The 71,284-nt window shown below is 44.2% G+C and overlaps 3 protein-coding genes across 5 annotated transcripts; 1 reads left to right on the top strand and 2 right to left on the bottom strand.

Moving 5' to 3' along the window:
- Positions 1 to 22,895: 22,895 nt before the first annotated feature.
- Positions 22,896 to 29,128, bottom strand: LOC146618082 (cyclin-dependent kinase 5 activator 1-like). Of its 2 annotated transcripts, none has more exons than XM_085373042.1 (3): positions 28,643 to 29,128; positions 27,937 to 28,074; positions 22,896 to 23,393 (listed from the first exon to the last, which is right to left on the bottom strand). In XM_085373042.1, exons 1-3 carry the CDS (start codon positions 29,126 to 29,128, stop codon positions 22,896 to 22,898), a joined length of 1,122 nt encoding a protein of 373 aa, XP_085229168.1. The 2 variants fall into 2 exon arrangements, with proteins under 2 accessions (XP_085229168.1, XP_085229169.1); XM_085373043.1 differs by having other exon boundaries at positions 28,622 to 29,017.
- A 2,195-nt stretch (positions 29,129 to 31,323) lies between these two features.
- LOC146618081 (formin-like protein 2) lies at positions 31,324 to 47,308 on the top strand. Of its 2 annotated transcripts, XM_085373633.1 has the most exons (28): positions 31,324 to 31,440; positions 32,618 to 32,701; positions 34,348 to 34,428; positions 34,563 to 34,639; positions 34,728 to 34,811; positions 34,986 to 35,129; positions 35,201 to 35,327; positions 35,456 to 35,532; positions 35,792 to 35,885; positions 36,445 to 36,519; positions 36,693 to 36,803; positions 36,946 to 37,095; positions 37,220 to 37,321; positions 37,556 to 37,776; positions 37,870 to 37,973; positions 38,900 to 39,085; positions 40,858 to 40,878; positions 41,430 to 41,554; positions 41,641 to 41,843; positions 42,464 to 42,698; positions 42,778 to 42,846; positions 42,953 to 43,033; positions 44,690 to 44,819; positions 44,900 to 45,060; positions 45,916 to 46,017; positions 46,116 to 46,214; positions 46,969 to 47,092; positions 47,177 to 47,308. In XM_085373633.1, exons 1-28 carry the CDS (start codon positions 31,324 to 31,326, stop codon positions 47,263 to 47,265), a joined length of 3,273 nt encoding a protein of 1,090 aa, XP_085229759.1. In that variant the 3' UTR covers positions 47,266 to 47,308. The 2 variants fall into 2 exon arrangements, with proteins under 2 accessions (XP_085229759.1, XP_085229758.1); XM_085373632.1 differs by lacking the exon at positions 40,858 to 40,878 and having other exon boundaries at positions 37,870 to 37,991.
- On the bottom strand, positions 46,459 to 62,405 carry rgn (regucalcin). The gene is made up of 8 exons (XM_085373634.1): positions 62,341 to 62,405; positions 55,118 to 55,307; positions 54,858 to 55,040; positions 54,688 to 54,782; positions 53,471 to 53,585; positions 53,264 to 53,395; positions 52,994 to 53,148; positions 46,459 to 48,893 (listed from the first exon to the last, which is right to left on the bottom strand). Exons 2-8 carry the CDS (start codon positions 55,278 to 55,280, stop codon positions 48,843 to 48,845), a joined length of 894 nt encoding a protein of 297 aa, XP_085229760.1. The 5' UTR covers positions 55,281 to 55,307; positions 62,341 to 62,405; the 3' UTR covers positions 46,459 to 48,842.
- Positions 62,406 to 71,284: the final 8,879 nt, after the last annotated feature.

Raw genomic sequence — 71,284 nt, 5'->3', positions numbered from 1 at the left:
CCAGTGCCTCGCTCCGGTTGGTCTTTGGGTCTCACTCCTAGTTAACGCTCAATCCAGCATCTATGCCCTACCCCAGTCATTTATCCTAACCCTAACCAATTTGTTTATCTTAAATTACCCACCCTAAATTTGGATTTTGGCCCTATTTTATATACCCCCTGATCTAATCTGGCCCTAAAATCTTTACAATTTTGAATAATCCCATTTCTACTTCATTTTTGGAAATTGAATCTTAAACCTCACCCCAGTACTGGATCTGAAGCCCAAGTAATCCTAATCCCAGCTGAAACCTAAAGCCTAACCCAAAGTCACATCGCCTTTCTAAATTTACTCCCCAAGTCGGGTTGAGTCCTCCCCAAGTAGGGTTGAGAGTTTGTAGTAAAAGCCAAGTCGGCATTAGTAGGAACCCAAAATTCGGAAGAGAAAGAGGACAGATGTAGGCCAAAAGGAAGGGTAAAGGGCAGAGGTCAAGAAAAGGGAAGAAAAGGATGATGAAAAAGGAAAAGTCAAAGGGGAAAGAGGAGAAGACTGGAAAAGAAGAAAGAAAGAAAAAGGGAAAAATGAGAGCCAAAAAGTCTGGCAGAATTGGAAAAAAGCAATGAGCTGAAAAACATACTATAAGAAAGCCACAGAAAGCCAAGGAGGCGGGATCAGAGGGGGAGTATAAATAGGAGGCTCAAACACAGAGCTCTTCAGTATGCCCTCGCCTGAGGAAGAAGCAACACCTTCGAAACGTCGCGACAAGGGCATACTCATTTAATTTTTTCTATTTTACGTTAGTTTGTTGTTTTAGTTTGTTATTTTGGGGGATTTTATTTCATGTTTTAATTTATGTTTTATTGGTTTTCCTTAAAAGCTCAAATCAGAGACACGTTAAAACTAAATTAAAAGACTACACAGAAAACAAATTGGGATTGAAAATTCTTTATTGACACCAAACCAAGTAACGGACACGGTGAATCAGAACCTGCAAAAAAACAAATACTTACCTTGAACCTGTAAAAAAGAAAATACTTACCTGTCAAATTTAAAAACAATTATGGAGGTAGAGGGATGTGAGGCTGCGGACCATCGGGGTTGATGGCCCGTGCACGCCCTGTTCCTCCTTCGGGAGGGACAGGTTCTTTTCTTCAACCCTAACCAGCCAGTGCCTCGCTCCGGTTGGTCTTTGGGTCTCACTCCTAGTTAACGCTCAATCCAGCATCTATGCCCTACCCCAGTCATTTATCCTAACCCTAACCAATTTGTTTATCTTAAATTACCCACCCTAAATTTGGATTTTGGCCCTATTTTATATACCCCCTGATCTAATCTGGCCCTAAAATCTTTACAATTTTGAATAATCCCATTTCTACTTCATTTTTGGAAATTGAATCTTAAACCTCACCCCAGTACTGGATCTGAAGCCCAAGTAATCCTAATCCCAGCTGAAACCTAAAGCCTAACCCAAAGTCACATCGCCTTTCTAAATTTACTCCCCAAGTCGGGTTGAGTCCTCCCCAAGTAGGGTTGAGAGTTTGTAGTAAAAGCCAAGTCGGCATTAGTAGGAACCCAAAATTCGGAAGAGAAAGAGGACAGATGTAGGCCAAAAGGAAGGGTAAAGGGCAGAGGTCAAGAAAAGGGAAGAAAAGGATGATGAAAAAGGAAAAGTCAAAGGGGAAAGAGGAGAAGACTGGAAAAGAAGAAAGAAAGAAAAAGGGAAAAATGAGAGCCAAAAAGTCTGGCAGAATTGGAAAAAAGCAATGAGCTGAAAAACATACTATAAGAAAGCCACAGAAAGCCAAGGAGGCGGGATCAGAGGGGGAGTATAAATAGGAGGCTCAAACACAGAGCTCTTCAGTATGCCCTCGCCTGAGGAAGAAGCAACACCTTCGAAACGTCGCGACAAGGGCATACTCATTTAATTTTTTCTATTTTACGTTAGTTTGTTGTTTTAGTTTGTTATTTTGGGGGATTTTATTTCATGTTTTAATTTATGTTTTATTGGTTTTCCTTAAAAGCTCAAATCAGAGACACGTTAAAACTAAATTAAAAGACTACACAGAAAACAAATTGGGATTGAAAATTCTTTATTGACACCAAACCAAGTAACGGACACGGTGAATCAGAACCTGCAAAAAAACAAATACTTACCTTGAACCTGTAAAAAAGAAAATACTTACCTGTCAAATTTAAAAACAATTATGGAGGTAGAGGGATGTGAGGCTGCGGACCATCGGGGTTGATGGCCCGTGCACGCCCTGTTCCTCCTTCGGGAGGGACAGGTTCTTTTCTTCAACCCTAACCCCTAACCCTAACCCCTAACCCCTAACCCCTAACCCTAACCCACTTGAATACTAATTTGTCCCAAAACCCTTAAAAAATGAGCCCCAACCCATATTCTGGCCCTAACCCTAACCACTCCATTAATCTGGCCCTAACCCTAACCTAATTAACCAAAACCCTTAAAAAATGAGCCCCAACCCATATTCTGGCCCTAACCCTAACCACTCCATTAATCTGGCCCTAACCCTAACCTAATTAACCTTAATCTGGCCCCAACCCTATTCCTTACTTTAGCCCCAACCCACGTGACAAACCCTAACCACTTGATGTTCTGGCCTTAACCCTAATTAATTGGGTTCATAATTCATAATTAAATATTTTTTGATTTGGCCCTAACCCTAATTACTGGATAAAAATTACTTACAATTAATTAAAAACACTCAATTCATGACTTACAACAAAATACTACATACACAATAATAAAAAAATACAGTAGACATGGTTAAATGTGGTTAAAAAATTGTTTCTACGATTATAAATTATTTACATGGTTAAAAAGTTAAAATCTTTCTAAAAATATGTTTTTGCCAGTGAGGAGTGATTAAAAAATACATTTGTAAAAATTCTATTCGAAAAATTAAAAGCGAAAGGGTAAAAACACTAATTTGGCTTTCTAAAACTAAATTCAAACTGAAAAAAAGTGGGAGGGTATAAATAGAAGGGGATGGCACTCGCTGCTCATTTCATTCCAAACCATCGGACAGAGCAGACCTCTGAGAGCAAGCCTGTTTCCCATTTATTTTTGTGTGTGCCTGGCCTGAAGAAGACCTTCACAGGTCGAAACGTTGCCACATAGGCACACAAATTCATATTCATTTGGCCTATTGTAATTTGATTTCTTTTTTCTTTAATAACTAAAAGGTTTTTTTCAAAACCAATTCATTTTTTGATTTTATTTCTTTAAAAATTTAAGTTAAAAATTACATATTTAAGTTAAAGCTTTAAAAATTTACTTTAAAAATTTAATTTAAAATTTGGTAGAAAAACCAATTAAAAAAAACACTCGCCTCCATCCAACTCACCATGGTTGGATGGACTTCTGACTGGACCCTGGTGCGCCATGGCGGACGCCGTGGACAATCCAAGGTCCAGGCCCCTTACCGAGGGATGGCCCGTGCACCGCCCGCCTCCAATTGGAGGAGGGGCCCAAACACTCATCCTAACCCCTAACCCCCTAACCCTAACCCCTAACCCCCTAACCCTAACCCCTAACCCCCCCTAACCCCCCTATTTAAAACAAAGGATTCCATAATATTCAAATTCATATATACACTCAAATCTTAAAAATGGTTTATATACACAGGATAATATGGGCTTCAATACAACACAATTGGAAAGATTTGGTTAAAAAACTAAAAAAAACACACACAGAGGGGAGGGTATAAAGGGAGGTGGAGTCAGCTTGGAGCTCATTTCGACTCTGGACTCTGAGGAGTGAACATCAATAGCCACAGCCTTGTGCATTACAGCCTCATTTCTGTAGCTTTTTGTGTGCCAAGCGCCTGAGGAAGACCCTTACAGGGTCGAAACGTTGCGCGTACGGCACACTGTTTTTTGTAATTAATTGAATAAAACTTTTGTTTTAATTTTTCTTTCTTTTTTTTCTCTTTTTTTTCTTTTTATTTTGACATTTGTATCTCGCCACATAAAAGCTCAAATAAGAGTTATAATTATTTAGATAACAAAGGCGAACCCACATTACAAGGACCACAATAATACACAAAATAGAAAATACAACAACACAAACACAACACTTTGCCAAAGACTGAGGGCCGGATGGCCTCAGCAGGTTGGACCACCGTCCGATACGGGAAAAGGCGGAGGCTTTCCCGTAATCGTGACAACCAGCAGGGTGGGTTTCCTTCGGGAGGGATGGCCCGTGCGTTTCCTGCCTCACAGAGGTGGCAGGCTCAGTCCCCTTCCCCTAACCCTAACCCCCTAACCCTATTCCTTACTTTAGCCCCAACCCACGTAACAAACCCTAACCCTAACCACTTGGTGTTCTGGCCTTAGCCCTAATTAATTGGGTTCATAATTCATAATTAAATAATTTTTGATTTGGCCCTAACCCTAATTACTGGATAAAAATTACTTACAATTAATTAAAAACACTCAATTCAGGACTTACAAAAAATTACTATATACACAATAATAAAAAAATACAGTAGACATGGTTAAATGTGGTTAAAAAATTGTTTCTACGATTATAAATTATTTACATGGTTAAAAAATTAAAATCTTTCTAAAAACATGTTTTTGCCAGTGAGGAGTGATTAAAAACTGCATTTGTAAAAATTCTATTCGAAAAATTAAAAGCGAAAAGGTAAAAACACTAATTTGGCTTTCTAAAACTAAATTCGAACTGAAAAAAAAGTGGGAGGGTATAAATAGAAGGGGAAGGCACTCGCTGCTCATTTCATTCCAAACCATCGGACAGAGCAGACCTCTGAGAGCAAGCCTGTTTCCCATTTATTTTTTTGTGTGTGCCTGGCCTGAAGAAGACCTTCACAGGTCGAAACGTTGCCACATAGGCACACAAATTCATTTCTTTGGCCTATTACAATTTGATTTCTTTTTTCTTTAATAACTAAAAGGTTTTTTTCAAAACCAATTCATTTTTTTATTTTATTTCTTTAAAAATTTAAGTTAAAAATTACATATTTAAGTTAAAGCTTTAAAAATTTACTTTAAAAATTTAATTTAATCTTTGGTAGAAAAACCAATAAAAAAACACTTGCCTCCATCCAACTCACCATGGTTGGGTGGACTTATGACTGGACCCTGGTGCGCCATGGCGGACGCCGTGGACAATCCAAGGTCCAGGCCCCTTACCGAGGGATGGCCCGTGCACCGCCCGCCTCCAATTGGAGGAGGGGCCCAAACATTCATCCTAACCCCTAACCCTAACCCCTAACCCTATGACCCTCAACTCCAAACTCCACCCTCCCTCCCTCTCTCTCTCTCCCTCTCACACTCTTTCTCTTTCTTACCCCTTTCTCCTGCCGCCCCCCCCCCCCCCCCCCCCCTCTATCTCGGGTTCATCACGATGGGAGTCTCATGCTCAGGATGCCAACACATTCCCTTTTTAGGACACCATATTGGAGACATGGTTCCTTGAGCCGGGAGCAGGGATGGCCAGTGCATTGGGACTCGATTGCCTGTGGCAATCGAGCCCCCATCTTACCTTCTCCTAACCAATTTGTTTATCTCAAATTACCCACCCTAAATTTGGATTTTAGCCCTATTATATGTACCCCCTGATCTAATCTGGCCCTAAACAATTTGTAATTTTGATCCTTTAATTCTACTTCTTTCCTGGAAATTAAATCTTAAACCTTACCCAAGTACTGGATCTGAAGCCCAAGTAATCCTAATCCCAGCTAAAACCTAGCCTAACCCAAAGCCACATCTCCTTTCTAAATTTACTCCCCAAGTCGGGTTGAGTCCTCCCCAAGCAGGGTTGAGAGTTTGTAGTAAAAGCCAAGTCGGCATTAGTAGGAACCTAAAATTGGAAGAGAAAGAGGACAGATGTAGGCCAAAAGGAAGGGTAAAGGGCAGAGGTCAAGAGAAGGGATGAAAAGGATGATGAAAAAGGAAAAGTCAAAGGGGAAAGAGGAGAAGACTGGAAAGGAAGAAAGAAAGAAAAAAGGAAAAATGAGAGCCAAAAAGTCTGGCAGAATTGGAAAAAAGCAAACAGCTAAAAAAAGATATTACAAGAAAGCCAAAGAAAGCCAAGGAGGCGGGATCAGAGGGGAGAGTATAAATAGGAGCCTCAAACCCAGTGCTCTTCAGTATGCCCTCGCCTGAGGAAGAAGAAACAACTTCGAAACGTCGCGACAAGGGCATACTCATTTAATTTTTTCTATTTTACGTTAGTTTGTTGTTTTAGTTTGTTATTTTTGGGGGATTTTATTTCATCTTGTAATTTATCTTTTATTGGTTTTCCTTAGAAACTCAAATTAGAGAGAACTGAAGACTAAATTAAAAACCACACAGAAAACAAATTGGGATTGAAAACACTTTATTGGAAACAAGCCAAAATAACGGAAAAATTGGGAACCTGCAAAAAAAGAATTATACACTCAAATATTAAATAAGTACTCACGCTAATAAATAAATAAATTTAAATAGTGTATAATTTCAGTTCATGTTGTATAATTCATTGTAGTATAATGTCAAGCCCTAATTTTAAAAGGACACAGGGAAACTGGAAAAACATTTAAAAAGAACGGTTTAAAACGCACAACAGACCAGAGGGTATAAAAGGAGCGCAGGCAGGAGAGAGAGCTCATTCTGCTTTCGACAGCCAAACAGTGCACATCTCCAGCAGCCAGCCATTGTTTTGAGCGCTTGGATTTTTGTTGGTTTTATTTTCTTTCGTGCCTCACAGGCCTGAGGAAGACCTTTTAAGGTCGAAACGTTGCCTGAGGCACGTTTGAATTTTTTTTCAACCGGAAAACACGGTTTTTTGTTTTTAGGGATTTTCAAGCCCCTGTGCTCTCTTTTAGTTGTTTGCAGAATTTTTTATTTTTGTTTATACTAAACAACCGAATACACGGGTTTCTTTTAAGGGATTTTTAAGCCTTCGGGCTCTCTTTTCGTTGTTTGGGACCGAATTTACGGTATTTTAGTTTCAGGGATTTCTAAGCCTTTGGGCTCTCTTTTAGTTGTTTGGAACCGAATTTACGGTGTTTTATTTTAAGGGATTTTGAAGCCTTTGGGCTCTCTTTTAGTTGTTTAAAAACAATTTTGGTTTTATTTCATTTATATTTAAAATAGTACATTAAAAACCACTCGTCATGGCGGATGAGTGGCAAGTAGTCCGCTACGGAAGACGACGCCAACGTCCCTTCCTTGAGAACCCAGACAGGGGTCGGGGGTTCTCCCGTGGGATGGCCCGTGCACCTTCCTTCTACTCTCGTAGGAGGAATCAATTCCCCTACCCTAACCCTAAGCCAGCCTGAAGAAGGTTAATCTGGAACCGAAACGTCGCGACCTTGGCTTGTATTGTTTTTGTATATATTTTTTGTATATATTTTTTACAGTTTGTTTAATTGAATTTGAGCAATAAATAAACGCTCATTTATCATAAAGTCGGTAGCACGAGTCATCCGTAGGCGCAGCATCGCCTAGCATTACCTACACGGTCGGTGGTGACCAGAGGTGGTAGCTAAAGCCATCAGTGGAGATACAACCATGCCCACTTTTACAACGGATGACCAGTGGACCGTCATTCGGCGGCGCAGAGACCGGAGAAGAGATCGCGGCTGGGCAGCTGAGGGGTACGTACGCAGGTCCCCCCGCCGCAGCAGTTATCCATCTCGTACAGGTCGGATGACCTACGCGGCCGCCGTGAGAGGAGAACACCGCAGCGGTGAGCGACACTTCTTCCACGCACCACAGCGGAGATGGGAGAGAGAACGGCCCGCGACAGACCGCTATGCAGCCGAACGGGGGAGCCGGAGAGGAGAGCGCGGCTGGACAGCCGTGGAGGACACACGCAGACCGCCCCGACACAGCAGTTATCCATCTCGGGAGGCTCGGAGAACCTACGCGGCGGTCGTAAGGGGAGAACACCGCAGCGGTGAGCGACACTTCTTCCACGCACCACAACGGAGATGGGAGAGAGAACGGCCCGCGACGGACCGTTATGCAGCCGAACAGAGGAGTCGGGGAGGAGAGCGCGGCTGGACAGCCGTGGAGAACGCACGCAGACCACCCCGACACAGCAGTCACCCATCTCGAGAGACTCGGAGGATTCATGCAGCGGCCGTGAGAGAGGAGCATCGCAGTGATGATCCAGATTTTTTCCACGCGCCACAGCGACACCAGAGGGGACGACAGCAGACGACTGATCGCTTTGCAACCGGACCAGGGAATCGGACCGGACAGGACCGACGCTTTGAACGGAGACCAGCTCGGGACAATCGGTATGTGAGAAACACTCGAGTTGAACGAGCTGGTCCTCCTGTTCACAAAATACCGTCGGAGGATCCAGACTTTTCTGCGAAAGTCCGCGTCATTCACAGACTGATTAAAGCCGTACATCACCTAAAGAATGTGACTAGTGACAATCATCCTCCTTCGCTAAATAAAATAGCACACAATCTAAAGACTGTCATTAAACCAGCAGTCCCCACCAAACAAACACAGACCAGGATTGAGGAGAACGCGAAAAATTGGGCCAGCACAACCATGATGATTCTCCGGCAACATTACACTCAGAGTGTTGAGGAGGAGATCAAATGTCTCTCTGAGTTTTCCAAACAGGATTGGGAGGGCCCATTCCAAATAGCTGCCTCCTGGGCTAGGAGGAACCTGGGCCGCCGCCTCCAACCAGACTCTCTAGAACAGGCCAGAGCTGAGATCGTAGCCAAGTGGGGTGACCTGGGGCCTACCACTGCTACAGATGAGGAGGACACCACCACGACAACTACACGGGAGCCAAGAGGTTGTGTTATGAGACTGCAGCAGGACACCATTGAACCCCTTCGCGAGGTAACGCAGCCTAATACTCTGACCACACAACCCGCCCCGATACAGACCGGCGCTGGTCGGATGGTGATGGTTTCTGCACAGGTGCACGCCCCGCCTGCACCATGCAAAACATCCAAAACAACGACGGCAACGATGACGGACCACGTTGCGGGGGACTGGTCGCCCTTCAGTGAGAAGCAGCAGCAACCGGAGAGGGAACCGACACCTTCCCCTCCTCTGGAGCCTTTACATCCAACGGAGCCAAATCTGGAGACTCCGAAAGACCAGAGAGTGTACAGACTCTTCGCCTCGCTCCAAGAGACAACATGCCAGAGACGTCCAAGTTCCCTCTCTACCCAAACGCCACAACCTGGTCAAGGGTCACACACTGAGGTGCTGGACCTCACGCAGAAAGGAGGGGCAGAGAGGAGTCTCCTTTATTTGAATTTGGCCACCGATGCATGAGCATAGCCTGAAGAAGGCACAATATTGCCGAAAGCTAGCGCAAGCCATGCATCATTAATAAAAATGTTTTGTTTGTTGTTTTAGTTTGTTATTTTAGTTTGTTATTTTTGGGGGAGGTTTATTTGCTGTTTTTTCATTTTCTTGTTTATGTACGGCCTAAAAAACTAATTTGAAACCTAAAATTTGGAATTCATGAAAAACAACACGGAGACTGAAATTCATTGGAAAAATATAAATTTTATTAAAAGCACAATTAAAAACCAGTTGATTGAAAACTAAAAGCAAGGTAAAAACAATTTAAAAACCTGTAAGAAAAGCATATTAATACAATTGGATTAAAAACAACAATAATAAAAATACGGTACTTACCTGGAAGCCTAAATGAGGAAGGTACTTACCTGATCTGGAACCGGAGAGTAACGGACACGGAAGACGGAGTGGTGTTCACGTAGTGGGTCTTGGGAAGGGTCAGTAAAGTATGGCCCGTGCACCGCTCCTGCCCTCCTCGTGCAGGGAGGAGCTTCATTTTCCCTAACCCCAATCATAGTATTTGTACTAAATGATAGTACTTCTGCCAAATCATAGTATTTCTGCCAAAGCATCGTATTTGTATGGAGTCATAGTATTTCTTCTAAATCATAGTATTTCAAGCAAATCTCAGTAGTTGTTGTTAAAACGCAGTATTATTGCCAAATCATAGTATTTGTACCCAATCATAGTATTTCTGCTAAATCATAGCATTTGTGCCAAATCATGGTATTTGTGCAAAAACATAGTATGTCTGCAAAACCATAGTATATCTCTTATGTTATAGTATTACTACTAAGGCATAGTATTTCTGCCAAATCATAGTATTTGTACTAAATCATAGTACTTGTGCCAAATCATAGTATTTGTTGCACATCATAGTATTGGAACCAAAACATAGTATTTGTCCCAAAGCATTGTATTTGTATGGAGTAATAGTATTTCTTCTAAATCATAGTATTTCAATCAAATCTCAGTAGTTGTGTTAAAATGCAGTATTATTGCCAAATCATAGTATTTGTACCCAATCATAGTATTTTTGCCAAATCGTGGTATTTGTGCCCAATTAATAATTCTGTTATGTTATAGTATTTCTACTAAGTCGTAGAATATCTGTTATGTTATAGTGTATCTGCGGAATATAGTATGTGTGCCAAATCGTAGTATTTATACCAAATCACAGTATTTGTGCTAAAACATAGTATTTCTGCCATATTGTGGTATTTGTGCAAGAACATTGAACTGTTATGTTATAGTATTACTACTAAGTCATAGTATTTCTGCGTTGTTATAGTATTTGTGCTAAAACGTAGTATCTCTGCCAAGTCATAGAATTACTGCAATTTCATATTTTTTTTAGGAAATCTGTTATGTTATAGTATTACTACTAAGTCATAGTATTTCTGCCAAATCATAGTCAGTAAGGGGCTGACTGTTTACTAATCGCATCAGTGTAAATAGGTCATCTCTTGTGTTGGAGTGCCCTCTTGTGGCGCCTTCTGGGTAGTGACTTAGTAAACGTGAACCCTGTAAGAAGTGGTATCAGACTGATTTGTAGTGGAGGAATTTGTTGCCAGTTTTCTCAATCTTTAATCTGTATGCATGTTGTAATGCATACCCTGTTCTTAATCATAGAAACCACACCATATCACCTCTCCACATCCTGTACCATCCATCTGACCGCCAATAAACTCCACCTGTGGTAATCTAATCCCTGGATGTCAGCCGAGGATAGTTACTATTGCAGCACCACCCAGCATTAAACTGACGTACACCATTCTGTACAATAGTATTTGTGCTAAAAAGTAGTATTTCTGCCAAATCATAGTATTACTGCTATTTCATACTATTTTTAAGCGAAATTACAGTGTTTCTGCAAAAACATGTTTGAGGGGTGGAAATATGTCCTCTCATTTTTCAAACTCTGAAAATGAAGCCGTTTCTTCTCTCGTCATATCTCCGCGACGGAGGTACAAAGAGCTATGTAAATCGCAGTCAAAGTACACCAAAGTCCACTGATTCACCCAGTGCAAGAATTATGCTTCTATCCCACCTAGTTTTTGAGTTACACGACGCTTTGTAACTCCAAAAAACGGCGTTTTTCACCTCTCACCGCGATCAAATTCTGACTGCTGATCACGCTGCTTTTTAAGGCGCCCCGCCCCCTTTCCGGGTGGCGCGATTGGTAATGACACGGCTCTTCAGACCAAAGGTCGTGGGTTCGATTCCACCTTGGCCCACATGTTTTTTTTAACTACAAATTTATACACTATCACAGACTGGTAATACATATTGATAATTTATTATAATTCTGCAAAGTTTTATGATTTTAGCAGCTTTTCTAATATGGACCTCAGATTCTTGTTAACAGTCTATGGCAGAAATACATACAAGTACACAGCCTGATGAAGCAGACAGAAGCACTACATCTTATTGGTTCAGCATTTTCACCTCTTATCAGCACAAATCTCAGCCTCTTCTGCTGTTTTCATTAGAATTTTAAGCTTTTCCACCTTTTTTCAGTTACGTGAGAACCAGTTTGGCTCAATGAGTAGCTGAAAAATATCAGCCTCTTCTGCTGTTTTAGCAGGATTTCAGAGTTCAGCTTTTTCACTTGTTTTAAGCACAAATTTCAGTTTCTTTATCTCATTTCACAACAAAGTTCTTCCTCTTCACCTCTTTTCTGCTAATTTGAGCTTCTGCTCCACAGTGCACATTTTCCCTCTCATCATATCTTTGCCTGTGACCAGAACTCATTTGGCTCAGAGGGTAGGGCAGCTGCCGTGAGACCCGGTGGCAGAGGTTCGAATCCTACCTGTGACAGTTGCTATACATGTTCCCTGCTTGCATGCGCTCTGCTTTCTTGACACTCTCCAGTGTGTCATTACACATACAGCCATCTTCAGCAAGCACTTCTGCTTATACACTTCTTTTCAGCTCATCTTTTTGCTTCTTTAACTCTTTTCAGCAGAAATTCTTCTGATTCACCTCTTTTCTGCCAAATATTTAGCCTTTTCACCTCTTATCAGCACAATTCTAAGCAGCTTCTGCTAATTTCACCAGAATTGTCAGTCTCTCCACCTCTTCTTTGTGCGAATGAGTTTGGTGCAGTGAAAATTGAGCAAGTAGCAAGAAGTTGTTCAGACATGAAGAGAAGACTGCAAAACCTTCAGTGGCACACTGGAAGCCAAGTGCATAGCAACCATAACAACGCATGTATTTTGTGAAAAATCACAATTTTGCAACTGAAAACTTTAAAAGGCATAAAAGTAAAACGGTAAAAGATTTGAAAAAGCTGATTTATACCTGAATAGCCCAATAATTTGAGAACATTTTAAAGTTTGAATGGTTGTCCTACGTGAAAATATGAGGAAGTAGTTAAGTTTCAAAAACAAGCAAATTTTAGCAGAATTGCAGAAGTTTCCCATTCATTTCAATGGGACAAATTAAGCTTAATATTTTAAAAAGTATAATAGTGAAAAATACCAAAAGACATAGCCATCATGAGCAGAAATAGCAGAATAGTTTACAATTTGAACGGTGAAAATCGGCTGAAAATTGTGGAAGTAGTTAAGTGCCAAAAAGTGTACGGAAGTCCCAAGAGGAACTCAATAGTGTGGATGCTTAAAGCATCCACACAATAAAGAGAAACAGGATCTCAATAGTGTGGATGCCCTCAAGGGCATCCACACAATAATAATAATAAATCCGAGCAATAGTAATAAGTGTGCCTTTTGGCATAGGCACACTTAACAAGCAGAAAATGAAGAAAAGTAGAAAGACAAGAAAAAAAAGACAAAGAGGTCACAAAAGAAAACAAGTCACGAAAGATGAGAAAGTCAAGAAAAACAAACAAAAAGAAAAGTAGTAAACAAATAAAGACAAATAGATCACAAGTAAGGGAAAAGAAGTAAAGACAAGAAAGTCATGCAAAGAGAAAAACACAAACAAAAGAACAAAAGTAGGAAAGAATTTTTAAGAAAAACAAGTTGAAAAAACAAGAGTGGGAGGAGCAAAGAAAAAGTGTTAAAGCCAAGAGAGGGACAGAAAAGACAGAAGTCAAACAGACACTGTTTGACACTTCGTAAATTAGGGTGGAAAATAAGTATTTGGTCACCTCAAACAAGGAAAATCTCTGGCTCTCACAGACCTGTAACGTCTTCTGTAAGAAGCTTTTCTGTCCCCCACTCGTTACCTGTATGAATGGCACCTGTTTGAACTCATCATCTGTATAAAAGACACCTTTCCACAGCGTCTAACAGTCAGACTCCAAACTCCGCCATGGCCAAGACCAAAGAGCTTTCGAAGGACAAACACAGAAGTTTGTCCTTCGAACAAAGGACAAACTTCTGTGTCCTTTGTTCAGAAGTTGTTCTGTGTCCTGTGTCCAGGAAAAGTATTGTAGACCTGCACCAGACTGGGAAGAGTGAATCTACAATAGGCAAGCAGCTTGGTGTGAAAAAAATCAACTGTGGGAGCAATCATCAGAAAATGGAAGACATACAAGACCACTGATAATCTCCCTCGATCTGGGGCTCCACGCAAGATCTCATCACGTGGGATCAAAATGATCATGAGAACGGTGAGCAAAGATCCCAGAACCACACGGGGGGACCTGGTGAATGACCTGCAGAGAGCTGGGACCAAAGTAACAAAGGTCACCATCAGTAACACACTACAACGGCAGGGAATCAAATCCCGCAGTGCCAGACGTGTTCCGCTGCTGAAGCCAGTGCATGTCCAGGCCCGTCTGAAGTTTGCCAGAGAGCACATGAATGATACAGCAGAGGATTGGGAGAATGTCATGTGGTCAGATGAAACCAAAGTAGAACTTTTTGGTATAAACTCAACTCGTCGTGTTTGGAGGAAGAAGAATACTGAGTTGCATCCCAAGAACACCATACCTACTGTGAAGCATGGGGGTGGAAACATCATGCTATGGGGCTGTTTTTCTGCCAAGGGGACAGGACGACTGATCCGTGTTAAGGACAGAATGAATGGGGCCATGTATCGTGAGATTTTGAACCAAAACCTCCTTCCATCAGTGAGCACTTTGAAGATGAAACGAGGCTGGGTCTTCCAACATGACAATGATCCAAAACACACCGCCTGGGCAACAAAGGAGTGGCTCCGTAAGAAGCATTTGAAAGTCCTGGAGTGGCCTAGCCAGTCTCCAGACCTCAACCCCATAGAAAATCTGTGGCGGGAGTTGAAAGTCCGTGTTGCTCGGCGACAGCCCCAAAACATCACTGCTCTCAAGAAGATCTGCATGGAGGAATGGGCCAAAATACCAGCTACTGTGTGTGCAAACCTGGTAAAGACCTATAGTAAACGTTTGACCTCTGTTATTGCCAACAAAGGTTATGTTACAAAGTATTGAGTTGTATTTTTGTTATTGACCAAATACTTATTTTCCACCCTGATTTACGAATAAATTCTTTACAAATCCTACCATGTGGATTCATGGATTTTTTTTTCACATTCTGTCTCTCACAGTTGAAGTGTACCTCTGGTGCAAATTACTGACCTCTGCCATCATTTTAGGTGGGGGAACTTGCACAATCGGTGGCTGACTAAATACTTTTTTGCCCCACTGTATGTGTCAGTGGATCTCCAACTTTCTAACTGGCAGACCACGGGCAGTAAGGATGGGCGGACATGTCTCAGCCTCCACCACTCTCAGCACTGGAGCCCCCCAGGGGTGTGTTCTGAGCCCCCTACTGTACTCTCTGTACACATATGACTGTGTGGCCACTACCAGCTCCACCACCATCATCAAGTTTGCTGACGACACCGTCGTGGTGGGCCTGATCTCTGATAACAATGAGACGGCCTACCTGAAGGAGATTAGGAATCTGGAGAACTGGTGCCAGAGGAACAACCTCCTTCTAAACGTCAGTAAGACAAAGGAGCTGATAGTGGACTTCAGCACTAAGCAGGAGAGGAACTACCAGACCCCTGTCATCAACGAGTGCCCAGTGGAGAGAGTGGACAGCTTCAAATACCTCAGAATTCACATCACGCAGGACCTGTCATGGTCCTGTCACATCAACACCGTGGTGAAAAAGGCCCGTCAGCGTCTCTACCACCTCAGACGCTTGAGAGACTTCCAACTGCCCTCCAAGGTGCTCAGGAACTTTTACTCGTGCACCATAGAGAGCATCCTGACGGGAAACATCTTAACCTGGTTCGGGAACAGCACCATGCAAGACAGATGAGCTCTACAGAGGGTTGTGCGGTCAGCTGAGCGCACCATCCGCTCCGAGCTCCCTGACCTGCACTCAATCTACAGCAGGCGGTGCTGGACCAAGGCCAGGAAGATCGTGAAGGACCTCAGCCATCCCAACAACAGACTGTTCTCTCTGTTGAGGTCAGGAAAGCGATTCCGCTCCCTGAAGACCAACACAGAGAGACTGAGGAGGAGCTTCTTCCCGCAGGCGATACGGTCTCTCAATCACACCACCACACAGTACTGACCCACACATATAGTTCTTACACACACACTGGACATTCTGGACATTGTTTTCACTTCATCACTAAAATCACTTTAAGCATATTTGCACTGCACAAGACATAATGTGGATTGCACAACACTGGACATTATATTCTTCATTTCCAGTTAATACTTGTACAGCTGCTGTTATTGTGTATATATTTATTTATTTATTTATTTATATTTCTTCATACTTCTTATATAGTTCTATACTGTGTATTGTGTATTTTGTTGTACAGTTATTTTATTTTCAACTTTAATTTATATATTTTATCTTATTCTTTCCCAGTTAAATTTACCCTTCATTCTAATTTGTGTTGTTCAGTTATTTCATTTTTAACCTTAATTTTTTATATTTTATTCCTTCCTAGTTAAATTTACACTTTTTAATTTTTTTAAATTTATTTCCTATCTTATTCATAGCCTTTTCCTTTTTTGTCTTTAGGTCACAAGCAGTTGTCTAAGCATTTCACTGCATATCGTACTGTGTATGACTGTGTACGTGACAAATAAAAATTTGAATTTTGAATTTGAATTTGATATTGGTCTGATTTAGTCATCATTTATTAAAAATGAAGCAGCAGCTGAGGTACAAACACGTAAACCGAAAAGTGCAGCGCTCACCCTGACAGTGCTGCAGGGAGCACTGCAAGTTTGCTGAATGAAACAGACGAAGAAGAGTGACTTTACTTCCTTGTTCACCCCACTCTCATCTCTCTCTTTCTGCAGCAAATCTGGACCAATGGGCAGTGAGCAGAGCTGCATCATATGACCTGTGCCTGGGTTACTCTGAAAAAGCGGAGCAGTGATGCAGCGGCTCTGCAGTGAAACAGAGACAGCTGGAGAAACACATCTGTGGCTGGATTAGGTTAATACCTGTAATGCTGCGTGAGATGAGCCCCAGTTCACGCAGTAAACCTGAGCATAACCATGGACTACCGGGCACACTGGACGGATTACTCACACTGGGACCTCTTTTTTTAAAAAAAGAGTTTATGCCAGGCTGTGTTCACATGACTGCTGGGATCATGTGACCTGTGTTCACATCTGTAGATGTGCTTACGTTGTGTTATGTAATCCATCCATCAAGTTATCCATCCATCAACCCGCCTGTCTTTCTGTCATGTGTCTTTTCCTTACCAACTTAGTTCTTTTGTAATCGAGTGAACACAGACACTGATTATCCAAGTTTCAGCTTTCCAGGTCTCGACTTAGTGCAGGGGTCGGGAACTCTAGGACTCAAGGGCCGGTGTCCTGCAGGTTTTAGATCTCACCCTGGGTCAGCACACCTGAATCAAGTGATTAGTTCATTACCAGGACTCTGGAGAACTTCAAGACATGTTTGCTGTATCCCAATTCAGGGTCTGCTGCCTCAAAGGCTGCATTTTAAGGCTGATTACGTCACAGTGACGAGACAGAGGCTGTCCCAATTCGAAGGTTGCTCAAAATGCGGCCCTCAAATGAGTCCTTATTTCCCTGAATTTTAAGGACGAGTTGGTGTATCCTTCAAACATATCCCAGACTTTATAGTGCGGCGATGGGTGTGGATAATTTTGCAGAAAAAAAAGCGGACAGCTGAAGCGAGGCAGCCGAAGAGTAAACTTTTAAAAGTAAATACTGAATTGTGTCACTTATTTACGTGCAAACGTTTAATAACGAAGAACATTAAATCATTACTGTTGGCCACAGGTCGGCAAAGTTTCAAACATTAGCGATGTTAGTACCAACTTTGTTTTAAAGCCTTCACTTTAAAATATACGCCGTTCAATAGTCGACCTTAATCTTACAGAGAATCTGATGATTTTATGGATAATTAAAGTCAGTCATATATCCACAAACACAACAAGCTGAAAGTGAGTGATGCTGCTCGGTTTGCAGTCCTGAATATCACGGCACAAGCAGGATTCACTGCACTGTTAATGTTAGCTATGTTATATTGCTGCCCCTGTTCGGTGGTGTCGAGCCAAACGGACTTTAACGTGTGTTTGAACAAGCTGACGGTTCACTCGTTAAGCTGAAAGAAAGATGCTTTAATCACAGCAGTCACACATGTGTCCACTGTACCATCTGGGACTCTTCTTGTTTAGCACTCGTAATAACACAAACACTAAATCCTGCTTCTCTGGTGCTGTTGTGTAGCAGTGTGTACACCTGAGACTGTCACCTGTCTGTCTGTCCTGCACTCTCTCTCTGTTTCTTTCTCTCTCTTTTTTTTTCTCTCTTTTTTTTTGCCTGTCCCATTTGGTTCTTTAGCCGTCAGAATTGTTGTCTGAAGACCAACAAGGAGACCCAATGGATTTATTTTGCCAAATGGATCATCATGGCATTGCCGTATTGGTCCATTTAATCGACCTTTGTTTTTATTATTTATTTTATTTTATTTTCACTTGTTACAGACGGGACAGACATGAGTGAGGGATAGGAAAGGGAGAAAGAAAGAGGAAGGAAAAGAAAAACAGAAGGGGAGAGGAACAGCGAGAAAGGGGAAAAAAATCTCCTGGATCACCTGTTGAGAGAGAAAGAATAGAAAACAAGCAAAAAAAAACATCGCATTAATCTAGCTAAGTGTAAACAGCAGTAAATACTAAATATTGAATGTTGTTGTGCAGCACGCAGGACAGACAGCGCACAATGTGCTTTGAAGTAGCAGCCAAGAAAGGTGTAATTTACGTCTATGAACAGTGAACACCCGTGTGCATACCTGTGTGGATCATGCTTGTATTCAAAAGGTTTCCCCATGTAATGGTCTGCTAGAGGATGTAGAGAGCAATAGCCCCGTCCCCCAGGGCATGAAGCAGGCATGGAGGAGATCCAGGCCCCAGACATCCAGAGGCCCCAGAGTGCGAGAGCCCAAGGAGGACCACCGGAGGGGCATCCGTGCCACCCTCATGGGAAGGGCTGAGGATCCCCAGACGAGGGGTCACCCCAGTAGCCACCGAGCAGAAGCTAGAGGGGGCTGCACCGGCGTGCCCGCTGGCTCTGCCGGCAGCCAGCTGTGCCAGAGTGAACCGAGTCGCAGACCCAGAGGCCGGAGGCCCGAGGGCCCCCCTTTGCCCGGAAGAGGCCTGACCGAGCAACGGGCACCAGGCCCCGCCAAGTAGCCACCGGGAGTGAGCCGGTACATACCTGAGCGGCCAGCCCCGGACACCAAGAACCACCAATGCACCGGCCCCTGAGGGCATCAGTCACCGGCAGGGAGTGTGGTGAGGGGAGATAGGCCTCCACACTGTTCCCTGTTTGTGAAGGACTGCTAGGAAAGTTTAACATAACTGTCTGTCCTGAATCAGTCTTATTAGGTAATGTTCAAATAATGTGATCATCCCAGTGTTTTCAGTGTGGGAGAAAGTACTCAGGGCCTTCAAGTTACACACTATGAAAGGCAGCAACAAGTTTAATGTTCAGAAAGCTAAAGTATGTATCAGCAGCAGAATGGAGCTAAAAATAAATGTTTGTTTCAGTTCTATGAAGCTTTGAGTATTTTGAATCAGTAGCACTGCTGTGTTTGTTGCATCATATTGCTGTAATTGTTTATATGCTTTATATATTCTGAGCTAAGTTGATCTATAGTGTTACATCATATTCTGTAAGGATGTTATGCGTTTGTAGTAGGGCTGCACGATTAATCGTTAGAAAATCGCGATCTCGAGTCATACTTATGTGCGATCTCATTTCCAAATGACAACGATTAAAAAAAAAAAAGAAAAAAGAAAAAAAAAGACGACGACGATTGTACCGCATTTTGATCCGGGACGTACTCTGCATGAAAACAAGCGCTCACTCTTCCTGCTCAACAAATGACAAGGGCGGAGCCTTATACCATGTGATACAGAAGCTGTGCCGTGTGATGCTAAAATTAGCAGGGAAAAAACAACGGAGAGCACGTCAGGGATGACGAGAAAGTGACAGGAGAAAATCCGTCCCGGTCAACCACCCAAACATCAATAGCGGGAACCTTATACAGCGCTTCCCTATACCCGTCGAACTCCCGCAGGCACAAAGAAATTACGGAGGCTATCACTTATCACCTGACCAAAGATATGGCTCCCATCAACACTGTGCAAAACGAGGGATTCAGGAAAATGATCAACACCCTAGACAAACACTACACAGTGCCGTCCCGCAACTATTTTTTCTATTGTTGCACTACCTGCTCTATACACGCAGTGTCGAGCAACGGTGGAGACGGAATTTCAAGCAGTACAACATTTTGCAGCAACAACAAAACGTGAGACATTTGTTGTTTTTATGTTTATTTATTGTTTTTATGTTCAGTCTCAACTGTTACGAAGTTGATGTGCAGTTAATATGTGTAATAAATATTTATACTGGAAAAGAAAATTGTGAGAGAATCGTGATCTCAATTCTAAGCCAAAAAATCATGATTCTCATTTTATGCAAAATCGTGCAGCCCTAGTTTGTAGACTTTCTGCCCAGTTTGACCCATTTAGCAGAAGTCAGCCTGTTTAAGGCTCTGATGTCTATTCTGTATGACTTAAAGCAGTTATGACATGGTCTGATTTTCTCACCCAATAAAGGAATATTTCATATATCCGTCTACTCTTCATTCTATCAGAAACAGTTATCACAGCTCGCACATTTTCTTTTTACACATATATGTAAGCATTGAGACAAATTTAGTAATGCCAACAAATTAAACGAACAATATTTGTCTCTTATATATGATACATCTATATATACACTGTCAAAGATACTTGAGTGTCTTTGAATGAAGATTTAAGGTGATAGGACATATAAATAACTGCAACTTGAATCTTTACTGAAGCTCAGTATTTGACACAGAGTTCACTCGCATGAATTTCACTCACATGTGCTGTCCCAGTGTACCTGCACATGTGATGTGACAATAGAAGTGATTTGATTTGAGAGTTCAAACTCACTGCTGTAATAACTAATAATGATTAATATAATAACTATTATATTGGCCATATCATATTTACACTGACTTTAGTCTCATGAACAACATTAGCTAACTGTTATTTACTAACTAATCTTATATGACTGTTCAGTACAGATATGAAGCCCAACAATCATGTTTTAGTCCTGTGGTCTCAGCCTCAGATACTTATTAAATCACACAAAGCTCGTGTGGAAAAAAAACAAACAAGCAAAATATGTTCTCCTTCATTTCTGTCAACCACATGTTTCCAGCTATCATGGTTGCTAGGCAAGCTGGGCAGCGCGACGGAGGCTAGACCGTCCCATTTCACAAGCCTCACACTTCCAGCCTTAGCGGTCTTTGAGTACGCGGCCCTTGAGGAGCGTTGAGGCTGCGTACTTTAAGGCTGCAGACCCTGAATTGGGATACAGCCATGCTGAGGAGGTCATTTAGTCATTTAAATCAGCTGTGTTGGATCAAGTGCACATCTAACACTCCACACCAGTTGGTGGCGGTAATGCACCATCTTGCTGTTTGCCAACCGCCAATAAACCCTACACAGATTCAGATTCAGAAGGACACATCTAAAACCTGCAGGACACCAGCTCTCGAGTTCCCCACCCCTGACTTAGGGTCTTGTCTCTCAGTCTCGGCATCAGTCAGGGGGCTGAAATAACCACGACTGCAGTTGTCATCACATCACAAACTTCTGGCCACTTCAGATTTAGCAGTGTGCACGTAGTGGCACATTTAAGATCTAGTTTAAAGGGCTAACCCAAACAACACAAGCAGACAGGTTCAAACCTTCATCTTTCATTCCATGGATACAGGCAGGTAGAACAGAGTGTGGCCTGCAGATGAAACCACAGGTGAAAAGGGAAATAAGAGGTCACACACACACAGCTGACTTTTGTTGTTTATGATGATGGTTCAGCAGGGTCAGTCGATCTGACTGCTTTTACATTCAACTTTCAGACCAGAGACAGAAAACATCAAAATCACGTCAGCTGACTGCCAGGTCACACGACCTGTCTGAGAAAATCTGCATTACACAGCTCTGTTAATGGGACTATGTTTACAGGAAGTTAAAATGTCAGATTTTCATCCCTAACCTCCTGGAGGAGGAGATCTTCCACTCAACATTCAATAATATTGATTCTGATCAATAAATACACTTTGGGCTCTGATGAGCTGAATAAATACAATAACAAGTTATTTTCAAAGACGATTTCATCTGCACAACCACATGAAGTGAAACACCTGGAACCTTTCCTGCATCCCTGTCTCTCAGTGAGTAACTTCAGTCCAGCTAAAGTAAAGGAAGGAAACGAGTTGAAGCAGCTTGCTGATCAGCACAGGACAGTTTCAGAGCTGAGACGATCACCAATTGTCCTGCTGATCAATGTCCAATGATTAAAAAAAAAACAAAAAAACCTGCAGTTCATGAACCACAAACATCTCCCTGTGCACTCCATCTACGATGAGTCAGACGTAATAAAAAATGAGTCGTTTTAAAGCTCTATGTCTGCCCCCTCCAGCTTTTCTGACTCTATCAAAAGAAAATAGATGGTTTTCTTTCTGGTTGGAACTCACTCGTGCACACACCTGTGCAGGTACAGGGCGTACAGCATCACTGCCTCTGTCCTTATAAAACTAAGTGATACTATTTCATTAACACATTAAAACTCCAGATTTAATCATTATGCATCACCACATGCTAACCTGCATGTTTGTAGGGGTTGTCACCTGTTACCCCAACTCTAACCAGCGGACCGCCTCAGACGGGCAGCATTCAGGTCAGTCCCATTAAAAAAAAACAATACATGGTTTGTTTTTTAAAGAATGGCAGAACCCAGAAACACCCACCCACCCCCCAAAAAAACCCCACCAACTCAGAAACGAAACCTCAGAACAGAACCAAAACCAGCGTTGACCTGAACATGCTGCTGTCACGTGTGATGCTTTCTGTCCCTACCCCCAAATTGTGCAACTAAACAAAATAAGGCTTGAGATGGTAGGGTTGCCATGGTAACTTGTCTACAAGCTTGATTGACATCATGCAGTTAAAGTGAGCTAGTGTCTGTAAAACTTTTGGCATCGCGCCTGCCGCTTGTCAGTCGCCGCGCTAACAGCGGTTTACATTCAGACCCTGGCGGGTCAATGGTTGCTGGGCAAGTCTCTGTAACAAACACTGCCGATCTCCTCTCTCTGTTAGCGGTCCAGATCATCCAGCTTGCCTTCTTCATCGTCTTCATTCGGCCCCTCCTTCTCTTGCTGCTGCTGCTCCTCAGGTTTCTCTTTGCTGACGTCCTCCTTCTTCTCCATCTTTTCCTCCTGCCCCTCTTTCAACTCCTCCTTCTCCTGCTGTTTCCCATCTTTCTCCGCTTCCCTCGCTCTTGATGTGCCCTGCTTCTTCAGGTCCTGAAACACCTCGGTGAAGAAGTGTGGATCAGCGTTGATTCGCAGCATGTTGCCGCTAAGGCGCTCGATCAGCTCTAGCGCTCGATCCCAGAATGCATCACGACTGGACTCCACTAGGAAAGGCTTCAGGGGGTAGGAGATCTCGTTGCCCAAGTAGGAGTAGGCCAGATAGAGACAGGTGAGGAATGTGGCGTGGAGCTCGTGCTCTGAAGCAGTATCCTCATCCACCACGTCCCTGCACAGCAGGTACACAAACACCAGGCTGGCCGGACTGATGAAGCACTGGTCCTGCAGGGGGACAACCGAGAGTGGACTTTACAACCAGTCTTAGAGTCATCCACCCATCCATCCTCCCATCTGTCCACCCATACGTCCACACATGCATCCACACGTCCATCCACCCACTCATCCACACATCCATGCACACATCTGTCCACTCATCCAACCACACATCTATCCACTCATTCATCCACACATCTGTCCACACATTTGTCCACTCATCCATCCACACGTCCATCCACACTCATACAGAGCTGTTTTACACTCACTATAGTGGTCTTTCTTTCTTTTTTTTTTCTTTTTTTTTTTTTTTTGCCTGTCCCGTTTGGCTCTTTTGCCATCAGAATTTTTGTCTAAAGGCAAAGAAAGAGACCCAACGGATTTACTTTACCAAATTGACCATCCCAGCCTTGCCGTAATGGTCCATTTGATTCACCTTTTATTGTTCATTTTATTTTCACTTATTGAATACGGGACAGACTTGACTGGGGGAAAGAAGGGGAGAAAGAAAGAGGGAAAGAGAAACAGCTGAGAAGAGGGACAGGGGAGAAGGGCAAAAGACAAAAACCAACAGAATGAGCAGAAAAAAAAAGAAGAAAAAAAAATGCATATATCGATCACCTGGGTCACCTGCTGAGAAAGAAAAAAGAACACAAGCAGAAGAGAACAAGAGTAATAGAATAAACAACATCACAATGATATATGGGAATATGACAGTAAATACTAAATATTAAACATTATTGTGCAGCACATAAGATCAACAGAACACAGTGTGCTTTGAGGTAGGAGCCAAAAAGGGTGTCGTTTGTGGGTGTGATCACCCGTGTGTACACCTGTGAGCATGGACGCGCTTGTTTTTGTTTTGTTTTTTTTAAAGGTTCCTTCATGTAATGATCTGCTAGAGGGTGTGGGGGGGCCACAGCCCCGTCCTCCAGGGCATGAAGCAGGTATGGAGGAGATCAAAACTCCAGACATCCAGAGGCCCCCAGAACACAAGAGACCAAGGAAGACCAACAGAGGGGCAGCCGCGCCACTGTCCCAGAAAGAGCTGAGGAGAGTCCCAGATGAGGGCTCACTCAGCAGCCGCGGAGCAGAAGCCAGGGGGAGTTGCAGTGACGCGCCCGTGAGCTCCGCCGGCAGCCAGCCGTGCCTGAGTGACCGAGCCCCAGGCCGAGAGGCCGGGGGCACCCCACCTCCGAAGTGGCCCGAGCGAGCCCCAGGCCCCAGGCCCCAATAAGCGGCCGCCAAGGAGTGAGCCGGTGTGTACCTGGACGCCCATCCCCGGACACAAAGAACCACCAACGCACCGATGTCTGAGGGAGTCCGCCACTGGCAGGGAAGTGGTGGTAGGGGGAGATAGGCCTCCAAACCTTGGAGGGCCTAAGATGTCCCCAGAGAGGTGGCGCCTGACACCCAACCTGACATATAGACACAGAAATACAGGCACACACATATACAAACATCCATTCCCACCCTCATGCTCTCATATGCACTTACTCCACACTCAAACAACGTGGAGACAGACATAAAGAGACGCTGTACACACAATCACACTCCCCAAGCGTACTCTACAAACCGGGTCTAGGTACCCTTGGCCCTGGAGGGGGGAACTGCACCCAGACCCAGGTGGTGTTACCCTTTTCCCTGCGGTGGGGGGAGGCAGACCGCCCCGACTCCGCAGCAGCAGGAAGGCCCCACACTCCAGACCGCAGTCGGACGGCCAACTCCTCCTCCTAGCCCCCCCGCTCCAGCAGGTCGCAGAGAATGGGGGTGAGAGAAGACTCCAAACCTCCCTCCACCCGCTCATTGTAGTGTTGATGCATGTGTGTTCTAAGGTGCATTTAAAACCCAGGAGGGCATGGAGCTACCTGCCAGAGAGCAGCAGGTAAGCGCATGGTCCCTCCTGCTAGCCCTCAGTGTCTACGTGTATTCAAAATTGAGAGGTGGGCAACGACGCCAGGGGTGGGGTGTACACCCTGATGGTACTTTGGATTCCGTGTATCGTGCCCACCCCCAAGATCCTATATGTATGTGTAATGAGAGTGTGAGTAATGTGAATGTCTAAGTTGTGGGATAAAATTGAGGCAGAGGCAGCCAGAAGGGGACGGGGGGGAGGGGGGGGGGGGTCTCCTCTGCACCCTGGTGACATACCCCTACTCCAAGGTCCTGCATGTGTGGGTGGTTGTGGTGGAGCGGGAAGAGGGAGGCAGCTGGAGATGGGGAGGGAAGGAAGGGAGGGGCAAGTGACCCCTCCCTGGGGCCAGCTCCCCCGCTGACCCCAGTAGGCACCCCCATACTCCGCGATCCGCCAGGGAAAGGGGGCCCAGGCCCATCCAGACCGGGGCCCAGAGCAGCAGCGCCTCCCGGCCCCACAGAGCCCGGGACAGTCCACCCAACCCCACCACAGAGAAAACTGCACCCACCCCACCATCCACTCTTCTTCCAGACTACATAAGACAATAAACACCCAGGCTGAGATCTTCTTCCACCTCTCCTGTATCTCCCCCTCCTGCAGAGAGAGCCCCTGAGGAGAGGAAAGCTCCTGCAAGATGTGACAATCTTCCCCACCAGTTGAAGAGCCCCCCAGGTGGCTCGATGCACCGGCGGCACCCTGCTCCAGGGCTGGGCCCCCATGCACCCACCCGCCCACAACCCCAGCAACACACCAACCAGGACCCAAGCCCCCGAGGCCCGGCCCGGGCCCCAGCCCAGAGACGGAGCGCCCCCAGAACCTCACGCCCATCCCGGACCCACTATAGTGGTCTTTCTGAGGACGGTACAATGCCCAAGGACACGTTTCAAAATGTGGACTGATCTCAATCAAACAATCAGCCTTCCATTTAGCAGACAACATGCTCTATCACCTGGCCAACGCCAGCCAATGACAGGGCAATGAAGGGACAACAGTACTAGTACTACAGAAAGAGCAGCTGAACTAATAGGTGAATTATTCTGGATTAATATCATTGTTATCTATTAGTTCACGTTTACGTGCTACTGTGAGGTGACCTTGAGGGTCTGAAAGGCGCCTATAAATAAAATGTATTATTATTATTATTATTATTATTATTATTATAGTTCGTAGTGTCACAACACTTCCACCGATGATGACTGACCAATAGCAGAAGACATCCAAGTGACATCATTATGAAGCTTATGCCTAAGTTCAATAAGCATACACCTGCTTTCCTGGGTGTTAGGCTCTTTTTCTTTTCTATGCATCATTATCAGTTCCCATGCTGTCAATCTCAGTACTGACATGGTTAGTCCAATCATTTTATCGCCCGCCATCTTTGAGCCAATCAGCCCCCAATTTGCATAGATTCAATCTATGCTCTCAGTCATTCTCCCTTTCAGACTCTCATTTGTACATCCCACCTCCATCCCATCTCCACCTCATAGACACCTCAATTGGAGCCCCATCCAAACCAGTGTCTAGACTCCCAGGAGTCCTGTTCTAAATCCTATCACCACTGGTAGTCCACTTTGCCATGACGGGTCATCAGAGTCTAATGGCAGAATACATTTAAAATAATATAATTTCTCTATCTCAGTGAATTACATTCAATTCATCCAAGTGATCTCTCCTTATTAAAATTACATCATTAACCCCTTAAAAGCAGACGGCTGCAAACTGAAGATTAAACAACCCAGTTCAGACTTGATGCTGGAAAGTCGAATTTCCCAGAGGAACCCACCCGAGGGATTAATAAAGTTCTATCTTATCTTATCTTGGAAGTAAGAGGAGGACTGATTTGTTCATGTAGTTATTCGTCCACCCGTCTTCCTTCATTCTGACTGCCACTGCAAATTTCTGGAGAAGGGATTTGAAAGAGATCAAGGCTTCAGAGGCTCATGTCTCAGAACTGCCACCAACCATCGATCTCCCTGAAGTCTGATGTTCTCTTGAGACAATAATCGAGCCCACAGAAACTGAGGAGGCCAATCAAACCAAGCCTAACCCAACCAAACCAACCTAAACCAAACAAAGCCAAACTGAACCAAACCAAACCAAGCAGAACCAAACCAAGCCAAACAAAACCAAGCATGCTCCTCCAGTTTTCAGCTGTGCTAACATGACCTGAATGTAACGTTTTATCATTTTTAACATGCAACGCCCAAACATCGATGCTGAGGTTAATTTTCAGCAGCAGTTTGTAAACACAGCAACAACCTACAGTAACATGACATGTTTATTAAATACCACAGTAGATATGAAATAAAAACATACAACATGAAGTTAAAGTGCACACACACACAAACACAGACACACACACACGTTTCCACCGACAGTGCTCTGTGTGGAGCAGTCTGTTACTTTCAGTCTGTAGCATGTCTGAAACCTTCATATCTCTCTAATATACAGTTTGTCTTCCTTTGGAAATAAGCCACTCAGCTGTCACCACTGTAAACACCGTGACTGGCCAGAGGAGTTACAAGCCCTGCCCCTTTCATGTAAGCACACATGTTAAACCCTGAGGTTAAGGTAAATGAATGCAGATAACAGCTCTGGACAGGTGAGACTAGCACAGACACACAGATGGGCTCTCACCTGCCAACCCTGAACGAGCAACGCTCGGTCCACGTTTCTGAACCACAGAACGATCTGATTGGATGAGAGCTCCTTCAGTTTGACACAGCGGCGACACATGAAGTCGGAGAGACAGCGTAGGAGCTCACCTGTGGACGCCTGCAGAGAAGACAAGGAAACAAGGAGCGAGGAGAGGAAGCTTTTTGTTGTAACACAGGAAGTAGAACAAAGTGTTTGGGTTTCTGTAGAACCTGAGGTTCTGTTGAAGGTTCTGTAGGTGGAACCTGTCCTCTGGGTGGATGTGTGTGGTGCCCTCTGATGTTTTAAACTTTATAATCAGATGGGAGTTTTTTTCCTCCGGGTTTTTTAGACTGAAAACTGTCTTTGAACCACCTCAGACCCTTAACAATAAAACTGTATTCACCACAGAGTTTCTAGTTATTATTAATTTCAGAATAATTCTTCTTACACCCCCATTTTATAAAAATCTTATTTTATGAATGAATTTATATTAATTATTTTACATCTATTATTCCTGATTCCTTTGTTAGGTTTCACGGCTTCTCCATTTTTATTATTTAGCATCACGTTTTTCTGCCTTCACTGTTCCTAATGTTCTGACCTTCAAGCGCATGCACTTACTGTCTGTCTGTCTACGTGTCTCTGATTAAAAACCAGCTGATGACCTCTGCCAACACACATGAGCACCCCTCACTGACTCACCCACCTGAACCACCACCCTCCGTGGGGACACGAGCGGCTCGGGCCAGGCCTGTCTCTGGTTCTGGTCTGGGACCGTGGGCACGGGCACCGGGATGGGTCCGTGTTTGTGTCCGGGCTTCGCTACTCTGGGCTCGCGGCGCTCCTGCTGCACGTGCCTGGGCTCGGACACTGCGGGCTTCACTTTCTTCCCTCCCTTCCTCTTCGCTCGCGCGGCCACGAGCCGTTTCTTCCAGCTGAGCGCGTGCAGGAGCACCGGGTGCCTCTTCTTCTTCCTTGTTCCGTCCTTCTCCTCCTCCTCCAGCGGCTTCTTTACCGCGAGCTCCTCCGGGCCCCGAGCGGCTTTCCGTGAGCCCGGAGACAGAGACAGCACCGTTCCCATGACGACAACCAGATGGAGGCGAGAGGCACTGCAGCAACAGAGGAGGAGGAGGAGGGAGGAAAAGGAACAAGGAGGGGATGAGAAAGAGAGAAGAGGAGAGAGAAAGCCCATCCGTCTGTCTGTCTCACCTGTCCGCGTGTGATGCAGGCTGGCGTGCAGGGCTTACGTTTTAGTCTCTGATCCGTTGTTTTTACAACAAAGAAACAGATGCAGTCACCCACAATGCACTTGGAGAGACAAGCAGCTGCGAGGCATCTATTGCAACACCTGGATACACCTGGAGAGGTGGAGAAAGTAAACTGACATACTGTGTACAAATACACACTGAGGTACACAAACAGAAGTACTGATCCACATGTTTTTGGCTCATCTGTGATCTGCAGTTCAAACCCCACTTCCTGTGGATGTTTCACAATAAAAGCCTCTCAGAAGAGACAAGCTGCAAGGCTTTTATTGTGCAGGAAACCAAAGCCGGAACCTTACACTATAAAATGTCGGAGATCATGAGCTTGTCAGATTAAAGGCAGATGCATCCTGTGTGACGGTTCAGCTGTTTGATTGCTCGGTGGAGCTTTTATTAGTACAGATTCAGAATCAGCTTTATTGATCTCTATTACCACAAACACACTAATCAGACCTCTCAGTTTGACCTGCAGTTTTCTCAGTGTCCTCCAGAGGGAGCTGTCCTGTTGCTGAGGAGGAGTAGGAAGAGATGCAGTGACTGAAAAGAACTGGTTGTTGCTGATGAGCTTTTGTTTAACTCTAAAACATTTGAATACATTTTTAAGTCACACTTACTAAATCACTGAGTTATTAAGTAAAAATTAATGAAGGCATTTAGATATTTTCAGGCTGGATATTCGAGGAGCTTTCAGAGGAAAGTGAGAAAGCAGTCCTACATATTTCAATATGTGCATTGAACGACATATCCTGGTCAAAAATGAGGTTCCTCACAGTGTTACTGGAGGCCAAGGTATTGCCATCCAGAGTAAGAATCTGGTTAGATACCATATTTCTAAGATTTTCAGGGCCGAGTACAATAACCTCAGTTTGATCTGAATTAAGAAGCAGAAAGTTAGCGGTCATCCAGGTCTTTATGTCTTTAAGACATTCCTGCAGTTTAACTCATTGGTGTGTGTTATTGGGTATCTGTAAACAGAATTGGTCCTAGCACTGAACCCTGTGGAACTCCATAATTGGCCTTAGTGTGTGAAGAGGACTCTCCATTTACATGCACAAATTGGAGTCTATTAGATAGATATGATACAAACCACTGCAGCGCAGTACCTGTAATACCTACAGTGTGCTCTAATCGCTCTAATAGGATATTATATAAAGAGTCTAAATGAGTATCAATGGTACTGAAAGTAGCTGTACATAAAGTTACGTCTGTGAGATGGTGATCAGTCATTTTTGAATTAATGGTAAAAATGTTATTTGTGAAGAAGTTGTGTGACAAATGAAGGAGGAGTGTTCGTTAGTCTGCAGTTTTCTTTGGTACATGTGTAATTTAATATTGTTGTTTTAGAGTTAAAATCATAAAACTACAATACAAGCACGTTTAATGTTTGAAAGCTGGAAACATGGTTTATTGCTGTAAATAATCTGTGTCCATGGTAACACATGTGTGGGATCAAACCCAAGATTTACATGTTTAACAACAAATCTTGTTTATTATAGACTAATGAAAACACACACAGCTGATCCAGAGTCAGATTACTCACAGCGCTGCATGTGTGTGTGTGTGTGTGTGTTGGTGGGCGGGGCCTGTGGCAGCAGAAGGTTCATTGTCTGAGGAGGCAGAGAGAGGGTGGAGGGAGGGTGGAGCAAGCTGCACAGAGACTGCAGCTGGGAGAGAGAGAGACAAAGAGGGGGGAGGCCGACTCTCTCTTTCTTTCTTCGTGTGGGGGAGGAGAGGGGGAGGATTAACCGACTGATCTGCCACGCGCGCTCACACACACACACATTTCAGACAAACAAACACACAATAACACAGCAGCCAAGCAGGCTTCATCTGGATCAGCAGCAGAAGCATCAGCAGCGGCAGTGGCAGCGGTGAGGGAGAGAGACAAAGAGACAGAGAGAGAGAGAGAGAGACAGGCAAAGAGGAGGAGGAGGCAGACGCTCTTCATCGTCTGAGGAGTCAGACAGGAGAGAGAGAGAGACAGGCCTTCAGCAGCTCGACCACCCATCTACGTTCATAGTGATGGTCGACCACATGTTCCTGTGTGTGTGCTGAGTGTGTGTGCTGCTGTGGGTGGGTGTGTTCCCGTGTTCCTGCTCGGTGTGTGTTCACGGCGCATGTGATGGGTAACGCCGAGAGCATGGAGAGCCAGCTGGCCGTCATCCGGTCCAGAGCTGCTCCGGTTCGACTCCCGATGCCAGACCCGGCCGAGCTAGAGGAGAGGTTCTCCATCGCACTGGTAGGATACTCGCACAGACACACACAGGCATGCTGAAAATATGCAGTCACACTCTGCAGGTCTGGCGTGGGTTAGTGGTCTCTGCAGAACCTGATCACCAGGCCATGAGATCCTGGTCTCCAGATCTACTGGTTTTAAATGCCTGTGGTTCTGCAGGGCTCTGGATCTGTAAGTTTCCCCTCTTTGGGTTTCTGGTTCTCCAGGTCACTTCTCCTGTGGTCTTTGGTCCTAGAGGTCTATAGTTCTGCAGGTTCATTCTGTAAACTGTGATGTAGTCTGGCTCAGGAGACACAGATCCTGGTCTGAATCTGGATCTAAAGGGAGGAACATTCAGAACCACATCAGAACCAGCTGGGTCTGTTCAAGAGTCTGTTCACACGCTTGTCTTCAGATTCACGCTCAAAGCCCCTCTACAGTTTGTTCAGGTCTTCAAAAACACAAGAGAATTAGATTAGCCAAGTCAGACAGGGGAAACACGTTGATACTGGAAACCATGATCAGCAGCTCTGGGACTGGACCAATAGGAGGGCTCGAAGTTTCACCCTGACATGAGCTTCAGTATGAGGGCTATAAGCCACTTTAGCTATCCACTGAAAATATGAAACAGCTGACCTTTGAAGGTATACGACCTGACTCAGTATCTCTAAAAGTCACAAGTCAAGCTAACTAAAGAATCACTTAATAGTGGTCACATGGTCCACTAGTAACAGCAGGATCCTCCTGCAGGAGTAGCATATCATGGTTGGTTGACAGCCATCATTTAATTGTGTTTACACTGAATAAAACTGGTACAAAGTAAGTTTCATGTCATGGAAAAATTCATGGATGAACCAGCAGATCCAGGATCAGTTGATCGTCATCACTTTAATCTTCAAAGGCTCAAATCTTGTTGTTTTTGGAGCAACCTTTGGTATGACTGACTCTTTTATTTAATCTGTGGATTTAAGTACAGACATGTGAATTGGAACATCCAGATTTTGTCTTGGGCTGTTTAGTGAATAAAAAAAAAGAGTTGGGAGTTTAGAGTTCATTCTGTATTTAGGGTTTGGGGGTTGAGATTTACATATTACTTTGATTTTCTTTAAGGGTTTGTGTCTGTATTCATGGACTAAGGGTTCAAAATGTTGTCTTTTTTGTTTCTAGACGTGTTTGAGCAATAAAACTGTCTGATTTTCAGAATTCAATGAACCTGCCACCTGACAAGGTGCGTCTGCTGCGTTCCTACGACAATGAAAAGAAGTGGGAGCTTATCTGTGATCAGGTAGGTGGATGTTTATGGGACTGCAGGAACAAATTGTTAAGAAGCTTCAACTCATTGATCTGAATATTGAAAGAGACACGAATCATAAACGGTGCAGATATGATTTGTTGTGTGACTTTGGGGTCATTTGTTATCCCATTTTGGTCATTTTACAAAACAGATTGTTTTATGTGTTTCTAATGTGGCATTTTATGTAATTTTAGACTTTTTCCAGCTGTTTGTTGCTGTTTTTGTTCTTCACGGTCATTTTACATCTCTCCTGTATGTCATTTTAGTTATTTCTGGGTTATATGTCATATCTCTTGGTTTAGACTAGCAGGGCTCTAGACTAACTTTTTGCCTGGGCGTACAGGTACGCCTAACTTTAAAAAGTTAGGCGCACACAAATTTTATAATAATTTCTATAATATAATGTGTTTTTCTGGATACATTGTGCTTTTTCAGCATTCAAAGATTGATGACACCGTGTCAGAGCACTGGCTATGAATTTCAGAAGGATCAGGCCTTAACTTAACAGAAAAGTTAGCAATAGTTCTTTTCCTATTACAGCTACATCCACTTCTGTCGTGCCCAGGCTGCTCACTAGGGCTGGGTATCATCACTGATTTCTATAATCCATTCGATTCTGGTTTTCAAAGTCCCGATTCGATTCAACTTAGCCTCAGACAGAAATATTATAATTCTGATCATTTATCAGTACTGACTTCTTCAGAATTGTGAACATCACAGCAGATGCCTTTGTGTGAAAGTAACTGAGAATAAAACAGAAAAACATGAAGGAGATTTTCCTGGTCTGGCTTTTTATAGCAGATAACCTTAAAAATATTCTACAATGTTCGGCATTTAAAGTTTAAATTTCTTCAGTACTGAACAAGCTCCGACAGCGTGTCCGTCTACGGGCCGTCGGGTGAGAAAGCCGAGAAAGACAAAGTTGATTCTGATGCGTCGGGTCTGTGTTTACGTCTTTGTGTGGAATCCGTGTACCTGCTCTCATTTGCTGTTTGGTTGTTGTTGAAATGGTTTTGTGAGCTTTAATCTGAGAATCTGGCGTTTCTGGCAAAACACAGTTATATTTAAAAGTCGATTCAGGATTTAATGAATTGATATCGCTTTATTCAAGCTACTCACCTCCCACTTCCACCTGGACTTTCAACGGGACCACGGCCAATCAGAGAGGTCCCGCCCCTTACTATCTCTGATTGGTTTAGTCCACGATAGGGGCATAATGTGTGTCTCTTTTTGACCACAGGGAAGGTTGCAGATTTTTTTTTTTTTTTTTTTTTTTGCTACCCGAACAGTTGGTCGCACAGGTGCAACCAAATATTTTTTTTTAGTCGCACCACTGAAAAATTTGGTCGCATTTGCGACCAAATTGGTCGCACTCTAGAGCCCTGACTAGGGTTCTTGGACTTTCTGGGTCCCCGTACCTTTGGTTCCAGTCTGTAATTTGCCCCACTTCTGTTGATTTGAGATTTGACAAAATCCTGCAGCTGATAAAGTTGAGAGCAAATTTAATAACATTTTAAAGTTTCTTTAAAAAATGACATTTAGAATTATTTTCCCCAGTAAAAGTCAGACAGGCGTTGTGGTGGGTGGGGCTTCATATCTGATCCCATCTAGTCCCACTGTTTTTATGTTTGATGTAGGAAAGGTTTCAGGTCAAGAATCCTCCTCACACCTACATCCAGAAACTGAGAGGCTTCCTCGACCCGGCCGTCACACGGAAGGTAAGATGGCAAGGTTTAAAGTTTATTGCGCTGACAGAGAAAACTTTCTTTTAGAGTCCTGCTGGTAGTCCTTCAGTTACGGCCTGTGTTTATATTTTTTTAAAATATTGACCAGTTTGTGTGTTTGTCTGCAGAAGTTCAGGAGAAGAGTTCAGGAATCAACTCAGACGCTCAGAGAACTCGAGATTTCTCTTCGTACAAACCACATTGGGTACCTGTCTGTCAGAACACTTGTCTGTCTCTCTAACCTGTCTAACAGTCTCATGGCTGTCTAACATCTGTCTCCCGTCTGTCTGCAGGTGGGTGAGAGAGTTTCTGAATGAGGAGAATAGGGGTCTTGATGTTCTGGTTGAATATTTGTCGTTTGCTCAGTACGCTGTCACGTGAGTAAAGACAGGGCTTCCTCTTTGCTTTCTGAGCTTCGGTCTGAATTTTGAACTTCACATGTCGGATCTTTTTATGGTGCGATCACACCGACAGATGAAATGTAGTGTTCAGGTGATTAGTTTGGAGCAGGTTTGGGACTTACAAACATTTTACAAACTTTTTGTGCTCAGGTTTGATGGAGAACAGTCAGAGGCTGGAGGCGAGGTGTCGTCCATCGACTCTCCCTGGAGTCGTTCGATAGAAGATCTCCATGGTGACTGCAGCCTCCCCTCACCATCCTCCTCTGTACCCCGAGCAGCTCGACACTCCATCAGGTAGCAGAACATAATGTATGAATAAAACCAGAAGTCACCTAGGTGTGCTAACGTGAATTTTCTGTTTGTAGTTCGACTCTGGTGACTCGATCCAACACGCTGCCGAGTCGTCGAACTCTCAAGAACTCACGACTTGTGTGCAAGAAAGATGATGTTCACGTTTGTATCATGTGTCTGAGAGCCATCATGAACTACCAGGTAACTTAATCTGCCCGGTGACAGAACGTTTGTGTCAATTTGAAGTCAAACCTGTCCTAAATCTGTAAAGTTTAGATTTTAGAGCCGGAAACATTACTGACCTTCATCTGTGTCCTCATCTTCATCAGTACGGTTTCAACATGGTGATGTCTCATCCTCACGCTGTCAATGAAATTGCTCTCAGCCTCAACAACAGGAACCCAAGGTACATCTGCAGATACAACTAATATAAATATTACCACTGCTGTATCTGTCTCGCTGGCAGAGAACAAAATACACCTGCGTGTTAGAAAATACAAACTTTGAGTGAATTCAAACAGCTCCTGAGAAGAAAGCCACAAAGTCAGTTAAACCACAGATGTAGACATTGTTTCTGTTCACTGTTTGTTAATTAGTGTGTGAAGCTTGTTTTTCTCTCTATAAATAGCTTTTTAAAAATTTATTTGATGCATTTTCTTCATCAGGACAAAGGCTCTGGTCTTGGAGTTGTTGGCCGCAGTGTGTTTGGTCAGAGGAGGGCACGAGATCATCCTGTCGGCCTTCGACAACTTTAAAACTGTAAACAAAATAACAACACACTCTAAACATAAAACAACAAGTAATCCTTTTGTCATTTCTCCACTTTGTGCCTCCTGTTGTCTTGGGGTCTCTGTCAGGATACATGAGAAGGAGAAAGTAACGTATGAAACAGGTGTGCCACAGAGCTGGAATCACCAAACCATGAAGGGAGGAGGACATTTCTAGTTTTAGAGATATTGCAGTCCTAAAGATGTTTGTTTATATGTGCATTGAAGGACATATCCTGGTCAAGAACAACTAAAGGTTTTCTTCATGGTGTTACTGGAGGCCAAGGTAATGGCATCCAGAGTGATCATCTGAATGCGTTATTATAAAATGAGGCTCTGGACTAAAGAGCTCTCCTGTTGTTAAAAACCTGTTGATTCGACTTCTTGCATTTCCTCCCATCACATCTCAGATGGGAGGAAATTATATTAAAGGAAAGGAGGTACAAACTGGGAAAATGAGAAGAGAGTAAACAGCATACGTTTGTTTGTTTGTTTGTTTGTTTGTTTGTTTGTTTGTTTGTTTGTTTGATTGATTGATTGATGTGTTGCAGGTGTGCTCTGAGTCAATGCGTTTTGAAAAGTTGATGGAACATTTTAAGAATGAAGATGACAACATCGACTTCTTGGTAACTTTGTCTCAAATGGGACCTAATATTTCAAGATTTTTCTTTTAAATTAATTGCATGAAATTTAAGATCCATTCAGCTCACAAAGTTTACATCTGTGTGACTTTGGTAACGTCAGACTTGCCTGGTGTGACATCATCAGGTTAATAATGGGCAGTGAAACATGTTTCCAGGTGGCCTGCATGCAGTTCATCAACATTGTGGTTCACTCTGTAGAGGACATGAACTTCAGAGTCCACTTGCAATATGACTTCACCAAACTCAACCTGGAAGAACACCTGGAGGTAAGACAGAAACCCACAATCAGAGCATCACAGTCACTCTCAGACAGAATGTGGTTTTAATTTACATCTAGTGCTGTTCAGAAAATGATGTGTTTCACCAAAACCTGTCTCCTCACCTGTGCCCTCACCTGTTTCACCTCAGCGGCTAAAGCACACAGAGAGTGACAGGTTGCAGGTTCAGATTCAGGCGTACCTGGACAACGTATTTGATGTCGGGACACTGCTGGAGGATGCAGAGACCAAAACTGCTGCTCTGGAGAGAGTCGAGGAACTGGAGGAGAACCTGGCCACGGTAAGACCTCCAGGTGGAGGGAGACAGGTGGAAACAAAGGGGTCAAGTCTTAAAAGACATTATGATAAATCTCTGGTTTTGTGCTGACCTTCACCAGCCTCTTTCTTTCTCTATATGCCTTCAGATGTCAGAACGTCTGCTGGATGTGGAGAACGAAGCAATGTTGAAGATTGTGGAACTGGAGAAACAGCTGATGCAGACCAACAAAGAGCTGGACCAACTCCGGGTCAGTCTTGTTACTGTGGAAACCACATGTACATTGTCACCATGGAGCAAATAAATGAGGCAAATAAATGTATAAGAGTAGGTCAGATGGTGATAATGATGAAGAGACATCTACAGGGAATAATGTGGAGTTTACAGGGCTGAAATACTTTTTAAACATGGGTTTTATAAAATGTTGGACTGTTCTTTGGCACCACTCTTGCCCCTGACTCACCATCACCGCTTACCTCTGCAGGATGTGTATGCCAGTGCTAACTCACAGGTGCATACCTTGCGGCGTATGGTACGGGAAAAGGACCAGACGATCCGACGTCAGAGTCGTCTGGAGCGTCAGGCTCAGGAAGCGCAGCAGGCCGGAGGACCCGGAGCTCCTCAACCACAGAGAGGAGAGGGCGATGGAGGGGTGGCTGATTCTGCCTCTCCGTCACCTCCACCCTGTCCTAACCTGTCCCCTAGGTGAATCACAGGACCTAGAAGCTGTAGTATCTCACAGTTAAAAACTTCTGGCTAAGGATTTTGTTTTTGATTGATTTTGATTGATTCCTGCAGCCCTGAGACTGTAGCTTATCACAGTATGGGACCGGGGCTGGGCGGAGCCCCAGGCATGCTGGCCCCACCTCCTCCACCTCCTCCTCCACCAATGCCAGGCACAAGTGAGTTGAACCTTGCAGGTACTGATGCTTCTAAGCTTCAAATCTTGCGGTCCTTAGATCCCATTAGAGATTGGATGGCTGATAATTATCTTCAACTAAATGCTGATAAAAGTGAAGTCATTGTCTTTGCTCCTGAGAATTTTGTTCCCCTCGTGGTTAAAAATCTAGGCCCTCCTGCTTCTTATATTAAACCCTCCATTAGGAACCCTGGTGTTACATTTGACCCAGCTCTGACGCTGGACACACACATTAAATCTTTGGTTCGTTCTTGTTTTTACCGTTTAAGAAATATTGCTAAGCTCATTGTGTCACGCTCTGAATTGGAAATGATTCTTCATGCTTTTGTTTCATCTCACTTAGATTATTGTAATTCCTTGTTTACTTGCTTAAGTAATGCCTCCCTGGAACGACTGCAGGGTGTTCAAAATGCTGCTGCCAGGCTTCTGACAAAGCATCCCAAATACTCCCATGCCACTCCCCTGCTGATTCAACTGCATTGGCTCCCTGTCAAGTTCAGGGTCCGTTTTAAGATTATAATCATGACCTATAGGGCCCTGCACGGTGTAGCTCCCATTTACATCAGCGATCATCTTCTTCCTTATCGCCCCAGCAGGTCCCTGAGGTCTTGCAACCAGGGCTTGCTGGTTGTCCAGCATACAAGGCTAAAAACAAAAGGTGACAGAGCGTTTGTATCAGTGGCCCCCAGACTCTGGAACTCACTCCCTTTGAGTTTGAGATCTGTGGACTCAGTCATTTCTTTTAAAAGCAGTTAAAAACATATCTGTTTAAACTTGCTTTTGGTTGATTTTGTTTGTTTGAGGTTGTATGTCCGTTTCTGTGAAGCACTTCGTGATTTTTACTTTACTTTACTGCTGAGTATCACCTGTATAATGAGTAATAACATTGTCTTTTTTTTTCCTCTTTAGTGTCCAACGGACCGTACCCAGCACCTCCTCCACCTGGTCCTCCTCCTCCTCCCCCTCCCCCTCCTCCACCTTGTCGGACCAGTGAGCTCTCCTCCGTCCCCATGCCCCCGCCTCCTCCACCTGTGGCCCCACCACTCCCAGGAACAGGGGGGTCACCTACAGTCATCTTTAACTCTGGACTTGCAGGTGAGACTGCAAACAGTGGGTTCACAGGCTGTTTAGAACTGAACCAAACCTGACCATCAAACTGTCCTTTCCCCTGTAACCACACCAACACTACACCTGTACATTACTGCAGCCAGGTGAGGAGTAAACTCAGTTACAGTTAATCAGGACATGAACTATAGACATCAGTTTCAAATCATTATTACGAAAAAAAAATAATAGAAACTATAAACATGCTGACTCCAGCTGACACCAGCTGTTCTTGTTTTTTAGCCAGTTGTTAGTTCTCTTTACTTTTCTCAGTTGAGAAGTTGGTTTTTGGTAACATTTGGGTGAAAAACTAAGGTCTGCAAAGGTTGAACAGAAGGAGGTGGTTGTAGTTTGGGTCAGCAAATCTCAGTGAATCTGTGTTAGTTTGAGGCCGGGGTTTTCAACCTTTGGTTGTTCTTCCTTGGTTGTAGATTTGTCTTCTTCATAGTCAGAGTTTGTTTCTGAAATGTTGGAGAGGTAATACATCAGATCAGGGAAAAGCCATAAATAGAAGATCTGTTGAGGCCAGATGGTACTCATGCAGAGCAGGTAGTCAGTGAATCTGAGCCTTTGTTTGATGATGGTGGTGATAACTGGTGACATTGAACTCAGTTGAATTTGTTGAGAATTTGGATTGATTTCGAATTTGTGTTGCTCTGGTTTGGAGTTAAGGTTGTTTAAGTTTGGAGTTTAGCTTGGTTAAGAGCAAGGTTTTGCTCGGGTTGTTTTTGTCTGGTTTGAAGTTTGGATTTGACCGAACCATTGGTTGAGAGTTTGGCTTTTGGCTTGGATTCTTTTGGTTTAGGTTGGGTTGGTATTGATTATTTGGTTGGGTCCAGATTTGATTTAGGTGAGAGTTTGGTTTGGTGCGGACTGTTTTGGTTTGATTCAGTTCAATTCAATTCAATTTTCAATTCAGTTTTACTTATACATCACCAAATCACAACAACAGACATGGTTAAGATTGATCTGGTCTTTGGCTGGTTTGGCTTGGATTAGTTTGGTTTGGACTCTAGTTTGATTGAGAGTTTGGTTTTGCTCGGTTTGTTTTGGTTTGGAGTTTGGCTTTCATTGATTGTTTGGTTTGGAGTTTAGGTTGGTTAAGGTTTGGTTTGCATCATTTTTCCTTGGATGAATGCTTTGCTTTGGATTGCAGGTGGCTGATGGTCAGACTTAAATAAACACGTGTCCTTGAAGTCCAAGAGGTCATAGAGTCCTTGTCTGCAAATTTCAGTCATGACGGTCTTCTCTGGTGGTTAATATTTACTTCTGGGAAGTTAATTTCTTATTAAATATTAAATATTTCCAACAGTCTCCATTGGTGAATGGATGCTGATATATACAGAGTATTACTTTTTTGGATTTTTCTCAGTTTAATGTTCTGTTCATACAGAAAAAGTTGCATATTGTTTGTACTATTGATGAAGAACCACTGAAGTGAAATGGAGCTCAAATCTCAGACTGTTATCCTACTTATACCATCGTCACTAATAAAAGACATTAGAGATATTTGTTCCATCACATTTTATCAAAATAAAATTTACAGAACTGATTCAACTTCAGCAGCTTCACCAGAACTCAGCTCTCAGTTTACACAAATAACCACAGTTCAGATCTCTTTATATACGCTGTCTATTCCTTACAATTAAATATGTCACACCTTCAGCCGATGAGAGTCCAGAAATATTAGTCAGTGTGATAAATGTGTATGTTAACTGCCATTTTACTAACATGTTGTTTCTTTTCTTCTGTTTTGCTCACAGAGGGTGCTCTCAAATTGTTCTGTACGTTTACTTTCTCTAACATCTTCACAAAACACCCTTACTTCCCCACCCTCCATCTTCTTCCATTCCTCCATCACCTGGAAACCAGCCGCAGCCAGTCAGTGGCTGGTTTCTCAATTAATCAACTGCCACAATTGTCAGTCAGAGTCATATGTTTGATCCCACTTCTATGATGTGTGTTCAGACTGAAGGATCATACCTACTCTTACCTGAGAAGAGAAAAGATATAAATAAATAAAATAGAGTCCGAGGGATAGATTGGCTCTGATGAGACCCAAAGTAATGCTCATCCATGAATTAAGTTGAAGACCTATATTGGTTATGCTAGAAAAACAGACTTCTGTTGGTCTGTCCCATACAGACCTGCTCACCTGTCGCACCTGTACCTGACAATAGTAACAGGTGCAGTGATGCCTGTTAACCTTCAGCAGTTTGGCACAAACTGATTGATCGGTCTGAACACACAGCTGGACTTTAGTCACTCGCAGTACCAATCTGAGGCCAGTCTCGTCCTCTCCTCACATGTCTCCCTGCTCACATGTCTCGCACAGCGGTGAAGATAAAGAAGCCAATCCAGACCAAGTTCAGGATGCCGGTGCTGAACTGGGTAGCTCTGAAGCCAAGTCAGATAAACGGAACCATCTTCAATGACATTGATGACGAGTCCATCCTGCAGGTAACATCCACAGCAAGAGGCATCACTCAGGGCTAACAAAAGCTTTTCACCTGTTTAAAATCTGCAATGACCTGTGTGTGTCTCAGGACCTGAACGTGGAGGAGTTCGAGGAGATGTTTAAGACCAAGGCTCAGGGTCCAGCTGTGGACCTGACGCTGTCCAGACAGAAGCTTCCTCAGAAAGCTCCGTCCAAAGTTTCTCTGCTGGAGGCCAACAGAGCCAAAAACCTGGCCATCACGCTGAGGAAGGCCGGCCAGGGGTCAGAGGTCATCTGCCGTGCCATCCAAACGTAGGTGGAACTGCACCAGGTTACAGGTGCCAGCGATGCCAGCTTGGTGCCAGAGTCAGAAATAGGCAAAATTGAATGTAGCTATGTTTATATAACAGCAGTGCACAACAGCAGTGTGTTTACAGGTGAGTTCAGGTGGGCATATGATTCTGTCCACCAGAGCTGCTGCTTTATGATCCATCGATCTCTTCCTAGCTTTGATCCTTGACCTTCTTCTCTCTGCCTCCGATATCAGAGCTTTTAACATTTGGAGTTTGTTACCTCTGTTAGCTGAGAATTTACTCATGGTGGCTTCCATTCATCAGACAAACTGCCTTCACACCCAGCCTGAGATGACATCATAGAAGTTCCTCTGTCTCAGAGTACTTTAGAGTTTAAACAGCATCATAGTGAGCATCCCATGACCCCAATAAAAGCAGTCGGTTCTGGCCTGGCCTGGGTTCCATCAGTGATAATCAGACTTCAGATTCAGGCCTCAGAACTGAATCTGAGTCAGCCATACTGCAATGTGCCTGAAATCAATCAGGTGACCCTCTACAGGTGTGTTTAAGTGGCTTATTAGGTACCTGTGTACACTCCGAGTCACTCTATCAAATCAACCCAGTCCATCATCTCTCCAGGTTTGACCTCCGGACCGTTCGGGTGGACTTTGTAGAGTGTCTGACACGTTTCCTGCCGACGGAGGCTGAGTTGAAGTTGCTACGGCAATATGAGAGGGACCGAAAACCTCTGGAGGCACTAAGTGACGAAGATCGCTTCATGATGCAGTTCAGTCGCCTTGAGAGACTCAGTCAGCGCATGACCATCATGACTTTCATGGGCAACTTCAACGACAACGTCCAGATGTTAACACCGGTGAGACAGATATACAGATAGGAAGGTATGCAAGTATATCGACAGGTGTGACCCATCTGACCGTCTTGTTTCCTTTCAGCAACTCCACGCCATGATCGCGGCCTCAGTTTCTATAAAGTCTTCTCAGAAGCTGAAGAAGATCCTCGAGGTCAGTCTGAGGTTACCTGTGGATATTCTGCCTGATTCTCTGTTTCTGTATCAATAATCAGTCAGTGTCATCAATACTCATGCTCAGCTGCTGTGTGTTGTCGTAGATCATCTTGGCTTTGGGAAACTACATGAACAGCAGTAAGAGAGGAGCGGTGTATGGATTCAAGCTGCAGAGCTTAGACCTGGTAACACACACACACACACACACACACACACACACTGAATCACTGATCCGACCAATCAGCACAACATGATTTTAATTAATTTTATTTTGAATTTAGTATCTTTATCACTTAAACAGCTTTAATTTCTAATAATTGACGTTTAACTGCCTGACATGTTTGGAGTTTATGTACCAAAATAAGCAATGACATCACATCTTGTGTCACATGAGTCAGTCATAGATCTCTTGACTTTTATAACTTGGTGTGTTGCCATGGCAGCTGGGTTGAACCAGTTTCTCGCAGACCTCCATCAGACATCAGCACAGGCGTCCCCTGCTGGTGGGTTTATTTATAGTCTGATACAGTGAATCCCACCAAAAGGCTCAGGCTACGTCCACACTAGCCCGGATAGATTTGAAAACGGCGTTTTCATCTGAAAACAATCCACGTCCACACTAGCGTTTTCAGTTATTTTCACAGAGTTGTGCGCCCACATTGAAACGGACGAGAACGCTTACATTCCAGTACTTGCGTGAAGCGCAAGAAGATTCGGCCCCCTTCATTTCCGTCAGCCGTTTATTTACTTTCCAACTCCTTGAAACGTTGCGGCAAAGCGTCAAGGAAAAGCACCACGTTTTTTAAATGGACTAACAATGAGGTGGAGTTGTTGCTGCGAGTAACACAAAAGAACAAAGTTGCAAAAGCGTGTGAGAATTAAATAATTTGAAGAAAAGCTACCTGAAGCATGTACAAGCTGATATTTATCTTTAATAGGGCTGTCAAAATTGATAGCAAACAAAACAACTGCTATCTTTGTTTAATTGGTCACATGACTGCATCACATGACTAAAATGTATCATCGATTCGAAAGTCTCCATTTTCACTGTCCACACTACGACGCAAATGCACTGTCTTCATATTTATTCGTTTTCGAGAGCGTTTTCAAAAACGCTGCGTTTTTCCTTGGGGAAAACGCCATCTCAGTGTGGACGGGAGGCCAAAACGGAGAGAAAACAATGCGTTTTCAAACAAAAACGCATTAGTGTGGACATATCCCCAGAGCGAGCTTTAATAGGCCCCAACACGCAGCTGTGACCGTTTGTGTGTTTCAGGGCTCTAGACTAACTTTTTTTCTTAGGTGCACCAGCACAAAAGTTAGGTGCACCCAAATTTTCCAACCGCATCGCTTAACGCCACAGCTTTACATGTTCACCTTGTTTTTAATTGCTGTCCATACAGACAGTATTGATTTGTAAATGATTAACGAACAATCTTCTCATCACAAAGTTCTTTATTTGGAGCACACTCTAGAGCATAGGTGTCAAACTCTGGCCCGCGGGCCAAATTTGGCCCGCAGCCTAATTACATTTGGCCCGCGAAGCCATACCAAATTACTATTAGAGCTGGCCTACTGGTATTATACAGCTAATATATATATTGTTTAGTATTAAGCTTTGCTTGTTCCATATTCAGTTTTTCAGCAAAACGTGTTTGAGTCCATAAGAAAAGATTCATTCTTATATCTGGAGGAATAAATATATTTCAATAAATATTAACGTTCGCCCGCGACTTTGTTCCTGTTTTGAATTTTAGCCCACAGTGTATTTGAGTTTGACACCCCTGCTCTAGAGCCTTGTTGTTTGTTGCGGTTACCATGGTTGTGCGTTTTCTGCATAGTTACTGGAGACCAAGTCAACCGACAGGACACAAACGCTGCTTCATTACATCAGCAATGTGGTGAGAGAGAAGTATCCTGCTGTGTCTCTGTTTTACAACGAGCTTCACTACGTGGACAAGGCTGCCGCAGGTGAGTCTGACAGCCAATCAGGACGCTGCGCTCCCTGCGAGAAGCCCGTTTACCTGAGCTCGTTTACCTGTACTGTGCAGTGAGTCTGGAGAACGTGCTGAGTGATGTGAAGGAGCTCCAGCGCGGCATGGAGCTCACCTGGAGAGAGTTCAGCGTGTCGCACAATGCTACGCTCAAAGACTTCATCAGCAGGAATGAATCACGGCTCAGCAAACTGCAGGAGGACGCACGCATTGCTCAGGTGAGAAACACACATACACCATGTGTTACCACACAGCCATGATTCAGGTGCAATTCCTCCTGCAGAATCAGCTCAAACTGTGAACACCAAACAGCCGAGCACATAGGAGGAGTAGGAGAAGGAGAAGATGGAGGAGAAGAAGAGGAAGAAGAAGAAGGGCGATCGTGGCTCAAGTTGGGTGTTCGTCTAGTAATCGGAAGGTTGCCGGTTCGAGCCCCAGCTCAGACAGTCTCGGTCGTTGTGTCCTTGGGCAAGACACTTCACCTACCGCCTACTGGTGATGGCCAGAGGGGCCGATGGTGCGATATGGCAGCCTCGCCTCTGTCAGTCTGCCCCAGGGCAGCTGTGGCTACAACTGTAGCTGCCTTCACCAGTGTATGAATGTGAGAGTGAATAAATAGTGGTATTGTAAAGCGCTTTGAGGTGTCCCGAAAAGCGCTATATAAATGCAATCCATTATTATTATTATTAGAAGAAGGAGAGGTAGAAGGAGAAGAAGAGGTAGAAGGAGGAGGAGGAGAAGAAGACGAAGAAGGAGGAGAAGAGGTAGGAGAAGACGAAGAAGGAGAAGAAGAAGAGGTAGAAGGAGAAGAAGAGGGGTAAACCCACAACACTACCAACACTAAACCTACAAGCTTTACACATGTTCCTAACTTGTTTCTTAATCAGTTTTATGTATTGTTTGTCTTTTTAAGGTACGAGAACAGGTAGACTGATGATAACCAGCTCTCTCTGTGTGTGTGTGTGTGTGTGTGTGTGTGTGTGTGTGTGTGTGTGTGTGTGTGTGTGTGTGTGTGTGTGTGTGTGTGTGTGTGTGTGTGTGTGTGTGTGTGTGTGTGTGTGTATAAACTTTAGGATGCCTTTGAAGATGCCGTGAAGTTTTTCGGAGAGAGTTCAAAGACGATGCCGCCGTCTGTCTTCTTCCCAATCTTTGTTCGTTTCATCAAAGCCTACAGGGTGGGTAACCTTTGTCTATAGACCATGCTCCCTCTCTGATAGTAGGCCTATATCAGTTGAGTTTAGTTTTGCATTAATATGTTTCTGTGTGTCTCCAGCTGGCTGAGGAGGAGAACGAGCAGAGGAGGCGTCAGGAGCAGATGTTGTTGGAGAAACTGGAACAGGAGGAGCAGCAGGAGGAGGAAGAGGAGACCAGGGTGAAACTTCATGACATAATCCATTACTTAGCTCCCATTATGTCAGCTGGATGTGACCTCCTGATGGAGGAGGAGCTTATGCTTGCACCTCCATGTTGAATTCCTACATTAAACCAAAATGTTTAGTTTTCAGGTATTTTTAAAATACCTCGGTTCTCTGAAAGTTTCTTTACATCTTTGTTTTTAAAAATAAAGCTGTCACAACTGAGAGTAAGGACTCAAGAGCAGAGCAGGTTGACGTTTCCAAACACAGTTTATTTACAACACCGGTGCACAATATATACAGTGAGGGGAAAATCCAGGCTCCAAGGGACCAAGGGGAAGCTCTCTCACACTCGCTCTCGTCTTCATGCCCAGCCTCACACACACGCACTGCAGGGAGGTCACAGGTACGGGAAGGAAAAGTCTGTAGTACAATCATCCAGCGACGAGAAGATCTGTGTCCCAGCCTCAAATAGTGGACAGGCGTGTGGGCCAAGGGCGGGAGCCCGCAGTGAGCTCCGCCCAGAAAGAGAGAGAGAGAGAGAGAAAGCAAAACAAACACATGTAGCCTTGCGGGGCCAGCTGGGCAGGCACGGAGACCATGACAGAAGCTCAGTAATTCTTTGTCCTCGCTGACATCATGATTTCAACAGTCTCTGATTGGTCAGGAGGCTCCAGGGGGTCAGATTTAGGTTTATTCAGATCACTAATCGATCGATCAGGTGACGTGACGTGTCACAGCGTCTAATACTGAAGCCCCTCCCCCTCTCAGTCTCCGTCCCACAGAGGGAAGCGGCAGCAGCAGGAGCTGATCACGGAGCTCAGAAGGCGCCAAGGAAAAGACAGCCGCCATGTTTATGAGGGGAAGGACGGCGCTATCGAGGATATCATAACAGGTAAACATGTTGCCAAGGCACGTGAGTGACCACAGCAGGCGTGTCAGCTGTCCTCTGATTGACTGTTTATTCGCTTATCTACAGCTCTGAAGACCGTCCCCTTCACGGCTCGGACTGCCAAACGCAGCTCTCGCTTCTTCTGTGACCCCGCCCACACCGAGGAGCACTACTGAGAAGTCACGAAGAGTGACAACGCCCACTTTTCATTGATGGGACCAATTAGCACTTTGAACTTTTCTGATCGCTCTAACTGATGACATCATGTTTTCTATGTTATTTTATTGGTTTCTTTGTGCATAGACTGGGCGCCCACACACCTGACCTCAGCTAAACCGGATCGATCGGAAGGATGCCCTGTCCTGCTGTGATTGGCTTTTTGGCTGTCAGCTGAACACTTCAGCAGGTGTTTTAAACACCTTTTGACTGAAGTCCAGCAGCGTGGCAGAACAATCAGGGGGCAGCGTCCCTCCAGCTGAACTGATATAGTCCTAATCATTGCCTTTCCTCCTCGCCACAGACATAAAATAACACTTGATTAGATCACATGACCTTCCCAGCAGATGTTACTCAGAGCACTTTACAGACTGAATCTGACCTTTGACCTCTCCTGACAAAGATCATGTGGTCTGTGGTCAGGTAGAATTCCACTTCCTGTAATCAGATCATGCGGCTCTGAACGCCGTTGGCATGACAACCGAGAACCCGCGGTGCTAAAAACAAAGTTGTGCCTCGCCACAGACGATGCTGTAGAGCAGCATTTGGGTTTGGACTGGAGCAAAGGTGCATACATGCCTTTTCACACCACGAGGGCTAACAAACATCCGAAGGGTCAAAGGTCGGGGGGGGGTCAGAGTGCATGGGCTTCTCCGGTCTGTTTCTTTAACTGTACAGGGTTCTACCTTCACTATATTCTACTGTGTTCTACTGTATCTACTGGCCTTACTGCAGGTACCAGAGCCTCACTGAAGTATCACTCTATCTGTGGCTCCGCCCCTTCTCCACCCTCCTGAGCCCACATCTGTCAGTTAGCCTGTTAACTTGCAGAGCCTCACCAGCCACAATATGCTGTTTTCCAGCTGTTCATGCACACACACCTGCAAAGCTGGTCACCCAAAGGTCACGACTCAGCGCTGCAATCTGGAGTGTGGCACCGAGGGGCCGCTGTAGCTGAAACACAAGGAGCTCCCACCTGTGGACCGGAATCCACCTGAGCAGGTTCACGACGACAGTGAAGTTGGCAGGTGGGGCTCTGTGCTCGACACACCTCGACTCCCACTGATGTTTCTGTGGTGTTTCTGCAGTCCCCGTTTCCTTTTAGAGGTCCAGTCTCAGACTGAAGCCCCTCCCCTTCTCTCCTCTTCATCATTTAGATTCAAAGAAGACAAAAAAATGGCAGCACAACGTTTTCTACATGTACAGACATTTTCTAGATCACCGTGTAGCAATGCTTGTACGTGTCTGTGTTTGTGTTTGGTGGTGATTCTGCACTTGGTGTGTTAATAAAGCGCACCTTGTCAACATGATGCAGTGTGTTCTGTTTGACACTACATTACCCACAATCCCTCTGTCACTCAGGTTTTATTTCCAACACAAAGCATCATTAATCTGTGTTATTGATGATTGTTAATCATGTATCAGTACACTGATTGATTGACAAGTAATCAGTAAACATGTTGATTAGTTCATCATGTTGATCTGTGCTGTGATTGGCTGTTAGAGGTCACTGATGGATCAGGTCTTCTCCTGAAGTTCATCCGGAGAAAGCGTATGAAGGTCGACCTTTGACCCCGAGTCCTGTGACCTGTGCATGCGCGCACACACACACACACACACACACACACACACACACACACACGAGTCAGGGCAGTAGTGATGGGAATTCCGGCTCTTTTTGGAGAACCGGCTCTTTCGGCTCGGCTCACTAAAAACAGCCGGCTCTCTCGGCTCCCAACCAGCTCTTCAGGTTGTTTTGTTGCTTTAATTAGTGTGTGAATGTGTGTGTGAATGGGTGAATGACTGAATGTAGTGTGAAGCGCTTTGGGGTCCTTAGGGACTAGAAAAGCGCTATACAAATGCAGGCCATTTACCATTTTAATTAATTTATTATCAACAACAATATAAAATTATGCACAAAAGAAATTACTAATGTAAAAAAAAAAAGTGGATTTATTTATATGTTTACATATAAATATATGCGGTGGCCCCTAGAGACATAACCCCTAACCCTAACCACTAACCCTCTGCAAAGCCAGAACATCTTACTATTCGTCACTGATTGAAGAAAATAAGAACCCCAGGTTTCTCTTCAGCTCTGTAGCCAGGCTGACAAACAGTCAGAGCACTGTTGAGCCAACTATTAGTATACGTAGCATGCATTTTCACTGCTATGCAGATGACACCCAGCTCTATCTGTCCATGAAGCCAGATAACACACACCAATGAGTTAAACCGCAGGAATGGCTCTTGGCTCTTTCAAAGGAAGAGTACCCAGCCACTGGTACAGATATGTGGACGACACCTGGGTCAAAATCAAGACACAAGAAGTGGAATCCTTCACTGCGCACATTAACGCTGTGGATAAGAACATCAAGTTCACCAGGGAAGACACAAAGGACGACTGTTTGCCTTTCCTGGACTGCGCTGTGCACATTGAAGAGAACGGCAAACTCAACATCGAAGTTTACCGGAAGCCCACACACACGGACCAGTACCTCCTCTTTGACTCCCATCACCCTTTGGAACACAAACTTGGAGTAATCAGGACCCTACACCACCGGGCAGAATATGTTCCCTCTAAGCCTGAAGGGAAAAAGAAGGAACACACACATGTAAAGGAAGCACTCAAAACGTGCGGCTATCCTAAATGGGCGTTCTTAAAGTCAGCAAAGAGGCACAGAAAAGAAGATCAGACACCAGCGAGGGAGGACAGACGCAACAACATTGTCATCCCCTATGTAGCCGGCGTATCAGAGAAACTCAGGAGAGTTTTCTCCAAGCATGACATCCCAGTGTATTTCAGACCCAGCAACACGCTCAGACAGAAACTGGTTCACCCGAAAGACAAAACGCCAAAACACAAACTTAACAATGTGGTGTATGCTGTACAGTGCAGCGAGGAATGCTCAGACCTCTACATTGGAGACCAAACAGCCACTTCACAAGCGCATGGCACAACACAGAAGAGCCACCTCCACAGGACAAGACTCAGCAGTCCATCTGCATCTTAAGGATAAAGGTCACTCTTTCGAGGATGCCAATGTTCACACTTTGGACAGAGAGGACAGATGGTTTGAAAGAGGAGTGAAAGAAGCCATCTATGTCCACTGTGAGCGACCATCTTTGAACAGAGGCGGGGGTTTACGACACCAACTCTCTGCCATCTATAATCCAGTTTTGAGATCCCTTCCCAGACGCCTTAACGCCCACTCACATCCTGGGCCATCTGACCTCAGGAATTCGCATGATAAGGTGGGGCCAGGTTTCACAATGAACACACCCGAAACTCTGGCTGATTGGGACCCACGCCCAGTTTCCCACCTTGGCTCAGGCGATTAGAGGATCATCAGGGGGTCCTTTTGTCCCTCTGTGGGGGGTCACTCCCACTAGGTTTATATCTGGGACTCTCCACCATTTGACCTTAGAACTGAAGAAGCTTCTCGGATGAGAGGTGAAACGTCTTCAAGCAACTTAAAGAAGTCCAGACGCTTTTCTTTGCAAGCTCCTTTGACTACGATGACCTGGATGACTGAGAACCTTCACAGACATTTCTCCCCTGCTCTTCTCCCTGTATACTAACTGCTGCACCTCCACCCACCAGTCTGTCAAGATAATCAAGTTTGCAGATGACACCACCGTTATTGGACTCATCTCGGACGGGGATGAGTCTGCCTACAGGAGGGAGGTTGAGCGTCTGGTGTCCTGGTGCAGCCACAACAACCTGGTGCTGAATGCCCAGAAGACAGTGGAGATTATTGTGGACTTCAGGAAGCACACAGCTCCACTCCCCCCCATCATCCTGACTGACACCCCCATCACCTCTGTGGACTCATTCCGCTTCCTGGGTACCACCATCACCCAGGACCTGAAGTGGGAGCCCACCATCACCTCCGTCATTAAGAAAGCCCAGCAGAGGATGTACTTCCTGAGGCAGCTGAAGAAATTCAACCTGCCAACACGGACGATGATGCAATTCTACACTGCAATCATCGAGTCCATCTTCACCTCCTCCATCACCGTGTGGTACGCTGGAGCCACTATCAGGGACAAACAGAGACTGCAGCGTGTTGTGCGCTCTGCTGAGAAGGTGATTGGCTGCAGACTCCCATCTCTGCAGGACCTGTACACCTCCAGGACACTGGGGCGTGCAGCTCGGATCTCAGCTGACCCTTCTCACCCTGGACACAGTCTGTTTGACCTGCTCCCCTCAGGCAGGAGGCTCCGGTCCATTCGCACCAGAACCTCTCGCCATAAGAACAGTTTCTTCCCCTCTGCTGTTGGACACATGAACAATAACCGTATAACTGTTCCCACCACTAACACATGACCCTACGCTGTGTTCACTGCATCATTCCATGTTTGGCACTGATCACCACCTGCACTCATGTATATATCATGTATATATCTATCTACTTAGCACTTTTAATTCTTATTCTCATTTTTATTTTCATGTCTATTTAAGCTTAATTTATAACAGTATGTTTGCACTGAAGCACCGCAGCAATTTCCTAATGTTATAAACCCGCTCAACATTTGGCAATAAAACCCTTTCTGATTCTGATTTTTGACCAGGACAAGTCCTTCAATGCACATATTAAACAAATATGTAAGACTGAGTTCTTCCATTTGTGCAACATCTCTAAAGTTAGAAATATCCTGTCTCAGAGTGACGCTGAAAAACTAGTTTATGCATTTATTACTTCCAGGCTGGACGACTGTAATTCATTATTATCAGGAAGTCCTAAAAACTCCCTGAAAAGCCTTGAGTTAATCCAAAATGCTGCAGCAAGAGTCCTGACAGGGACTAGAAAGAGAGAGCAGATTTCTCCTGTTTTGGCTTCCCTTCATTGGCTTCCTGTTAAATCCAGAATTGAATTCAAAAATCCTGCTCCTCACATACAAGGTCTTAAATAATCAGGCCCCATCTTATCTTAATGACCTTGTAGTACCATATCACCCTATTAGAGCACTTCGCTCTCGCTCTGCAGGCCTACTTGTTGTTCCTAGAGTATTTAAAAGTAGAATGGGAGGCAGAGCCTTCAGTTTTCAGGCCCCTCTTCTGTGGAACCAGCTTCCAGTTTGGATTCAGGAGACAGACACTATCTCTACTTTCAAGATTAGGCTTCAAACTTTCCTTTTTGCTAAAGCATATAGTTAGGGCTGGACCAGGTGACCCTGAATCCTCCCTTAGTTATGCTGCAATAGATGTAGGCTGCCGGGGATTCCCATGATGCATTGAGTTTTTCCTTTCCCTATGTATTAACAGACCTCTCTGCATTGAATCGTACTTGTTATTAATCTCTGTCTCTCTTCCACAGCATGTCTTTATCCTGTCTTCCTTCTCTCACCCCAACCAGTCGCAGCAGATGGCCCCGCCCCTCCCTGAGCCTGGTTCTGCTGGAGGTTTCTTCCTGTTAAAAGGGAGTTTTTCCTTCCCACTGTCGCCAAAGTGTTTGCTTGTAGGGGGTTGTCTGATTGTTGGGATATCTCTGTATTATTGCAGGGTCTTTACCTTACAATATTACACATGACCCAAGAAGTCTGAGCTCCAGTTTGGGTCAGTGACATAAAAGTTGAGTACGTCCATCTACTGTAAACAGTCTGAGAGCTCTTTGTGTTTCATCATCTTCTCACAGTCAAGTGTCAAAAGTTTATTAAAAGGGAACACATGAGCTGCCAACTCACCCTGAAGGTGCTTCCAGCCAGGGGCTGCTGTTTGCTCTCAGACTGGTTGAGGCCAAGACTGGCCGAGGTCACGTAGAGCTCAGAGTAGTCTGGACCTCCGAAACAACACGAGGTGGTCTTCGTCACCGGCAGAGAGATCGTCTTCAGCCGCACACCTGTGAGTGTATGACAGGTACATCATCATCATCACCACCACTTTAAAATGACCGCACTTACAGAAACACCCAGAATCGGCAGAAACCAGAACTAATCATCAGAACCAGAACTAACCAGTAGCAGGGTCGATGTTGATGACCCGCCCTCCGTCGTAACAGGCCACCCACAGATGACCTGCAGCATCAAGAGTCATCCCATCGGGAATCCCTTCCCCCTCCTGAATGTGGCATACCACACGGCGATTACCTAGGAAACACGGCTATAAATACAGATGTACTACACCATAAGCACACACAATGTGCAGCATAAGTACACAGGTACCAATGTGTCCAGTGCTGGGGTCGTGGTCAAAGGCGTCGACAGTCAGAGCCAAACTGTCGATGTAGAAAAACGTCTTCTGATCCTCAGACCAGTCCATCCCATTAGAGATGTCCACCTGAGAGGCAGACAGGTGAGCCAGACAGGTACGGGTGAGGCAGACAGGTGAGACAGACGGGTGAGACAGACAGGTACAGTGAGACTGTACATTTATTTTACATGGTCAGGTATCAACGGCTCATTGACTGTCTTGTTTAATGAGCTGCCAACCTGGCTGATGTCATTAATACAGCCTAGGGCTGTGCGATATGACCAAAATCTCATATCCCGATATAAGACATTTATCGTCCTGACAACGATATAAATCACAAAAATGTAATATTTTCTGTAAATTCTGTGAATCTCGGGCAGCTCGACTTGTGTGAAGTTTTTCCAGCTGGGCGTCCTTTACCTGGATTCGAGTGCTTTTACTGATGCATGAAACTATACATTTTTAGACATTAGTTGTAACGGCGGTGTGAATGCGAGTGTGAATGGTTGTCTGTCCCTGTGTGTTGGCCCTGCGACAGACTGGCGACCTGTCCAGGGTGTACCCCGCCTTTCGCCCTATGACAGCTGGGATAGGCTCCAGCGCCCCCCGCGACCCTGAAAAGGATAAGCGGAAGCGAATGGATGGATGGATGGATGGATAGTTGTAACGGCCACCATTTTCTTTCAAAGTTTGAGTCTAAGGTTTATTTTTTAGCACCTGACGGCTCTTTTTTTTTCTTCTCATCCGTAAACTCTCTGCATCTTTCACGTGATTCAGTTTATTTTGAAAAGTCTCAACAGGATCTTGAGCTTTATTGTGAAAGGTTTACGTGGAAAACAAACAAGCGGACAGCGGAGCCACGCGATGGTTTTACCGTCGTTGTTGCTAACGACAACACGTAAAAACAGGCGCTTGTCCGTCCGTAGTGTGGTTATATTAAATATAAGAGAAAGAGAGAACTTTAAGAAATTAATAATAACTACAGTGACCATCAAAACCATGAATAAATATTGCCGTAAACAGTTTATTTTATGACACCACGAAACAAACAATAGCGTAATATGAAATGATAGATGTCTTTATATCGTCATCCGATATATATCGTTATATCGAACAGCCCTAATACAGCCACTTGATTAAGAACACCAACAGGATTATCTTAGTCAGTATCACAGGCAGGTTAAGTTACCTGGCTCAGGTGTTTGGTCACAGTGAGGTCAGGGGCTACAGAGAACAGAGCTCCTTGTTTCCTTTCCCCGGACGGGTAATCTTTTAACATCGTACCTAAAACACATCCCACTGTTACCATAGCAACAGAGAGACAGGCAGGTAAGACAGTAACCAGGTGTGCAGACTGACCCGTTAGCAGTCGTCCACTCGGATCAGCCTTCCCATCATTCAGGCGGTTGTTCGGTTTGTCTTCATCGACCTCCACCAGTGATGTCACCTTGTGCATCTGCCAATCAACAGCCACAATGTTGCGACCCACACCTGCAACGTACCCGCCCGACCTGCGAGGAACCGCGAAGCCCACTGTGTCAGCTGAGGGGAGAAGGACAGGTGAGACATGGTCAACATTCAGGTAAGCGTCAGACAGGTGAAAATGCTGATTGGCCCACCTGTCTCCACAGACTGGATGCGATTGGTCGCAGGACTCCATCGGTGGATTTTCTGCCCTATGATGTCAACAAACAGCAGGGTCTGCTCTGACTCCTCCCACACCGGCCCTTCACCAATCAGAGCGCTTGATTTCACTATGGGGTGCACCTTCACTGACGACATCTTTGGGGCCAATCACAGAGCAGGACACTGTAGCCATGGAAACAGCAGGTCAGTTGTTTTAAATCAAATTATGTACTGAACTCACCTGTACTACATGTACCTGTACTGTGTTAGTGAATCACCAATCAGCTGCTAGGAGAATCAACTAATCGCCTTATGAATGAGCAGCTGAGCAGGTGTCTTGTTGATTGGTGAAACAGGTCTGATGGGACATTCCCTGTACTGCTCAGAGGAACGTGGGCGAAGTATAACGGTCACCTGGACAACAGCGTGACGCTGACACGACCTTCGTGACCTCCACTCATAACAACAGGAAGTTCTCCTGACGGCGAGTCGGGCTAGACCCTGATCCCAGAATAAAAACTTTCTGATGTCATTAACACACCTGGTGATGTCATAAACATGAGGGCAACAGGCGAAACACAAACATTGACCTTATGAGTTGTACAGTCCAGATTGACACTGTGGAAATGGAAATGTGCCCACAGGACAGCCGTTACCCCGACAATGACCCCGACCATGAGCTCTGTGCTGGGAGGTACTGCGGTCTTACATAAAGTAGTACTACTCATGTTCAGAAAGGAGTACTGCATCACGCAGTCTTATGTAACATGCAGCCTACATGACATGCAGTTTTTTTTATATTGATCTGTTGATTGATTATTAACTAACTGGTGAGTTAAACATTAAACTGAGTGAGTCAGCTTTCTTTCATCTCTCAGACACTTTAAAGAGCTGCTGGTTCCCTGGTCACTCCACTTTATTGGTATTTATATTAAGAGAAAAAAAAGTGCAATACTGTATTAAATGCAAAAATTTATTGTACTGTTCAGTCTGTACTGCTGCTCATTCCTGCCACTGTGCAATATCCCATTTGCCCCCCCCCCTCACATTCCTATATAAGATTTTCTTTATTCAATCACTAGTGTACATATATTTATATATACATATATATATTTAGTCTGTTAACTGTTAATCTTTTTTCTTTTACTATATTTTATTAACATTTTGCTCTTTACTATTTTTTCCACTGTACCATTCTGCTGAGTGACTGTCTTCTGCTCATCAAATACATTTCATTGCAATGTTGACCCTGTGCTAACTTGCATATGACAAATAAAACTGAAAACTGCTGTCTTTATTACCCCACAACAAATCAGCAGGAGTCTGATGAGCCTGATAGCATTCTGGTCGTCACTTTGATGTCCCATAAAACCTCACAGGTTCAGGCATAACAACAGACGCTTACAGAGACAGGTGAAGGTGCAGGAGGACAGCAGGGACATGCCCCAAACTAGGACAGCCCACTGTGACCTCAACACTTTTCATCTGTTCTGTGGTGTCCCAGCAGGAGTGTGCCGTGACGGCTGCGCCTCCACACATGAGGGGAACCTCCTCAAGTTTCATGGCTCCGTGTCCTCCTCATCATGCTCCAGGTGCACAGACTGCTCTGGATCCGATCATTAAACATCTGCCACGGCAGTGACACGTGCGTGAGGATCGCACAGTTCAGCGGAGGGAGGACACAGTCTTTAACTTCGACCATCCAGCAACCACGCGCGTGCGCACACGCAGAATAAAAAAAGTTTAAAGACTGCAGAGTCCTGCAGGACCAACACGCTGCTTCCGCCTTGTGTGTCTTTGTACGTGTCGGCCTCACCTGTCTCATCAACTACAGGTGAACTACGTGAATTTGACGTCGCTCGTCCCCGCACCAGGGGTGGATCTAGAAGGGTGGCATGGGGTGGCAAGTGCCACCCTAAAATGATCCCCTGCCACCCCAGTTTTGGATATGACAGTGTTGTTTACTAAAATAAGATAGCATTAACAGTTTGAGCGTAGTTACAGTCAACAGTGACTATAAATGCTAAAACTGAATATAAACCCCCCTCACCAGTAACAAATGGTTCAGCCCATAGCAGGACCGGCTTTTTTCTTGTTTTCAGTAGCAAGCGATGCTTATGATTGTGCCAGAGCACATTCTGAACAACACCATGGGAATTTCGCTTTTTACACAGGTGGGTGGATGTTACACTGTGGAAATGGAAGGTGAGTGTTGTTAACCCTCTGTGGTCCACGGACACGCTGCACCTCCAAATCACATGACTGATGTAAGCTGACACAGCAACAAGCTGCAGCCGCTGAGTCTCTGTTTCAGCCACATTGAAAATTCGGACTTCAAAGTTTTTAAATTTTAATTACAGGCCAGTAAATCCAGAGTTATGATAATATATATAAGCCACGCTTTTTTCTAAATACTGTCGTCACGTTTTTGTGTGTGTGTGTTTTAAGCGTTTTGTAAGGACAGCACGAAAACAGTAAAGAAAGGAAGAAAAGCCACCTCTCTCCTATCGGTGGAAAAAGTACCATGTCGGCCAATTTAAAAAAAGTCAACATGTGTGATTTGGTGTTTTAGGAAGAGGGAAAAGTTTTAGGAGTGACGGTAACGGCAGCGAGACAGAGCGAGAGAGAGAGTTTTTAGATGTGGCAGATCTGTGACGTTTAGTGTGGAGTGTTTAGTTATTGTGTTGTGTAGTCGTTGTTTTGTTTTGTGTGTCAGTGAGGGCACTAATGAATGTCACAAAGGCACATTTGCAATGTAAACACTGTCACGATCCAAGATGGCGCCGCGTATGGATGCCCTGGTGCTTCAGTGCGTTACTTCTGTCTTGTTTTTGTGCATAACTTCTGTGTCTGGGCACTCCTCTGGATATTCTTACATCAGAGAAGAGCTTCTTAACCACAGGACTACAACACCTGTGGATTTACTTCCAATATTTGTCGCATCTGCGGCAGATTTACTGCAGACTCTGATCAGGAAAGTGAGACGCCGAAAGAGAGGTAAGCGAGCCGGCGCACTCGTGCGTCTGAGGAGACGTGGACTGCGAACTGCTCTTCCTGGGATCTTCCTTTCCAATGTACGATCACTCAGGAATAAGACAGACGAACTGGCCCTGATGAGAAGCATGAACAGAGACTTTGCCTCCTCCTGTGTGTTATGTTTTACGGAGACGTGGCTCTGTGAGGACATCCCGGACAGCGCGCTCAAGCTGGAGGGCTTTCATCTGCTGCGCGCTGACCGGCAGGCCTCTCTCTCTGGTAAGACCAAAGGTGGAGGTGTCTGCTTCTACATTAATAGTGGCTGGTGCACAGATGAAACAGTGATTGCTCAGCACTGCTCTTCCTCTCTGGAATACCTTTTCATTCACTGCAAACCGTTTTATTCTCCGCGGGAGTTTGCTTCATTCATCCTGGCCGCTGTTTACATCCCGCCAGATGCGGATGCGCAGGCAGCTCAGTGCGCACTCGCGGAGCAGATACTGCACATGGAGCGGACATTCCCGGACTCTCTCATCATTGCTCTTGGGGACTTTAACAAAGCCAATCTGAGCCATGAGCTTCCCAAATACAAGCAGTATATTAAATGCCCAACCAGAGAGGAGAGGACATTAGACCACTGTAACAGCACGATCAGCGGGGCCTATCGTGCGGTGCCCCGCGCTTCACTCGGACTTTCTGACCACGTCATGATCCACCTAATCCCCGCGTACAGACAGAGGCTGAAGCTCTCCAAACCTGTCGTGAGGACCAAAAAACTGTGGAGCAACGAGGCTGTGGAGGAGCTTCGCACGTGTTTGGAGTCTACAGACTGGGACACATTGAAGGCTGCTTCTAACAGCTTGGACGAGTTTACGGACACTGTCACCTCCTATATCCACTTCTGTGAGGACAGCATTGTGCCATCACGCACCAGGGTGAGTTATAACAATGACAAACCCTGGTTTACCCCTAAACTCAAAAAGCTGTGGCTGGAAAAGAGTAAGGCGTTCAGAAGCGGAGACAGGGACTGCTACAGAGAGGCCAAGTACAGGTTCACTAAAGAAGTGGACATTGCTAAACATCAGCACTCTGAGAAGATGCAGCAGCAGATCTCAGAGAATGACTCGGCCTCTGTGTGGAAAGGTTTTAGGAATATCACCAACTACAAGCCTAAAACCCCCCACTCCACTGACGACTTGCTCTTGGCCAACACCCTTAACGACTTCTACTGCCGTTTTGACGAGCCATCAGGCAGCCTTCACACCTCCAACGGCCCCAACAATAGAGGCACTTTGGACACTAATTCTCCCACCTCTCCCCCCTCCATAGAGCCATCACCACCTTCAAACTGTTCACCTACAACACCCCCCTCCTCACCCCACACAAAAGAGGATTTCACACCACCTCCTCCCACCACAACTCTTCATATTCATGAAGCAGATGTGAGGAAGCAGTTTAAGAGTCTGAATGCTCGAAAAGCTCCCGGCCCAGACGGTGTGTCTCCTGCCACCCTCAGACACTGTGCAAACGAGCTGGCCCCAGTGTTTTCTGGCATCTTCAACTCCTCACTGCAGGCCTGTCATGTGCCTGCCTGCTTCAAGTCCTCCACCATAATCCCTGTCCCCAAGAAACCTAGGATCACTGGACTAAATGACTACAGACCCGTGGCTCTGACATCTGTGGTCATGAAGTCATTTGAGCGCCTAGCTCTCTCCCATCTCAAGACCCTCACGGCCCCCCTCCTGGACCCCCTGCAGTTTGCATACAGAGCCAACAGGTCTGTAGATGACGCCATCAACATGGCCCTACACTTCATCCTGCAGCATCTGGACTCCCCAGGAACCTACGCCAGGATCCTGTTTGTGGACTTCAGCTCTGCCTTCAACACCATCCTTCCAGACCATCTCCGAGGCAAGCTTTCCCAGATGAATGTGCCTGATCCCATCTGCCGGTGGATCACTGACTTCCTGACGGACAGGAAGCAGCATGTGAGGCTGGGAAAGAATGTCTCGGACTCCCGGACCATCAGCACCGGCTCCCCTCAGGGCTGTGTTCTTTCTCCTCTGCTCTTCTCCCTGTACACCAACTGCTGCACCTCCACCCACCAGTCTGTCAAGCTAATCAAGTTTGCAGATGACACCACCGTTATCGGACTCATCTCGGACGGGGATGAGTCTGCCTACAGGAGGGAGGTTGAACGTCTGGTGTCCTGGTGCAGCCACAACAACCTGGTGCTGAATGCCCAGAAGACAGTGGAGATTATTGTGGACTTCAGGAAGCACACAGCTCCACTCCCCCCCATCATCCTGACTGACACCCCCATCACCTCTGTGGACTCGTTCCGCTTCCTGGGTACCACCATCACCCAGGACCTGAAGTGGGAGCCCACCATCACTTCCGTCATTAAGAAAGCCCAGCAGAGGATGTACTTCCTGAGGCAGCTGAAGAAATTCAACCTGCCAACACGGACGATGATGCAATTCTACACTGCAATCATCGAGTCCATCCTCACCTCCTCCATCACCGTGTGGTACGCTGGAGCCACTATCAGGGACAAACAGAGACTGCAGCGTGTTGTGCGCTCTGCTGAGAAGGTGATTGGCTGCAGACTCCCATCTCTGCAGGACCTGTACACCTCCAGGACACTGCGGCGTGCAGCTCGGATCTCAGCTGACCCTTCTCACCCTGGACACAGTCTGTTTGACCTGCTCCCCTCAGGCAGGAGGCTCCGGTCCATTCACACCAGAACCTCTCGCCATAAGAACAGTTTCTTCCCCTCTGCTGTTGAACACATGAACAATAACCGTATGACTGTTCCCACCACTAACACATGACCCTACGCTGTGTTCACTGCATCATTCCATGTTTGGCACTGATCACCACCTGCACTCATGTATATATCATGTATATATCTATCCACTTAGCACTTTTAATTCTTATTCTTATTTTTATATTTTTATGACAGTATGTTTGCACTGAAGCACCGCAGCAATTTCCTAATGTTGTAAACCTGCTCAACATTTGGCAATAAAACCCTTTCTGATTCTGATTCTGATTCTGACTAAGTAGAAAACCAGCGGAGTGATACACCTGCTGTTGTCAGGCCTGCAGGTTTCTCCCTGTGCTGTTCTCCTGTTTTTACTGACACACATCATTTGTGGGGCATCTTATTGCAACACCTGATTGTTCTCTCATTTTAGTTTTAGTAAGATTTTTAAATGGTTATACAAAATGAAAAAAACGGCAGGTGTATTGGCTGCATTTTTAGATAAATAGTTGTTTATGTTTACAAAATGTACAATTTATATTTGCATTTCAAGTTATAAAAATTTACTCAACATGTCTGTGGGTTTTTTTACAGTAAAAAAAATACTACTAGGATCTTAAGTTCTTTGTGTGATTTCAGATCAGTAACACTAATGCAGTATGTCAGTGAAAAAAACAACTAAATTCAGTTGAGCTGAAAAGATACCAAACAAGGCAAGGGGAAAAAAATACAAACGTAAACTCAAAAGGAGTCAAAATCGCCGGTTGTATTTCAGACCTCAGTGAGTTAATCCAACAAATCATGAAAAATTAGGTTTACATGTTTGTTCATGACAGTGCAGATTTCTGACATTTTGTGTAATTTAAGCTGTAACAATGTGACTGTTTTCTAACAAAAAACAGTGAAACTCAAGTTAGACCTGTGTTTGTAAATAGACCGCCTCATGTTGTGTAGCTTTCAAGATTTTATACTTATTGGGCTACATACTTATTTATTATACAGGCTATACAGTACATATAATCAAAACTAACCATATGTAACCACCTGCATATGTGTTTGAAAAAAAAAAAAGGCTTTGATTTTGCCACCCCATTTGATTTCTTTGCCACCCTCATGCCACCCTAAGAAAATTTCTCTAGATCCGCCCCTGCCCCGCACGGCTCGTGCACGTCTTCATTGAGGTGAACGACCGTGTTACAGTGAGGAGCTGAGCCCTGGCAAGCCAAAATTCAGATTCTCACGGAGTCCCGTGAAGTTTGGAGCAAACACTAATGCCGAATTAAAAACAGATTCGCTTTCATCCGGAAACACCAAACTTTTACCTCGCGAGCCTCCGGAAAAGCATGCGACACTAAAAATCAGCACATTTTTAGACGGAGTTTGGTTCGGTGTAAAGAAGTTAAGTTTGTAGCTTTCTGGAGCGCTACCATGTACTCAGTACACATAAACACAACTGAACCGGCACCCACTTACCTGCTGCAGTACCAGACGCAGTACTCTGAAGTGCTCTCTGTGTGTGCACACTGACCCAGTCTCGCAGCTCCGCCCCTCCCAGCGGAGCACCCCTGTCGCTACCCGATCTTTTTTTTTAAAACTTTATTGAGAAACAGTATACAGAACATGTATACAACCAGAACAAAATTAACATATGCCAGGGGGTGTAATACAAAGAATTACAAACATTCAAATAATTTGTAATTACTACAAATAGTAATAGTTTTCATAGCCTTTTTGTTAAGTGATCCATGAATCAATTTTATGTAACATAAAACATCATTATAGTAATGTTTAAAACTAGCCTTTTGGTTACTGTATTTGCATTTGTGAAAATAAAATTTAGCTAAGATAACTAACAAGTTTATTATAAAGTAAACATCATCTTTTTTTTTGCCTTCAAAAGAAACAATATACAACATTTTCCCGTTTCACAGTAAAGTCTTTATAGAGATGTCCAGCAATGAATCTACTGAAGTCTTTCCAAAATGTTCTAGTGCATGAACAGATCCAGAAGAGGTGCTGCACAGTCTCAGGATGGCTTCCACAAAATCCACAGCTCACATTTATGTCCCTTTTGAAGTTTGTCATATAATGATTAGCAGGATAAAATTTATGCAGTATTTTAAAGGAAACTTCTTTTACTTTATTCGTTACCAGATACTTGTTAGGAATTGTCCATAGTCTTTTCCAGTTAATGTCACTGACAAAGGAGAACAGTTAGAGATTCTGTCTGGAACAAAGCACGGATATTCTTATTGGCGCCGCCATTGCGTGCAATAGGTCGGCAGCCTTAACATGAAATTTCCCACTCGTGGGACTAATCTTATTTTATTACCTTTACTATGGTTTTTTTAAACAGATTCTTCCTATGGGTGTATCCACAGGGTTGGGGAGAGAAACAGATGATATACAAGGTTGAATACCTTTAAAAAGCATTATAATACCCGTAGGTATTGCATCAAATAATATGGCATATTCTTTGGGTGTGGCTGAAAATTTATAAGTGTTTAAGAATTCTGAATAAGACATAAGCTGCCCATTAGGATTAAACAGCTGATTTACTAAAACAATCTGTTTCTCAACCCACCTAGAAAAAAATTAATGATTTATTTTTATGCACTATGTTCCTATTATTCCAAATTAAATACGTATGGGGTGTAAAGTTGTGTTTATATATAAGGGACCAAGCTAATAGAACTTGTTTGTGAAACATCGAAAGGTTTTCTGGAAGCTTATCTATATTATAATCACAACCTAAGATAAAACTTAGACCACCAAACTTAGAGAAAATGTAGTGAGGAATAAAATTCCAAATGGATACCGGATTTTTAAGAAAATGTTTAACCCAATTAATCTTAAATGTATTGTTTAGAGTAGTAAAATCCAAAATATTGAGACCACCGTGTTCATAGTCATTCATCAATACACTTTTTCTGATGTAATGTGTCCCATTTTTCCAGAGGAAGTTGAAGAGCATTCGGTCCTTACAAGTTTTGCCGTCCACATGCAGAGAAATTGCTGCACAAGTCAGTCGAGACAGACCTTCTGCTTTTCAGATACCCTTCCTCTTAAACTTAAATGTCTCTGCAACCACTGATTTAATTTGGTTTGAGATTTTTTAATAATTGGGGGAAAATTTTGTGAAATTCTGTCTTTTTGATCTTTGCAGATAATCAGACCTAAATATGTTGCTTCATTTTTAACTGTTATATTACAAAGACTCTGAACATTACACTCTTTGACAGGTAATAATTGACATTTAAGTTTAACATCAATCCAGACCCTTTTGAGAAATCCTCTATTACATGTAAAGCAATTGGCACTTGGCTGGCATATTTAAGAAAAATTGTGGTATCATCTGCCAATTGACTGATGACAATCTCTCTGTCTGCTATATTTATACCTTTCACAGTGCTATTCGAAATATGAGAGGCAAGAATTTGGGTGCAAAGAAAAAAAAAATAAGGGCTAATTGGGCATCCCTGGCGTACCCCTTGATTAAGACTAAAACGAGAAGTGGTGCCCTTTTTCATTCTAATAGAACTATTTGCATTGGAATACAGAGTTTTGATAGCTTTGCAGAAGATATCACCAAAACCAAATTTCTGAAGTGTAAGAAATACAAATTCATGCTCAATTGAGTCAAAGGCTTTATAGAAGTCTAGGATTAGGATAAATGAGTCATCAGATATTAATGCTGAGTAGTCCAGAATATCCAAGACGAGTCTATTGGAGATGTGCCTGTTTGTCATAAATCCAGACTGTGTCTCATCTACAATATCATCCAAAATATATTTAATTCTTCTAGCTAGCAATAGAGCTAATATTTTATAATCATTATTTAGTAGCGTTTTACGATAGTTACAGGTCAGAGTATCTGTTAAGATGTTAAGAATAATAAGTATCTCTTAAAATGTTTGCAATAATCAAGCATTTCAATATAATGTAGACAAAAACGAAAAATAAAAAGATAGTTACGGATCAGGACTCCCCGATCCTTACTGCGCATGTGGAGATTTTTTCTTCTTCTGTTTCATTTAACAGCAGTTTACTCCTCAGTGCACGAGGATACCGCCACCTGCTGACCGAGCGAATGAACCGTATTGTAAACTGAAGTAAACCGAATGACAAATGCATGTTTAATTTGATTTAGTGATAGTCAAGTGTGTTTATGCTTGTCTGTGCGAAGATGTCCACTATCACTGCCAATTGTCAGTAAACACTTAATCTGGCTGATGAATCTTCATGTGACATATTGCTATATACTAATTTAAGTTAGTATTATTAAGTCTGTAATTAGGCGCTATTCTTCTTATTTTACGGCGCTGTTGTTAAATCGGGGGAGGCTCTCTGCTGAGGAGAAAAACATGAATATGTTTGTAAACGGATTATCCATTGTTTAAATGTCCCGGGCAGGCAGAGCTGTTGAGAAATGCTAGGAACTAACTGGGTGCTAACCGTGTCACTCAAATACATTAACTGTCGCAATGTTGGCAAATAGAGGAAGGGACGTAAGATTTGCGCATGTGTGGTACCGATCGGGTTTCCGGTACGGATTGGGTAGTGACACCCACACCCGGAGAAAGTTTAATCCGGTCTTTAAGTGATGACGTGACAAATCCTGCTTCCGGGCCAAAGTAGTCTGCGTTTAATATGGCTTTTGTGTTGTTAACATGTTTAATGTTTTGTATCGTCTTCTATTTAATTTCAAAAAGCCCCTAAAAATAATAATAATAATAATGGATTTATTATAGCGCTTTACAATGCCACTATTCATTCACTCTCGCATTCATACACTGGTGGAGGCAAGCTACGGTTGTAGCCACAGCTGCCCTGGGGCAGACTGACAGAAGCGAGGCTGCCACATTGCGCCATCGGCCCCTCTGGCCAACACCAGTAGGCGGTAGGGTAAAGCTAGCCAAACTTCAGTAACCCTACAAACGTCACTGCTGTTTAGTTTTCTGTCTTCATTTATGCTGGAAGTGATAACAGAGCTGTACGTTTTAATTTGTTTCCAAAACCCCGCAGTCAGGACATGCTATAGACTAAGGAACTGGTTGTGGACTTCGGGAGGTCCAGAGAAGGTCCACTGCCAGTTCAGATAGAGGGGGAGGAGGTGGAGGTGGTCAACAAGTACAAGTACCTCGGGCTGTGGGTGGACAATAAACTGGACTGGTCATGCAACACAGAGCACCTGTATAAAAAAGCCCAAAGCCGACTGTACTTCCTCAGGAGGCTGAGGTCTTTTAACATCTGCAGGAAGCTCCTGAGGATGTTTTACCAGTCAGTGGTTGCTGGAGTACTTTTCTATGCTGTGGTGTGCTGGGGGAGCAGCACAGCAAAGAGGGACTCATCCAGGCTGGAGAAACTGATCAGGAGGGCTAGCTCTGTGGTCGGCATGAAGCTGGACACTCTGGTGACAGTGGCAGAGAAAAGGACACTAAAGAAACTGATGGACATTATGGACAATGCTGGGCATCCTCTGCACACGGCCATAAACAACCAGAAGAGTCTGTTCAGTGACAGGTTGCTTCTCCCCAAGACAAGAACTAACAGACTTAAAAACTCCTTTGTCCCACACGCCATCAGACTGTTTAACTCCTCTCTGGAGGGGAGAGGGAGGGGAAACAGGAGGACAAAGGAGGGGGGAACAACTAAGCTGTAGTGCCTCTGCACCTCACTGTACAATACCTTGTGCAATACTTTTTGTAAATAGTCAACAGTGCAATAGACTCAATACTTGAAATGTGCAATTCACTTGTATTTTTATTTTTTATTCCTATTTATTCTATTTATCCCCTTTGTATATTTTATTTATATTTGTCTCTGTATTTATATATGTGTGTGTGTGTGTGTGTGTATATATATATATATAACAGTTCTGTAACTGTAACTTTGGTCGTTGCTGTGCTTTTTTTGGAAGTCGAATTTCCCAGAGGAACCCACCCGAGGGATTAATAAAGTTCTATCTTATCTTATCTTATCTTATCTTATTGTATTTAGATAGAAGCTAGCGAGCTAACTTCCTGCTAACTTCTAACTCTGTTAAATGTCATAAATTCCGTTTTCATGGATGCCTGGATGTTAAACTCAATTGTTACACCTGGTAGAGCAGAACGCTGATCATTTTATTAAAGATGAAAGACTTTAGACAGTTTTTCAACTCTCAGTAATGCCACAGTGATCGTTTGATATATGGACCTGCAGCGGAGTTTAGGCCCAGATACGGCTAGTGACGTCAGACTGAACGACCGGACTGTGACTGCCTCCGGCTCACGAGGCAGCAGCGATGACAACGACAACCGTTTACGGGTCGGAGTCGTAGGTGCTGAGGCGGCGTTCAACACTCTGAGCCAGCGCGCGGGCGCGAAGCTCCTCCTTCAGGGGGACCAGTGAGTCAAACGCCTCAAAAAGCTGGAGAAACTGCCGGAGCTGCGGCGCCTTCTGAAGGATGGCGTCTATGGCCGCCAACCCAGTGGACACCACTCTGGGGTCCGTGCACCCACAGATGCGCATCATGAGCCGGCTGGTCCGCTGCAGCTCCTCCCCAATCTCGTCCAGACTGTCCGCTGGGTCTGACATGGTCAGATCGTACTGTCACGGCGGGTGCGCGGGTGTGAAGAATGAGGTAGACCCAGATGCAGAGATGGTGGAGACAAAACGTAGTTTCAAAAATAAAGCGAGCCACTGTGGCTGATTGCAGAAGAAAAACATGAAACTAGGGAAACTAAGGGGACTATGAACACTGTGTTAACAGAAGGATGTGACACTCAGTGAAAAAACTATGACAAAACTATAAACACTGAGTAAACTAGGAAACACAGTGAAACAATGAGGTAACCCTATGAAAACTGTGGTGAGGTTAACAGACGATCTGGGAAAAAAAACAAAAAAAACAAAAACAGACAATCTGACACTGAGTCAGCGGAAACACACAGACTAAATACAGGGAGTGCAGAATTATTAGGCAAGTTGTATTTTTGAGGAATAATTTTATTATTGAACAACAACCATGTTCTCAATGAACCCAAAAAACTCATTAATATCAAAGCTGAATGTTTTTGGAAGTAGTTTTTAGTTTGTTTTTAGTTTTAGCTATTTTAGGGGGATATCTGTGTGTGCAGGTGACTATTACTGTGCATAATTATTAGGCAACTTAACAAAAAACAAATATAATTATGTGCACCCCTGGTTATTTAGCTCATCATATTGCAGCCAGAGAAATTATTTTGTCCATGAAACCATAAAGCTGCACTTTCTTTTTGCCTTATAGTCTGATTTGTCATAACTTTTCCGTTTTGTGGTAAGCTTTTCTTTGGCTGTCACTTCTTCACCCTGACCTGTCTTATTTGGCTCAGCAGAACTAAAATATCCTGCTGCTTTTACACACGCACTCACATAACGCTCAGCGATTCTCTGCACGATCAACCTCTCACATGTTTAAGCTGCGGGAGATTTCACTTGTCATGTTTGCATAGTAAGCTAACGATTGATAAGACGATGTCAGAGGAATTGGTGCGCAAATTATCGTCACTCACCAATCAGTGCTGTCGCTCTCTATACACAGTTCACACGATTGCAAAGTGAAAGCAAAAAACAAGCGCAAATTCAAACGCGATTTCAATATGTCACATATTGACAGTGGCTCACCGATGCCAATGACATAATTACCCAGCTACATTTCTGAAAGAATGCAAAAGCATTGACATATATTTTTCCTTCCTACGATAGCCCGACAAGCAGGGTAGAGATAGATTTTGGTAGCCCGACTGGAAAAATTGCTAGCCCCGGGACGTCGGGCTAGCGATTTTGCGAGCTGTATCTGATTGAGGAATCACTCATCTTTGGAAAAGAGAGTTTATTACAGAGAAATGGTTTGTAGCATGCGTGCTTGTTGTTTTTGTCTGCTTCCACGTGTCTTTGCACTAGGATGATGTCGGAGTAAATGTGCAGTCATATTCGTTGTGTTCCCAGTAGTGCTGTCAGCGTTAATCTGAAATGACGTTAACGCCACAACACGGCAAATCTCCGTTGACGAGCTACCGCGCTCAACACAGACAGCATCGTCAGAAGGAAAGTTGATAAAATAAATTAAAAATTTTGTATTGTTCGATACATACTGTATGCGTACCGAACCGAAAGCACTGTATCGAACGGTTCAATATCGATACGAGTATCATTGCACCCCTAGTAACTAGATAAACTGAAATGAAACTAGACTGAAAAGAATAACAAAAACACCAAGAAACTCAGAATACTGGGTCACATGACATTCTCTTTGAACGCCCTTCCAGATCAATGCATTTTTCAGTCAGTTGTTCCACTTTGCTAGAAAGTTGTTTAACTTTTTCTTCTAATTTCACCACGGAGTTGGAAGTGCTTGTAGCCGATTCTGATAAATCCTTCAGCTGGACATTGTCGTTTTCCATCACAGTTCTCAAAGCTGAAATGGCCTCATCATTTTCAGCCCTCAGCGTTGCAATTTCCCCGCGCAGAGTATCACAAATGTCCACTTTCATTTGAGTTATCTTGGCGTCCAAAGTAACAATTGCAGACAGCACTTGTTTATTGCCTTGTGTGTACTCCTCGTGTGCAGAACTAGCGGGCGCGTAAGCTTTAGCGCCGTCATTTTCAGCCGAGGCCTCGCCAAGGTCGGTCGTTTCAGTCGCCACTTGCTTCGGGTTTGTCCTTTTTGGTGGCATTTCGAAAAAGAATGCACTCTTCACAACCACTGTACAGGGAGTGCAGAATTATTAGGCAAATGAGTATTTTGTCCACATCATCCTCTTCATGCATGTTGTCTTACTCCAAGCTGTATAGGCTCGAAAGCCTACTAGCAATTAAGCATATTAGGTGATGTGCAACTCTGTAATGAGAAGGGGTGTGGTCTAATGACATCAACACCCTATATCAGGTGTGCATAATTATTAGGCAATGTCCTTTCCTTTGGCAAAATGGGTCAAAAGAAGGACTTGACAGGCTCAGAAAAGTCAAAAATAGTGAGATATCTTGCAGAGGGATGCAGCAGTCTCAAAATTGCAAAGCTTCTGAAGCGTGATCATCGAACAATCAAGCGTTTCATTCAAAATAGTCAACAGGGTCGCATGAAGCGTGTGGAAAAACCAAGGCGCAAAATAACTGCCCATGAACTGAGAAAAGTCAAGCGTGCAGCTGCCAAGATGCCACTTGCCACCAGTTTGGCCATATTTCAGAGCTGCAACATCACTGGAGTGCCCAAAAGCACAAGGTGTGCAATACTCAGGACAATGCTCCATCACACGCGTCCAAGTACTCCACAGCGTGGCTGCAAGACAGGGTATAAAAGAAGAAGAACTAATGACATGGCCTCCTTGTTCACCTGATCTGAACCCCATTGAGAACATGTGGTCCATCATCAAATGTGAGATTTACAAGGAGGGAAAACAGTACACCTCTCTGAACAGTGTCTGGGAGGCTGTGATTGCTGCTGCACGCAATGTTGATGGTGAACAGATCAAAACACTGACAGAATCCATGGATGGCAGGCTTTTGAGTGTCCTTGCAAAGAAAGGTGGCTATATTGGTCGCTGATTTGTTTTTGTTTTGTTTTTGAATGTCAGAAATGTATATTTGTGAATGTGGAGATGTTATATTGGTGTCACTGGTAAAAATAAATAATTGAAATGGGTATATATTTGTTTTTTGTTAAGTTGCCTAATAATTATGCACAGTAATAGTCACCTGCACACACAGATATCCCCCTAAAATAGCTAAAACTAAAAACAAACTAAAAACTACTTCCAAAAACATTCAGCTTTGATATTAATGAGTTTTTTGGGTTCATTGAGAACATGGTTGTTGTTCAATAATAAAATTATTCCTCAAAAATACAACTTGCCTAATAATTCTGCACTCCCTATATTGCTTTTTAAGAAAAAGATGTGTTACTTTGATGATTATCACAATTTCAACAAGTCAGGTGGAAGAGCCACTGACACACGCGTCTTCACCCTCTCATAGCCTACCCGGAAGTTCAGAGAGGCATTTTTTGAAAAATTTATTGATAGCAATGTTGAATATTATTTCACAGGAAAAAAAAAACCCCAGCTACATGTAAAATAATCACACCATGACGCCTCTGCATTTCTAAATGGAGGGGCAGTAACTGCGTGTGTATATGCAAGTGTGTAAAACCTGAAGACAGTCAGATTAACAGTATTTCGTCTCTATCTGCCATTCTGCAATTCATCTCATATAAACAATAACATGGCGCACAACGTGACGTGAAAAAAGGCACATACCTTTGACGTTGCATTACGAACTTCCTCTTCCACACGTAAACGCAAGAAAGGAGTTTTTAAAAAAATCTTCATTTGGAGGTGATTCGAAACGCAGTTTACGTGTGAACGAAATGCCCAACGCATAGAAACAGCTGCGTTTT

Source organism: Diplotaxodon limnothrissa, linkage group LG15 (assembly GCF_057381915.1).
Source record: "Diplotaxodon limnothrissa isolate DT_005_m linkage group LG15, D_limnothrissa_male_GT1.1, whole genome shotgun sequence".
Taxonomy (NCBI): Eukaryota; Metazoa; Chordata; class Actinopteri; order Cichliformes; family Cichlidae; genus Diplotaxodon; species Diplotaxodon limnothrissa.
Note: the sequence above shows the minus strand (reverse complement) of the source record. Positions and strands in the feature narration are given on the sequence as shown.

Coding starts and splice junctions, on each gene's coding strand:
- rgn (XM_085373634.1), bottom strand. CDS start 55,280: ATGTCGTCAGTGAAGGTGCACCCCATAGTGAAATCAAGCGCTCTGATT. Junction 54,783..54,857: donor GAGTGGACGACTGCTAACGG/GTCAGTCTGCAC, acceptor GATGTGTTTTAG/GTACGATGTTAAAAGATTAC. Junction 53,586..54,687: donor TGACCAAACACCTGAGCCAG/GTAACTTAACCT, acceptor TCTGCCTCTCAG/GTGGACATCTCTAATGGGAT.
- LOC146618081 (XM_085373633.1), top strand. CDS start 31,324: ATGGGTAACGCCGAGAGCATGGAGAGCCAGCTGGCCGTCATCCGGTCC. Junction 34,429..34,562: donor ACCCGGCCGTCACACGGAAG/GTAAGATGGCAA, acceptor GTTTGTCTGCAG/AAGTTCAGGAGAAGAGTTCA. Junction 35,533..35,791: donor CTCAACAACAGGAACCCAAG/GTACATCTGCAG, acceptor TTTCTTCATCAG/GACAAAGGCTCTGGTCTTGG.
- LOC146618082 (XM_085373042.1), bottom strand. CDS start 29,128: ATGGGCTTTCTCTCTCCTCTTCTCTCTTTCTCATCCCCTCCTTGTTCC. Junction 28,075..28,642: donor CACGGAGGGTGGTGGTTCAG/GTGGGTGAGTCA, acceptor TCTTCTCTGCAG/GCGTCCACAGGTGAGCTCCT. Junction 23,394..27,936: donor TGCTCGTTCAGGGTTGGCAG/GTGAGAGCCCAT, acceptor GTCCCCCTGCAG/GACCAGTGCTTCATCAGTCC.